This window comes from Pteropus vampyrus, unplaced genomic scaffold (assembly GCF_000151845.1).
Source record: "Pteropus vampyrus isolate Shadow unplaced genomic scaffold, Pvam_2.0 Scaffold715, whole genome shotgun sequence".
Lineage (NCBI taxonomy): Eukaryota > Metazoa > Chordata > Mammalia > Chiroptera > Pteropodidae > Pteropus > Pteropus vampyrus.
The window spans coordinates 781574-853662 of NW_011889496.1; the positions used below are offsets into that span (position 1 = coordinate 781574).

General features: G+C 35.0%; 1 protein-coding gene, 1 long non-coding RNA gene and 2 pseudogenes across 2 annotated transcripts; 1 reads left to right on the forward strand and 3 right to left on the reverse strand.

The window, feature by feature from the left end:
- Positions 1-5315: 5315 nt before the first annotated feature.
- Positions 5316-22809, reverse strand: LOC111734002. Its single transcript, XR_002778255.1, has 3 exons — positions 22718-22809; positions 9844-9845; positions 5316-5325 (listed from the first exon to the last, which is right to left on the reverse strand). It is a non-coding gene; the product is annotated as an uncharacterized LOC111734002 (long non-coding RNA).
- A 13734-nt stretch (positions 22810-36543) lies between these two features.
- Positions 36544-37390, reverse strand: LOC111734004 (annotated as a pseudogene).
- Positions 37391-43011: 5621 nt separating this feature from the next.
- On the reverse strand, positions 43012-43130 carry LOC111734009 (annotated as a pseudogene).
- Positions 43131-48923: 5793 nt separating this feature from the next.
- Positions 48924-49868, forward strand: LOC105309304 (olfactory receptor 10T2). The gene has a single exon (XM_011385433.1). It carries the CDS (start codon positions 48924-48926, stop codon positions 49866-49868), a length of 945 nt encoding a protein of 314 aa, XP_011383735.1.
- The last annotated feature ends 22221 nt before the right edge of the window (positions 49869-72089 follow it).

Consider the following 72089-nt stretch of genomic DNA (forward strand, 5'->3'; position numbering starts at 1 on the left):
TTGGGAGCCATCCCTTCACTTGAAGTTTTTGGACTACTTTAAGAAGTATAGATATTAATTCTTCTTTGAATGTTTGGTAAAATTTACCCATGTAGCTATCTTGTCCAAGATTTGTATTTGTTGAGAGTTTTGTAAATACTGATTTGATTTTGTTCCTCGTAATCAGCCTGTTTTTTGTTTGTTTGTTTGTTTATTTATTTCTTCTTTATTCAGTCTTGGAAGATTATGTTCCTAGGCATTTATTCATTTTTTTCCAGATTATCCAATTTGTAGATATATAATTGCTTTTAGTATTTTCTTATAATTCTTTGTACTTCTGTGGTGTCAATGACACATTTTTTTTTTCATTTCTGATTTTCCATGTGGGTCCTCTTGCTTTTTTTCTTAATGAGACTAGTTAAAGGTTTACCAATTTTGTTTATATGTCAAAAAAAAACCACACGCACACACAAAAGGGAGGAAGATGGTGGACTAGGTACAAGCAAGGTTCACCTTCTCTTAGGTCCTCATTGAAATTAAAACCAAATTATAAAATAATCAATGTGGAGAATCACCTGAAGTCCACCTGATTGTAACACGTATATCTGACAATATAAAAGAGCCACATCGAAGCCAGTAGGAGGGGTAAAGTCACGAATCTGACTGGACCTTCACCTGCGGGTGGTAGAGAATCACCGAGAAGGAGAGCAAGGCTGCAGAGGCTCTCCTGAAGGAGAGAGGGGTCTTGTCTCATCTGGCAGCTCCCTAGCCCAGGGTACCAGCCCAGAAAGAGGAGATTCCAATAACTCTGACTGTAAAAACCAGAGGGGAGTCTGGCCATCTGGTTGAGGTGGAAAGAGACTGAAACCTTAGATGCCCCTTTGAAGGACCCGCGCGCAAGCTTTCTGACCTGTAGACACTCTCCCAGGACACCGGATGTGGGTGAGAAACTTGCATGATATTCATTCTGAGAAAGTCTGCATTACCTGGTGCCAGAAATAGGGCTGGAAGGGAGACACCATTGTGCCTTAGTCCGGCCCCCCATTGGGCAACCTACAGACCACGCACCTTGAATGTGCAGACCCCTCCCAAAGAGCCATCAGGAAGCACTGGCCACAGGGGATCAGCACATCCAACACAACCTGCAGAATGCCTGTATATTTTGTTGCTGGATGGTTGCCAAGCCCTGCTCTGATTCAGAGTCAAGGATTCCTAGTGGGCACCAGTGCTGTGAACTGCATTTCCAAGGTAGGGTCAGGCAGATCACTGCTGCCAACACAAACTTGAGTGGATCTCAAGGATCTTAGGGCCAGATCCAGACAGCAGCTTGTCTTGCTGTGATCTAGGAATTCTGAGGGAACCCACGAAAGGTTACCAAAGTTGCAGCAAGACTGAGGATGTACTGATCTGATTGCCATTGTCTATCTGAGATTCTGCCACACTATACCCACAAATTGCCCCAAGTGGCCCATTGACAGTGAACTGCCACAGCTTGCCCTTCCCCTCCTTGATCTCCTAATCCACAAAGGCAACAAACTTTGGCTGGCACAGGGTGAACACTGCATGCAAATCAACAGGAAATAGAACTTTTCTGCCTGAAAGAGTTGCAGTATTGTTTCTGGGGAGTACAGGGGTCTGTGGAACTGCTCCTGATGGCAGCTAGTCTCACTGTGATCAGTGACTACAGTGGGAACACCCAGGCACACAAGTTGCAGCAAAACTGGGGCTGTATTGTCCTGACGGCACTCTCTCCCTGAGATCCCACTTCACCCAAGCCACAAAGTGCCTGCAGCCCATTGACAGGCAGCCTCCCGTGCCCTGATTGGTTCTGGGGTTGTGGAGTCAGAGCTGGCAACAGACCTTAGCTAGCACAGTGAGCACATTTCAAGGAAAACAGTTGTGGATAGATCACTGCTGCTTGTATAAGCAGCAAACCTCTTGAAAGGATTGCAGGAGTCTGTATTGGCCGGACAGCCCTTGAGCTCCTACCCCAACCAATGTACAATGTGCCAGCTGCACGTTGATAGGCAGCTGTCCCTGCCTTGGTGTAGTACATTCAGGCTCAAGGTGGGCAGCAGCTGACCTTTCTATGAGAGGAAACTTGTACAGGGTGCTACAGAGACTGCATTGGCACATAAATTGACACGTTAGTGTTAAGGAGAAATTTACTCAATAGATTCAGGAGATTCTCAGGGTCCCTGAACCACCCAACATACATATCACCCAGAAGCTCATCCAGTTTCAGAGACTTACAGGCAACTGACAGGCAATGTCAGGCCTTGAGGAGCACTGGTCCATCTGCTAAACTGCCGTAAGTCAGAGACGAGGAATAACCGACCACTGCCTACAATGTTATCTCTTCCACTTACTTATAAATCCAGTATAGGCAACAACCATCTGAGGATCACTTTGTAGTTCCCATTGGGTAGTCCTGAGCAACCAAAAGCAGCAGCTGACCTTGGCCTACTGGGGAGCCCCTCTCAAGGGGTGACAAAATTAACGCATCTGGAGGCTAGCACCAGACCACAATGGAGCAATTACAGACTAGTCACATTAGTGGTACACTCAAAGAGTGGTTGCAACAAGTACACAAGCCTGCTAGGGCAAATCCCACTCAGTGGGGTCAGCCTCCTCACAGCAGCTCTTACCCTGTGGGTGCAGCCAATTCCCACAATTAGTCAGCCTGAACGTTAATCCCACGAAATGATCAACTAAGAACAATAAAGTCTTGGGAACAGAAGATCACACAATGCACACAAAGGTCACATCCAGAGCCCCCAGCATAAGGAATCAGGAAGAGAGTGCCACTGGTCCACACAGGACATCTTCCACATTAAGCCATCTGGCCAATACTGAGAGACAAAACAAATATTCCTGACATATAGAAATGAACAGAGAAAGGCTAATAAAGTGAGAAAACAAAGAAACATGCCACAAATGAAACAACAGGAGAAAACTCCAGAAAATAAGTAAATGAAATAGAGGCAAGCAACCTACCAGAGGCAAAGTTAAAAATAATGGTTATAAGGGTGCTCAAAGAACTTATAGGGAGAATGGATGAACACAATGAGAACAACAAGAGAGAGATAGTAAGCATACAAAAAGACATAGAAACCATAACAAAGAACCAGACAGAAATGAAGAATACAATAACTGCGATGAAGTATGCACTAGAAGGACTGGACAAAAGCAGATCGAATCAGAGAATTGGAAGAAAAAGTGTCAGAAAAAAAACAATCAGAATGACAAAAAGAATACTGAATTTAAAAATATGAGAATAGTTTAAAACACTCTGGGACGACATGAAGTGTACAAATATCTGGATCATAGGAGTATCTGAAGGAGGAGAGAGAGAACAAGGGAATGAGAATCTATTTGAAGAAATAATGACAGAAAATTTTCCTAAACTGCCAAAGGAATTAGACATACAAGTGCAGGAAGCACAAAGAGTCCAAACAAGAGGAATTCAAACAGACCTACACCAAGACACATCATAATAAAACCGCCAAAGGTCAAAGACAAGAGAGAATCTTAAAAGCAAGAGAAAGGTAGCTAGTTACTTACAAGGGTTCCCCCATAAGAATGTCTGCTGATTTTTCAATGGAAACTGCAGGCCAGAAGGGCCTGGCAAGAAATAGTCAAAGTTATGAAAAATAAAAATTTACAACCACAAATACTCTACCCAGCCAGGCTTTCAATTAAAATGGAAAGCAAGATAAAGAGCTTCTCAGACAGGAAAAAGCATAAGGACTTGATCACCAACAAGCCAGCTTTACAAGAAATGTTAAAGGGACTTCTGTAAAAGAGAAGGGGTGAAAAAGAAAATAGAAATAACAAATATAAATAATAAAATGGTAGTAACAATGTATCTATCAGTAATCACTTTTAGTGTAAACAGATTAAATGCTCCAATTAAAAGACATAGGGTAACCAAACGAATAAGCAAACAAGACCATGCATATGCCATCTACAAGAGACCAACTTTGGATAAATTACACTCACAGACTGAAAGTAAACAGATGGAAAAAGATATTTCACGCAAACAGAAATGAAAAAAAAAAGTCAGGGTCACAATACTTATACCAAATGAAGTAAACTTTAAAACAAAGGCTAAAATCAGAAAAAAAAGGCATTACATAATGATAAAGGGATTAATAACTTAAGAGAACATAATCTTAGTAAACATATATACACTCAACATAGAAGTACCAATATACATAAATTAATAATTGAGTGACATAAAAAGAGAAATTGACAATAATACATTCACAGTAGGAGACATTAACACCCATCAACAGCAGTAGACAGATCTTCCAGGCAAAGAATCAACAAGAAACAATGGGCCTAAAAGACACACTAAAACAGATGGATTTAATAGATATTTTCAGAGCATTGACCCCAAAGCAGCAAAATATACATTCTTCTCAAGCGCGTATGGAACATTTTCCATGATAGACCACATGTTAGGACACAAATCAAGTCTCAATAAATTTAAGAAGATTGAAATCATATCAACCATCTTCTCTGATCACAATGGTATGAAACTAAAAATCAGCTACAAGAAAAAAGCAAAAGTACTCAAACACACAGAGGCTAAACAACATTTTGCCAAATAATCAATGAGTTATTAATGAGATCAAGGAAAAAATCAAAAGATACCTAGAGACAAATGAAAATGAAAACACAATGACTCAAAATCTATGAGACACAGCAAAAGCAGTCCTAAGAGGGAAATTCATAGCAATACAGGCCTACCTCAAGAAACAAGATAAAGCTCAAATAAACAATCCAAGCTTACACTTAAAAGAACTAATAAAAAGAACATCAAACAAACCCAAAGAGAATAGAAGGAAGGAAATAACAAAGATCAGAGTGGAAACAAATGAAATACAGTCTAGAAAAACAATACAAAAGATTAATGAACCCAAGAGATAGTTCTTTGAAAGGATAATCAAAGTTAACAGACCTTCATCCAGACTTATCAAGGAAAAAAGAGAGAGGACTCAAATAAATAAAATCAGAAGTGAAAGAGGAGAAATAACCACAGACTTCACAGAAATACAAAGGATCACAAGAAACTACTATGAGCAATTAAATGCAAACAAATGGGACAATCTGGAAGAAATGGACACATACTAGAAACATACAATTTCCCAACTGAGTGAAGAAGAAACAGAAAATCTGAACCAACCAATTACCACCAAAGAAATAGAATCAGTAATCAAAAACCTCCCAAATAACAAAAGTCCTGGACCAGATGGTTTTGCAGGAGAATTTTACCAAATATTCAAAAAAGAATTATCACTTATTCTCAAACTATTCCAAAAAATTTAAAAAGAGGGAAGTCTTCCTAACTTTTTTTATGAGGCCACCATTACCTTGATTCCAAAACCAGACAAAGACATTACAAAAATAGGAAACTATAGGCCGTTATCTCTTATGACATTGATGCAAAAATACTCAACAAAATATTAGCAAACCGAATTCAGCAATATATTAAAAATATCATACACCATGATGAAATTGGATTTATTCCTGGAATGCAAGGTTGGTACAATATTCGCAAATCAATTAATGATATGCCAAATTAACAAATCTAAAGATAAAAACTATGGGGATCATATCAATAGATGCATAAAAAGCATTTGACAAAATCCAGCATCCACTTATGATAAAAACTCTTAGCAAAGTGGGAATAGAGGAAACATACACAACATAATGAAGACCATATATGACAAACCTACAGTTAACATCATACTCAATGGGGGGAAGCTAAAAGCATTTTCCTTATACTCAAGAACGAGACATGCCCACTTTCACCCCTTCTCTTCAACGTTGTATTGGAAATCTTAGCCATAAGAGTAGGACAAGAAAGAAAAATAAAGGTATCTGAATTGGAAAGGAAGAAGTAAAATTCTCATTATTTGCCAACGACATGATACTATATAGAGAGAACCCTAAAGATTCCACCTAAAACTGTGAACACTGATAAGTGAATTCAGTAAAGTAGCAGGTTACAAAATAAATATCCAGAAGTCAGTGGCATATTTATACACCAATGATGAACTTTCAGAAAGAGAAATTAAGAAAACAATCCCATTTACAATTGCATCAAAAACTATAAAATACCTGAGAACCAGATTAACCAAGGAAGTAAAAGACTTGTTCTCCAAAAATTATAAGCCACTGAAAAAAAAAATTGAAAAAAACACAAATAAATAGAAGCATATACCGTGCTCATAGGTAGGAAGAATCAACATCATTCAAATGGCCATACTACCCAAAGCAATCTATAAATTCGATGCATCCCTATCAAAATGCCAATGTATTTTTCAGAGATAGAAGAAATTATCCTAAAATACATATGGAACTATAAAAGACCCAGAATAGCCAGAGTAATCTTGAGAAAGTAGAACAAACCATCAACAAAACAAAAAGACAACTGGCTGATTGGGAGAAGATATTTGCTAATGATACATCTGATAAGGGATTAATACCCAAAATACATAAAGAACTCATACAACTCAACAACAAAAAAACAAACAATCCAATTAAAAAAATGGGCAGAAGACCTGAACAGATATTCTCCAAAGAGGAAATACAGATGGCTAATAGACATATGAAAAGATGCTCAAGGTCACTAACCAACAGAGAAATGCAAATTAAAACCACAATGAGATATCACCTCACACCTGTCAGAATGGCTATGATCAATAAATCAAAGAACAACAAGTGTTGGCAAGGATGTAGAGAAAAGGGAACCCTCATACATTTTTGTTGAGATTGCAAATTGATACAGCCACTATGGAAAACAGTCTGTAAGTTTCTCAAAAAATTAAAAATGGATATAACTTTTGACGTAGCAATTGCATTTCTGGATATTTATCCAAAGAAAACCAAAACAATAATTCGTGAAGATCTATGCATCCCTATGTTCATGGCAGCACAATTTACAATAGGCAAGATATGGAGGCAACCTAAATGTCCATCAACAGAAATTATGATTCATATATACAATGGAATATTTCTCAGCCATTAAAAAAGATGAAATCCTACCATTTGCAATGACATGGATGGGCCTAGAAGTTGTGCTGAGTGAAATAAGTCAGACAGAGAAAGATAAATATCATAAGATTTCACTTATATGCGGAATCTAAAAAACAAAAAGAACAAACTAATCAAAAACAGACTCACAAATATAGTGGACAATTTAGTGACAGACAGAGGGGAAAGGGGATTTGGGGGGGGCAGGGAGAATGAGGTGAAGGGTTAAAGAAGTACAAATTAGTAGTTGATAGATGGTCATGGGGATGGGGAGCACAGCATAGAGAATGCAGTTAGCATTAATATGCTGACTAGGTGGAGGGCCAGGGAAGGAGAGAGCAATTGGGGAATCGTTTTATGAAATATATATATATGTCTAACCAATATGCTGTATTCTTGAAACTAATTAAAATAAATTAATTAATTTTAATAATTGATCTTTGTACTCTTTTTTCAGATTTTCTTTTATTTCTACTCTGATTTTACTATTTCCTTCTTTCTATTCACTTTCTACTTTGTTTTTTTGTTCTCTTTCTAGTTCTTTTAAGTGTAAGGTTAAATTGTTCATTTGAAATTTTTTGTTTGTTTTTTTGAGGTAGGCCATTATTGCTATAAATTTTTTTTTTTTTTTGGATAGCTTTTACTATGTCCCACAGATTTGGCCTCATCGTGTTTTCATTTTTATTTGTCTCAAGAAATCTTTTGATTTCTTTCTTGATCTCATTGTTAACCTATTTATTGCTTAGTAGCATGTTGTTTAGCCTCCATGTGTTTGTATGTTTTTTAGGGTTTTTTTTCCTGCAATTGATTTCTAGTTTTATATGATTATATTTGGAAAAAACATTTGATGTGATTTTAATAACCTTAAGTTTACTGAAACTTGCTTTGTAGCCTAATATGTCTGCTATCTTTAAAAATGTTCAGTGTGCACTTGAAAAAAAATGTTTATTCTGCTGTTTTAGGGTAAAATGTTCTAAATATATCACTTAATTCTTTCTGGTATAGTGTGTCATTTAAGGTCACTATTTCCCTTTTGATTTTCTGTCTGAAAGATCTGCCCATTGATGACAATGAAGTGTTAAAGTCCCTACTATGACTGTACTACTGTTGATTTCTCCTTTTATGTCAGTCAATATTTGCTTTATATGTTTAGGTGTCCCTATGTTGGATGCATAAATGATTACAAAGTATATATCGTCTTTTGAATTGATTCTTTTATCACTATGTAATGTCCTCTTTTGTCTCTTATTATACTCTGTGTTTTAAAGTCTATTTTTATATAATTATTGCTATCCACAGTTTTTTGTTTGTTTTCATGCACATAAAATATGTTTTTTCTCCTCTTTCAGTCTGTGGGTGTTTTTCAATCTGGAGTGAATTTCTTATAGACAGCATCTGTAAGGGTCTTGTTTTCTTATGCGTTCAGTTATACTATGTTTTTATTAAATTTTATTTTATTATTGGTTTCAAGTATGCAGTACATTGGTTAGACATTTATATAGTTTGATTGGAGCATTTAATACACTTACATTTAAATCATTATCAATAGGTACTAGTTATTGCCATTGTAGTCTTTATATTTATGTTCTTTTTTTAAAATCTTTTTTAAAAAGTCTTATTAACATTTCCTGTAATACTAGTTTGGGGATGATGAACTCCTTTAGCTTTTTCCAGTCTGGAATGCTCTTTATCTCTTCTTTAATTTAATATAATTCATATATTTTTAATTAATTTATTTTTATTTATTATTTTATTTTTATAGTGACATTGGTTAACAAAATCTAATAAGATTCATCTGCACACTTTAATAGTAAGGCATATATATATATACACACATGCACACGCACACACACATATATATATACAGTGTATATATATATATATACACACATAAATACATATACATATACAGTGTGCATATATACACACACATATATATACAGTGTGTGTGTATATATATATATGTGTTCACCTCCCATAATGAGATTTCTTTCTGTCACCACATATTTGACACCCTTTACCCTGTCTACCTACACCCTCCCCCCACCTCCTACCTCTGGTAACCACTAGTCTATAGTGCAAGTCCATGAGTCTCCGTTCGTATTGTTCATTTGTTGCTTTTAGGTTTATATCCCACATATATGTGATATCATGTGGTTCTTAACTTTTTCTGTCTGTGTTATTTCGCTTAGCATGATTATCTTGAGATCCATCTATGTTGTTGCAAATGGCAGTATTTCATCTCTTCTTATGGCTGAGTAATATTCCATTGTACATATGTACCACAGCTTCTTTATCTAATTATCTATCGTAGGAAACTGAGGTTGCTTCTATGTTCTGGTCACCGTGAATGATGCTGCTATGAATATTGGTGTGCAAATATCTTTTTGTACATGAGTTTTCAAGGCTTTGAGGTAAATACCCAGTAGAGGGATTGCTGGATAATATGGTAGATCAATCTTAGTTTTTGAGGAACCTCCATACTGTTTTCCATTGTGACTGTAACAATTTGCAGTCCCACCAGCAGTGTATGAGGGTTCCTTTTTCTACGCAACCACTCCAGCATTTGTTATTACTTCTCCTGCTGATTATAGTTATTCTAATAGATGTGAGAAGAGATCTCATTGTGGTTTTGATTTGCAATTCCCTAATAACTACCAATGTTGAGCATGTTTTCACATATTTCTCAGCCATTTGTATATCCTCTAAGGAGAAGTGTTTGTTCAGGTCTTCTGCCTATTTTTATATTGGATCATTTAGTTTTTGTTGTTATTGAGTTGTATGAGTTCTTTGTATATTTTGGACCCTAATCAGAGGCACGGCTTGAAAATATATTATCCATTCAGATGACTGTCTCTTTACCTTATTCAAGATTTCTTTCGTTGAACAGAAGTCTTTTAGTTTGATGTAGTTCCATTCATTTATTTTAGCTTTTAGTTCCCTTGCTTTTGAAGTCAAATTCATAAAATTCTCTTTAAGTCCAAGGTACTTGAGTTTAGTTCCTATGTTTTCTTCTATGAATTTTACTGTTTCAGGACTTATATTCAGGTCCTTAATCCATTTTGAGTTAATTTTGCTGTGCAGTGATAGACAACAGTCTAGTTTCATTCTTTTGCAGGTGGATTTCCAGTTTTCCCAGCACCATTTATTGAAGAGGCTTTCTTTTCTTCACTGTATGATTTTGGCTTATCTGTTGAAAATCATTTGCCAATATGAATATCGATTTACTTCTGGACTCTCAATTCTGTTCTGCTACTCTGTGTGTCTGTTTTACAGCCAATACCATGCTGTTTTGATTACTGTCGCTTTGTAGTATAATTCGAAGTTGGGCAGAGTGATGTGTCCAGCCTCGTTCTTTTTCTTCAGGATGGCTTTGGCAATTTGGGGTCTTTTCTGCTTCCATACAGATCTGATGATTTTTTTTCTATTTCTTTAAAAAAAATGCTGATGGGATTTTGATGGGGATTGCATTGAATTGGTATAATGCTGTAAGTAATAAGGTCATTTTAACTAGGTTGGTTCTGCCAATCCAAGAAAATAGAATATCTCCCTTCCTCCTTTTTTTGTATTTTCTGTGATTTCTTTTAATAGAATTTTGTAGTTTTCATTATATAGGTCCTTCACATGTTTCCTTAGATTTATTCCTAGGTATTCTATTCTTTTTCTTGCAACTGCAAAAGGAATTATTTGTTCCACTTCTGTTTCTGACACTTCATTATTAGAGCATAGAAAAGCAACGGATTTTTGAATGTTGATTTTGTATCCAGAAATTCTACTGTATTTTCTTATTGTTTCTGATAGTGTTCTTGTGGAGTATTTAGGGTTTTCTATATAGAGAATCATGTCATCCACAAATAGTGACAGTGTGACCTCTTCATTCCCTATTTGGATGTCTTTTATATCTTTTTCTTACCTGATCACCCTATTCTTAGTAAGGGTTACACTTCTCTGCTTCTATTTGCTGATAGTCACCTCACACTTAATGTTAAATTGAATAACAGTGGCGATAGTGGACAGCCTCACCTTGTTCCTGATCTTAGAGGGAAGGTTTTTATTTTTTCACTATTAAGTATAATGTTGGCTGAGGGTTTGTCATATATGGCCTTTATTATGTTAAGGTATTTTCCTTCTATACCGATCTTGTGAAGTGTTTTGATCATATATGGATGCTGTATCTTGTCAAAGGCTTTTTCTGCATCTATTGATATGATCATATGATTCGTATTTTTAAATTTGTTTATGTGGTGTATCACATTAATCGATTTGCCTATGTTAAACCATCCCTGTGCCTCCTCTGGGATGAAACCAATTTGATTGTGGTGTATAATCTTTTTAATATGTTGCTGTATTCAGTTCACTAGTATCTTATTTAAGATTTTTGCATCTCTGTTCATGAGAGACATCAGTCTGTCATTTTCTCTTTTTGTGTTATCTTTACCAGGTTTTGGTATCGGTGATATTCCAAAAAATCGAAGAGGAGGCAATACTTGCCAACTCATTTTATGAGCGAGAGGAGAATAGATATTAAATGTTCTTTGAATGTTTGGTAGAATTTACTGGAGAAGCCATCTGGCCAGGACTTTTACTTTTTGGTAGTTTTTGCTGATCATTTCAATTTCCATACTGTAGATTGGTCTATTTAGATTTTCCGGTTCTTCTTGATTCAGTCTAGAAGGTTGTATTGTTCTAAGTGCTAGTCTATTTCTTCTAGGTTATTAAATTTGGTGTTATATAGCTTTTCATAGTATTCCTGTATAATCCTTTGTATTTCTGCAGTGTCAGTCGTCATTTCCCCTATTTCATCCCCTATTTTGTTTATTTGTGTCCTTTCTCTTTTTTCTTTAGTAAGTCTAGCCAGGAGTCTGTCAATTTTATTAAACTTCTCAAAGAATCAACTCTTTATTGCATTTCTTCTTTCTTTTTTTGTTTTCAATTTCATTTTATTTCTGTTCTAATGTTGATGATTTCTTTCCTTCTACTGATGTTAGCCTTCATTTGTTCTTCCTTTTCTAGTTTCTTAAGATTGTTTTGTTAAGTAGTTTCTCTGGGCTCGTTCTTGTTTTTGGAGATAGGCCTGTAATGATATGAACTTTTCTCTTATTACTGCTTTTACTATGTCTCAAAAGTTTTGATATGATGTACTATCATTAGCATTCGTTTATGTGTTTCTCTTGATCTCTCTTTTTATTTCTTCTTTGACCCAGTTACTCTTCAGTAGCATGTTGTTTTATCTCCATGTATATGTGGTTCTTCCTGAATTCTTTTTGCATTTGGTCTCTTGTTTCAAAGCATTATGATCAGAGAATATGGTTGGTGTGATTTCAACCCTCTTATATTTGTTGAGGCTACCTCTGTGTATCAGTATGTGGTCAATCCTTGAGAAAGTTCCATGTGCACTAGTGAGGAATGTATAAGCAGCTGTTTGGGGATGAGAGGCTCTGTAAATGTCAATTATGTCCAGTTAGTCTAATGTGTCATTTAAGGATGTTATTTCCTCATTGATTTTCTGTTTGGATGATCTGTCCATATCCGACAGTGGAGTATTTAGGTTCCTTACTATGACAGTGTTTTGATCTGTTTCTCCTTTTAGTTCTGTTAATAATTTCTTTATATATTTCATGGCTTCCTGATTGGGAGCATAGATATTAATAAGTGTTATGCCTTCTTGGTGCATGATTCCCTTTATCATTATGAAGTGTCCTCAGTATCTTCCATTACCTTTTTTATTTGCAATCTATTTTGTCTGATAGATTTTTTCTGTCCTACTTTTCTCTCAATGTCATTTGCTTAAAATATCATTTTCCACCCTTTCACTTTGAGTCTATACTTTTCTTTGGAGCTGAGATGTGTCTCCTGGAGGCAGCATATAGTTGGGTTTTGTTGTTGTTGTTGTTTGTTTGTTTGTTTGTTTGTTTGTTTTTGATCCATTCTGCAACTCTGTGTCTTTTTATTGGTGAGTTCAGTCCATTTACATTTAGGGTGATAATTGAAATATGAGGTCTTCATATAGCCATTTTATCTTTTGCTTTCTGGTAGCTCAGTGTTTCCATTGCTTCCTTGTCCTTGTGTTTCTGTTTTCTTTATTTTGGTTGGGTTTTGTGGGTTTTGCCTCTGGTTCTTCTTGTTTTATGTTATATACTTCAGTTCTGAATCATTCGTGTGTGTTTACCATTATGCACATGTAAAGGATAGTTATTCACACACACACACACACACACACACACACACACACACACACACACACTCGTTCATTTTTTTCTGGGTATTCCTTAACTACATTCCCCTTTGCAAATTTAGATCTTTGATTCCTCCTCTTTTCAGTCATTGTCATCTCAGTTTGTCCCTATGTATGCTAAACGTTCATTACTATCTTGCTATAGAAATTCTCTTCTCATTGTTTAAGTTTATAATGCCCTATTATTAGTAAGGGTTACACTCTTCTGCTTCTATTTGCCTGATAGTCACCACACTCCTAATTATGTATTATTATTTTTTGTCATTTTGTTATAGGTGATTTGACTCTTTTCAGTATTTCTTGTAGTGTACACCTCGTAGAGAATTCCCTCAATTTTTGTATATATGGAAAGGTCTTTATTTCTCCTTCATCTCTAAAGGGGAGCATAGCTGGATATATTACTCTAGGCTGGTAGTTCCTTTCACTTAATAGTTTGAATATTTGATTCCACTTCTTTCTGGCTTGTAAGTTTTGTGCTGAGAAGTCCGACAATCTAATGTTTTTTCTTTTATAAGTTACTGTTTTCTTTTCTCTGGGTGCCCTGAGAATTCTATTTTTGTCATTGATTTTTTGATACTTTTAATACAACATGTATTGGTGAAGGCCTTTTTAGGTTGAGATAATTGGGCATTCTGTTGATTTCTTGAATTCCAAGCTCCAGTTCATTCCTTAGATTTGGGAAATTCTCATCCACTATTTGTCTGAAAATGCTTTCTAGTCCCTGCTCCTTTTCCTCACCTTGAGAATGCCCATTAGTCTTATGTTTCCTCTCCTGATGGTATCAGCTAGTTCTTGTATTTCTCTTACATTATTTTTAATTCTTCAGTTTCTCACTTCTTTCTTCTGATTTATTTCTAGATTTCTGTCTTCGATATCACTGATCTTTTCCTCCATTTGGTCAAATCTCTTTCACAAGATTGCTATTTTATTTTTCAACTCTTGCAGTGTGTTCTTAATCTCCAGAAGATCTATTCTACTCTTTTTGAGGGTTTCAATCTCCTTTCTAAAAAAAACTCATTCTGCTCATCTAATTGTTTTTTTCAATTCCTGAAATTATTGATATGACTCACTTCAGAACTCACTGAGTTTTTTCAGAAGTACCATCCTGAATTCTCTTTCATTTAAGTCGCATATTTCTATGTCTGTAAGTTTATTTTCTGGAGATTTTTTTCTCTTTCTTTGTAAGATGCCTTGTCACATTGGTTGTTCATGGTGTTTATTGAACTATTTCTTCATCTGGGCATTAATGGCAGTGTGTTTTGCTTTTTTCTAGAAAGATTTATTATATAGAGGTCTCTTTTTAGCCTGTTGCAAAGATGGCAGTTTTCTTTTGGTTTCTAGTAGGTGGCATCTAAGACTCTTAGATCCTTGCTTTATATAAAGCCTTAATAATGCCTTTTTATTTTCTTGTAGATATTTAATCATGCTCGCTACCCTAAGTCTTAGTCCCTGTCAGTGTTAGTGAAAGTTTCAGTAATGTTTGCTCAGATTCCCCTGGGCACTGTGGTGTTCATTCTTAGAGGGTATGGGAGGAGGGGCCCTCTGGGTTGGGGGCTGTGGCTCAGCCTCGGTTTTGCAAAAGTGGCTGGTAAAAATCAACTGTTGTTTTTCTGCTGTCCCTCATTTCTGCCTTCTGCCCTTATAAAGGCCTTGTTGCCAGCCTTGAGGAGCTCACAGCTTTCTCAGACAGGGCTGTCCAGGGAACTCACCTTTCATTCTCCTCTCCTCTTCCTCCTAGAGCGAGCTCTGGTGGCTGTGAGAGTCAGCTTCTTTATTTCTCCCAGTCCACCGCCTGACACCCAATATTCTGACCTGTCATAGCTCTTATGCACAGATGTCATGCTCAGATGTCCTGGTTTGCAGTTTGGGTGTTTTTGTTCAGTTTTAGATGTTCAGCTAATTGTTGTTTCAAAGGGAGAGATCTAGGGACATCTCTCACTCTGGCATGTTTCTCCAAACTCTTGGTACAGTCTCTTCTTTAATTTTAAAAGGTAGCTTTGTTATGTATAGTGGTCTTAGTTGTGCCCCTTTTTTAAATTTTATTTTATTATCAGTTTCAAGTTTATGGTACATTGGTTATACATTTATACAGTTTATAAAAGGATCCCTCTAATTGTTCTTTCCTCTGGATCTCCACATACTGATCACATTAATGCTAACTGCATTCCCTATGCCATGCTTCCCTGTGACCATCTATATACTGCTAATTTGTAATTCTTTAACTCTTCACTCCACTTTCTCAGTCCCCGCCCTCCGGCACCCCCGCCATCCACCTTCCCTCTGGTCATCACCAGATTGTCCTCTATATCACTCTGAATATTTCATGAGAATCCCTTCTGGCCTGCAAAATTTCTGCTGAGAAATCACCTGAAATTCTTCTGAAAACTCGCTTGTATCAAGCTGCTCTTGCTACCTTTAGGATTCTCTCTTTGTTTTTAATCTTTGCTATTTTAATTATAATGAGTCTTGGTGTGAGCTTTCCATTTTGTATTCAATTTGTTTGAAATTCTCTAACCTTCCTGGATATATGTTTATTTCCTCCTCTAGGTTAGAAAAGTTTTCAATCTATTTTTTCAAGTAGATTCTCGCTCCCTTGCTCTCTCTCTTTTGATATTTATATGAAGCGAATGTCATTATGCTTGATGTTGGCTCAGAATTCTCTTTAACGATCCTCAATTTTTAATTCTTTTTTCTTTTTTTTCCTTCTGATTGAGTCTTTTCTACTACCTGTCCTCCAAATCACTGATTCAATCTTCTGCTTCATCTAATCTACTGTTGAATCCTTCTAACGTACTTTTCATTTCAGTTATTGTATTTTTTATTTCTGATAGGTTCTTTTATATGATTTCTATGTATTTTCTTATGCTTACTATTTCTTTCAAAGTTCTCACTAAGTTTCATGAGCAGCCTTATACCAGTGTTTTGAATTTGGTCTCTGGTAGGTTGATTGCCTCTATTTTATTTAGTTTATTTTTGGGGGTGGGGGGGTGGGATGGGAAGGAAGTTGTGTTCTTGCTTTTTCATATAAAATATGTTTCTTTTTTCCTCATTTTGGCTGCCTCTCTGTGTTTGTATCTATGTATTAGGTGAATCTCCTATGTCTGTCAGTCTTTACTGGCCTTTTGGAGTAGGTGGCCTGTATGGCCCAGTGGCATAGTCTCCCTGATCACCTGCATTGGGTGCTCCAGTAATATTCCTTGTGTGGGTTGTGTGTACACTCCTGTTGTAGTTTAGCTTTGATTGTTGTTGGCACATCAATGGGTGAGATTGACTTTTGAGCTTACTGGCTGTGAGAATTGGCCAGGTATGAGCTGCTTTGTGGGGTCTTACCATACAGAGGGGGATTTTCACCAGAGGGTTGTGTGGCAGTTGAGACCACCTTTTGGATGTGTCAGTAGTGGGACTAATTGACAGTGTTCTGTTGTGGTCAGAAGCAGTTTCTTCATGTATTGGTTTTGGGGCCTCTTGGGAGAGGCTCCCATGCAGGCTGATGGAAGCCACTGCCTTTGACAGGTCTGGGGCTACCTGATAAAAACTATAAAGCTATCTGCAGTATGTCTCTGCCTATGCTGGACCTGGAGGCATGTGGGAAAGGCCACATTGAGAACTGATTTTGGCTGCCATCAGTACCAGGCCTGGGACACTTAGAAAGAGGCTTACAGCACCCCAAGGTCTGAAGCCACCTTCCAGCTGCTCACAAGGTTCATCCACTGAAAGAGCCTCCAGTGGTATGTAAGTTGGGTGAGGCAGGGGCCCAGGAAGTCACCAGGGTGAAGCGAGTTGTGTTCATCAGGTTAGAGTCAGCTTTGGCATCAGCACTGATTCTGGGGACACTCCACCAAATTCCCAGAACACATTGAGGACAGCCACTCCCTGCCTGGGGCCCACAGACACCTGAGAGTTGTCCAAGAAAGCCTGCAACATGGATTGGGGCTCATTTTCCACCAGTGAAAGTTTCTCTGACATACACAAGCTGTGGCCAGCTATTTGCTGCTGAGGGAGAATCCTGCAATGTATGCAGCAAGGCTGATTGCCCAAGTTCCAAAATTGCCTTGGGCAGTATGTGAGTTCACCTGGGACCAGTGAACTACCAGACGGAGGAAGCAAAGTTTTCCCAGTCAGTACAGTTTCAGATTTAGCTGTGTGGAAAAGGGCTCAACACAGAAAAGATGGCACTGGTCTATAGGCTACACTGAAAGAGGGCTCGACACAGGGATAATGGTGGCTGTTCCTCTAGACCTCACCCTGAAGCCACACAACTCACACCTCTGGTGCCTACTGAGCTGCCATCTCTCCACCAGAGGCCAGGGTGAGTCCCTGTGAGTAAGTGAGTCTATTTGTGGGCCCTTTAAGAGAATGTCTGGGTTTTTAGCAGCCTTCTATCTCTCTTGGATGGGAGGAATTCCTGACGATTTTTACTTTCAGATGTTGTGGAGACTCTTCTTCCCAGAACTAGAATCATGGTTGGGGACCCTGGTGTGGGGATGAGACCTCTTATTTCCCAGGATGGACCTCTGCTGCAGAAAGATCCCCCCAAATGCTCAACCATCACACATTGGTGCAGGGCCAGCCCATTTCACATCTCCACCCATCCTACCAGTCTCATCTTGGCCTCTTCTTTATATCCTTAGTTATAAGAGTTCTGTTTGGGTGGTCTTCAGTTGGTTCTCCAGGTTAATTGTTCTATAATTTAGTTGTAATTTTAAAGTGATTATGGCAGACAGCAAGCACAATAGTTACCAACTCTAGCATCTTGCCCAGAAATCTCTCTCTTTCATTTGAATTAGTGTCATTTTTTTATATGCTAAATTCCTTTTTCTTTAAGTTGACTTTATTCAAGTAACCGGAAAAATTGCAGGTGAAAATCTTAAACCTCCATTGTTAGTGATGCAATTCAAAAGGCTGACTCACATTTTTACACACCTATATATGGAATTTAATCAAGATCTTTTTCTATATAGAATAGAAGGTGGACCATTGTGTGATTGATTTCACAGGATTTTTTAACCAATTCTATCACAAGTGATGATGAAGGTAAAGTTTGTCCCTCTACTAAAACACTTGAAATGGTTCCTGGATAAATTGTCTTATTATACTACATAAGAGTTGAAAAATCCAACTCAAATTTAAATCAGTAAATAAAATGGAAAAGAAATCTATCACCCCTATATCTGAACATACATCCAAACATCAAATGACGAGGTGCAGGCAAATTGTCAATCGTAGACTATGATATCACCAGAAGTTCAATTTATCTGTTTTCTAAGTCCTTTCTCCTGCATTTTAGATTCATCCCATGCTTGGGCTTGCTCATGGTAGTATAAATGGAAGACAAAATTGGGGTCATCTTGCTTCCACAGAAAAGCAAAATAATAAGAATCTGAGTGTTTAGAGTTTATTCAACTCAGTTTCTGTTCCAAACTTTTGTGAGTATTGAGAGAAATCTGTAAAAATTGTGATGCCAACAATGTTTCATTAACCTATAAAATCCAGCTACTGTTGTGTGTTCTTAAAGTCAATAATTTCAGTGACAGACTCTTGACTCTTTCAAACTTTCCAATAATTTGTAGGCACATAATTTCTTCAATTAAATTTTCTTCTTAAAATACATATAGATTTTTACAATCCCTGCATTAATCTCCAACTAATCAATGATTAAGTAATCATTGGGAAAAATTTTAATTGCATAAAATATTTCATTAAAATAACAGAGTTAAACTTTTTGTAAAAGTAAAGGCAAGTAGAAATTCTGCTTCTGGTCTCACAGAGTAAGTACTTAGTGGATTAACCCTCCTAAAGATAATAACTGCAAAGTCTGAAAAAAAAAACATAAAAGATAACTATCTGAAAACTGAAGATAAGATAAAAGCAGGCAGATATGAAATGTGGTTAACACTAGGAAAACGGTAAGCACACAGAATGAGCTTCTCTTTGATCCAGCTTTAGTTTGAATGAAGGCCACTGTTTATGAAGAGGCTAATACTCAAAAATGTAACAAACATATGCTCTGGCATTAGAGCCAAAGGACAGTGTGTATAACCAGAGATGCCAGAAAGTAAGGAGAAAATTCTAGAAGTAAAAGAGCAAGCAAGTGATTGACAAGAGAGTGCTTCAGATTTTATTTATAAGTTCTGTCCAAATTTCTGGCTTAAACCTGAAATGCATGTGTGGAAGAGACTCAAACAACCCAGAAGTAAAAAAAAAAAAAAAAATTAAAGAGATTTGAACTACCATCCAAGAAAATAAGTTTTCAATTTTAATTTAACCAAATTACTTGTTTGCTAAAACTTAAAGAAAAAAAGAAACAATTGTCAAATAATATAATACAGTTTCTACAGCATAATATTCACTGGATCATAGTTTAAACCCAAAATTATTTCACATAAAAAAGAAAAGGAAAATATGTCCATTCTCAAGAAAGAAATCAGTTAATTTAGATCTAATAGACAAAGATTTTAAAACGGATATGGTAACTATGTCCAATGATGTAAAAAAAAAAAAGCGTGTTTTTAATGGATAAGAATATAAGAATCTTAGAAGGAAAATAGAAACTACAAAAAAAGAATGAAACGAATTTAGAAAATTCAAAATTACATTATCTGAAAAGAAAAAAACCAGCGGTGGAGGTAAGCAAAAAAATAGAGTTAACAAAGGTAAAAAACAGTAATGGAAAGATAAATCAATAGAAATAATCTAATGTGAAGAAAGTGGAAAACAATGAAAAAAAAACTAATAAACAGAACATCAAGAACTTGTGAATGATATGAAATGGTCTAACGCATGAGTAACTGTAGTGCAGAGAGAAATGAGCTAGAGAACAAGGCTGAATAAAATTTGAGAAAATACCACAGAAATACAAGGAATCATACAAGAATACTATGAAAGATTTTATGCCACCAAATTCAATAAGCTAGAAAAAATGGACACTTCTTAAAAATATATAACCTCCCTAGACTGATCAGGAAGAATTGGAAGACCTTAATAGACAAATAAACAGTAAGGAAATAAAAACAATAATCAAAAGATTACCAAAAAGTAAAACTCCAAAACTAGATGGCTTCACCAGTTAATTTACCAAACAAAGAAGATCTAATACCTATTCTCAAACTTCAAAAAAATTGAAGAAGAGGCAACACTTCCTAATTTATTTTATGAGGCCAACATTAACCTAGTACCAAAATCTGGTAAAGAAAACACACGAAAAGAAACTATAGACCAATGTCTCTCAAGAACACAAATGCAAAAATCTTAAATAAAATACTAGCAAATTGAATACAACAACACATTAAAAAGATTATACACTATGATCAAGTAGGCTTCAATCCAGGAGCACAGGGATGGTTTAACATAGGCAAATTGATTAATGTGCTACAACACAAAAACAAAATAAAGAATAAAAATTATACAATTATATCAATAGATTCAGAAAAGGCATTTGATAAGATATGCATCCATTTATAATTAAAACTATAAAAAATGGGTATAGAAAGAAAGAAAAATTAAAAACCTTAAAAATTAGAAACATGATAAGGCTATCCACTGTCACCTCAATTATTCTATATAGTATCGGAAGTCCAATCAAGAGCAATCAGGCAGGAAAAAGAAATAAAAGGCATCCAAATAGTGAATGAAGAAGTCAAATCATTACTTTTTGCAGATGACATGATTCCCTATATAGAAAACCCTAAAAACTCTAATAAAAACAATTAGAAATAATAAACAAATAAAGTTTCAGGATACAAAATCAATGTAAAACTTCTATAGTGTTAATATAAACTAAGAATAAATTTTCAGAAAAATATGAATTTTTTTTTTTTGCAATTGCAACAAAAGAATAAAATACCTAGGAATAATTCTAACTAAAATAGTGAAGGAGCTATACACTGAAAACTATAAGACATTATTAAAAGAAATTGAAGAAAACACAAAAATGGAAAAATAGTTTGTGTTCTTGGACTGGAAGAATCAACATAATTAAAATTATCTTAATACCAATACCATTATGTAGATTAATAAAATCCCCATCAAAATCCCAATGGCATTTTTAAAAGAAATAGAACAAAAAAATTATCAGATTTCTGTGGAAGCACAAAAGACCTTGAATATCAAAGCAATCCTGAGAGGTGAGGGGAACGAGGCTGGAAGTATCACTCTGCCTGACTTCAAATTATACTACAAAGGAACAATAAACAAAACAGTATGGTATTGGCAGAAAAACAAACACACAGACCATGGAATAGAATTGAGAGTTCAGCAGTAAACCCCCACATATATGGGCACATAATTTTTGGAAAAAGAGCCAAAATTATACACTGTAGGAAGAAAATCCTCAATAAATGGTGCTAGGAAAACTGGAAAGCCATATACCAAAGGCAAAAAAAAAAAAAAAATAGAGTGTTGTCTATCATCACATACCAAAATTAACTCTAAATGGATTAAGAACCTGAATAAAACACCTGATGCAATAAACTGCATTGGAAAAATATGTATTAAATTCACGGACCTTGGTTTTAGAGAGAATTTATGAATTTGACCTCAGAAGCAAGGAAGTAAAAGGAAAAACAAATAAATGGGACTACAATCAGACTAAAAAGCTTCCGCACAGCAAAAGAAATCTTCAACAAGGCAAAGACAGAACCACCTGAATGGGAGAATATATTGTCAAACAGCACTTCTGATAATGGCTTAATATTCAAATATACAAAGAACTCATATAACTCAACAATAAAAAAATCCAATTAAAAAATAAGCAGAAGACCTGATAGACACTTCTCCCAAAAAGACATACAAATGGCCAATAGACATGAAAAATTATTCAATTTCACTGGCTATTAGCGAAATTGCAAATCAAAATGCAAATCAAAACCACAATGAGACACTACTTCACACCTGTTAGAATGGCCATCATCAGCAAGACAAGTAATAACAAACAGATGTTGGAGAAGTTGTGGGAAAAAAGGAACCCTCATACGCTGCTGGTGGGACTGCAAATTGGCACAACCACTATGGAAAAGAGTATAGAGGTTCCTCAAAAAACTGAGAATTAAACTACCGTACGATCCAGCAATCTTTCTCCTGGGTATTTATCCCCCTCTACCCCCAAAAAAACTGAAAATATTTATCCACAAAGATACATGCACCCTGATGTTTATTCATGGTGTTATCCAGCATTAGTCACGGTGGGCAGGACATGGAAGCAACCAGTGTCCTATGATAGATGATTAGATAAAGAAGGTGTGGTACATATATACAATGGAATATTATTCAGCCATAAGAAGAGATGAAATACTGCCAGTTGCGACAACATGGATGGATGCTAAGCAAGATAAGTCAAACAGTAAAAGTTGAAAACCATATGATTTCACTCATATGTGGGATATAAAACTGAATGTAACAAACCAACATGACAAACAGAGACTTATGGACACAGACTATGGATAACAGGTTACCAGAGGAAACAGAGTAAGAAGGAGGTAGATAGGGGCAAAAGAGGTTAAATATTTGGTGATTGAAGGAAATCTAACTTTAAGAGGTGAACACACAATGCAATATATATACAATATACTGTTGAATTGTACACTTGAAACTTATTTGATTTTATTAATCAATGTCACCCAATAATTTTTAATAAAAAAATTAAATAAAAATACAAAATAAAAATAAAAATGAGCATAAAAGGAACAAGTCATCTTTATCATGAAAAAAAAGTCCATTGCATTCCTATATACTAACAATGAAATTTCAGAAAAAGAAATGAAATAAAAAACAATTCCCTTTGCAATTGCAACAAAAAGAATAAAATATTTATGAATAAGCTTAACAAAGCCTGTGAAGGACCTATACATCGAAAACTACATGATATTATTAAAAGAAATTAAAGAAGACACAAAGAAATAGAAAGATATTCTGCATTCATGGACTGTAAGAATCAACATAATTAAAAATATGTATTTATTCATTCATTCTTTCTTTCTTTCTTTCTTAATTTTTATTATGGTGAAATTGGTTGATGAAATTCAGTAAGTTTCAGATGTATAATTCAACAGCAAGGCATATATATATATATTGCAATGTGTGTTCACCACCCATCTTTCTGTCACCATATATTTGACCCCTTACATCCCATCTACCTCCCCAATCTTCCTTACTCCCCTATCCTCTGGTAATCACTAGTCTATTGTCCATGTACATACATCTCTGTTTGTTTGTCCCATTTGTTTGATGCTTTTAGGTTAATATCCCACATATAAGTGATATCATGTGGTTTTTAACTTTTTTCTGTCTGGCTTATTTTGCTTAGCATGATTATCTCAAGGTCCATCCATGTCATCACAAATAGCAGTATTTCATCTCTTCTTGTGGCTGATTAATATTCCATTGCAAATATATACCACAGCTTCTTTATCTATGTCCTGGCCACCGTTCACTGCTATGAACATAGATGTGTAAATATCATTTCGAATACATGTTTTCAAGTCTTTGAGGTAAATACCCAGTAGAGGGATTGCTGGAGCATATGATAGATCAGTTCTTAGTTATTTGAAGAAACTCCATACTGTTTTCCAAAGTGGCTATACTAATTTGCAGTCCCACCAGCAGTGTATGAGGGTTACTTTTCTCCACATCAACTCCAAAACTTATTATTACCTGTCCTGTCAATAACAGCTATTCTAAAAGGTGTAAAATGGTATCTCATTGTGGTTTTGATTTGCATTTCTCTAATAGCTAGCAATGATCAGCATTGTTTCATGTTTATCGGCCATTTGTATGTCTTCTAGGGAGAAATGTCTGTTCCGATCCTTGGCCCACTTTTTAATTGGATTGTTGGGGTTTTATTTGTTGTTGTTGAGTTGTATGAGTTCTTTCTATATTTTGAATATTAGGCTAAGCCCTTATCGGAGGCATTCCTTGCAAATATGTTTTCACATTCTAATGGTTGTCTCTTTATCTCGTTGATGTTTTCTTTTGCTGAGCAGGGCTTTTTAGTTTAATGTAGTCTTGTTCATTTACTTTTGCAGTACAATCCCCCCAGGCATTTTCCCAGAAATTTTTATACTGAGGCATTTTCTCATGGATAACTTCCTTCAGTATCCCAGAGAGTGGCTTCCCAACAAGTTTTGAGACATAAAACCTCCTTATAGATAGCTTCCCTCAGGAACAAAGTGGGCACAATATAGAGGGAATTACACTGTTTTCAAGACTCATTTATAAAGCTACATTTTAAAAAGACTGTTTATTTTTAGTATAAATGTAGACAAATAGAATAAAGTAGGGTGTCCAGAAATAGATCCACATAGGTATAGTCAATTAATTTTCTGCAAGTCTGTCAAGGCAACTCAATGGTGAAAGACTAATCTTTTCAACAATGTTGCATTTGGATAGAAGAAAAAAAGCTTGCCCTTTTCTTACATTCAATACAAAAATTAACTTGAAATAAATTGTATCTTGTCTGTAAGAGTTGATATTATAAAACTTCTGAAAAATAACACTGAATAAAATCTTAGTATGTAAAATTTTCTTAAATATGACACAAAACACATAAATTCTAAAAGTCAAAATCAATAAATTGGACTTTATCAAAACTAAAGAATATTGTTTCTCTAAAGACACTGGTAGTTCAAGACAAGATAGCAAAGCAGGTTGTTGTGCTTACCTCCTCCCATAACTGCATTAAAATTGCAATTAAAATATAGAAAAATCAACCTGGAGAACCATCCTAACACTAGATAAACAGAAGTGTTATAATAACTAAGAATATAAAGAAGCAGCCATCTCAAGACTAGAAGTGGAGACATGAAACATACTGATGGCACCCACTGGTGGTGGTCAAGAATTAGAATAAATATTTTTGCTGCAGAGATCCCCTACAAAGAGCAAGAGGCCCAAGCCCTACACCAAGATTCCCAGTTTGGAGCACCAGTGCCAGGAATAGCAGGCCCCACAACATATAGCAATGAAAATCAGCCAGATTCTGTCCATTAGGTGAGATGGAAATGGCTGAAAACACAGGAGTCCTCTTAAAAGGCAACATGCACAGATTCTTTCACTCCCAGGCATTCACCCTGGGCTTTGACAAAGGAACAGCAGCTAATGAGGTGTCAGAGACAAACAAGAAAAGACTGAGATCTCTGGCTTCAAAGCAAGGGTTGGAAGGAAACCTGCCATTGTCCTTGTGTTAAAACATTCTCCTATGTGGATGAAAGGTGGATGCCATCTTTCCTGTGTTGAGCCCTCCCCCTACAAGGCCAAATCTGAATTTTCACTGGCCTGGTGAGCCCCTTTCCCTCCACCCTGATGAATCCCTGGGACTTCTTCCCACCCAAATTGTGCAACACCACAGGCTTTTTCACAGCTAGCAGGCAGCTGGGGTCAGCCTGCACTGCACTTTTTTTTTTTTTGGACAACTCTCAGTGGTCCCTGGGCACCAGGTTGGTGGCAGTTGGCCCCTATGGGCTCTGAGATTTTTGTGGTGTAATCCCACGCTCAGCACTGATGACAAATCTGAATCTGCATTAACTTGTCGAATACCACTTATGTCATGCTAGTGTCTCCCTAAGACCCTGCCCCACCTATATCCCATACTACTCGTACAACCCAAGGCTCTTTCAGTGGCTAATCCTTATGGACAGCTGGCAGACATTGGTAAGATTTGGGAAACTCTAGGATTTTGCTTAGCTTCCCAAGCCTAGTATTGGTGACAACCAGCCTTGATTCACAGTATGGCCTCCCTATACACTTCCAGGTCTAGCACAGGCTGCGACCAACTGTGGAGCACTTTGTGGCTTCTACCAGGTAACTCCAGACTAGTCACAAACAGTTGTTGACCTTGCCTGCATAGGATTCCTTCCAGGACTCCCCCAAAACTGCATATCCATATCAGAACATCAACCTGATTAGCCTCACAAGTAGCATGCTGAAAAGGTGGTCTCAGCAGGCACCAGATCACACTGGGGCAAATCCCATAAGATCAGCCCTTACACAGCAGCTCACATGCTATGGTCATGGCCAATCATCACAGCCAGCCAGCCCAAGTCAAATGCACACACTGACATGCCAACAACAATCAAGGTTCAACTACAAAAGATGGGCACACATAACCCACTCAAGAGACACTCCTGGAGCATCCAGCTCAGGTGACTAGACAGACTGTGTCACTGAGCCCCACAGAATATGTATTACATAAGGCTATCTTGCTAAGTCTGAAAGATGTAGCAGGTCTACATAACACAGAGAAACAAGTAGAGAGGCAGCCAAAATAAAGAAACCAAAAAATGTCCCAAATGAAAGAACAAAAGAAAACTCCCAAAATAGAACTAAATAAAATAGAACAAAAGCTATTGGCCTGATGGCCCTTGAATCCCAGATGGCAGCTGGTCTTACTGTGATCTGTGATGACAACGGGAACGCAAGGGACCAGAAACAGAGTTCAAAACACTGGTTATAAGAATCTTCAATGAACATAGTGAGAACTTCAACAAAGAGATAGCAACATTAAAAAGGACATAGAAACCATAAAAAAAAACTATTCAGAAATAAAGAATACAATAACTGAACTGAAATATATACTAGAAGAAATTGAAAGTTGATTAGATGAAGCAGTATACCAAATCAGTAATTTATAAGACAAGGGAGCAGAAAATAGCTGATAAGAACAGCAAAATTAATTAATTAATTAGTTAATTAATTAAAAGAAATGAGGATAGTTTAAGGTAACTCTGAAACAACATAAAGCATAACAATATTTACATGATAAGGTACCAGAAAAAGTAGAGAGATCTGAGGAAGATGGCCGACTAGGTAAAAGCAGAGGTCACCTCCTCCCAGGTCCACTTTGAAATTACAATCAAAATATAAAATAATCAATGTGTAAAATCACCTGAAGTCCAGCTGATTATAACACTTATGTCTGATAATATAAAGAAGGAGACTCATCGAAGCTGGTAGGAAGGGCAAAATCGTGAATTGGACTGGACCCACACCTGCAGCAAGAGCACCAGGAGGAAGAAAGAGGCTGCAGAATCCTAAAAGAGGGGGGTCTTGGCCTCATTTGGGGCTCCCCAGCCAAGGAAGAGGAGTTTCCAATAATTCCAGCTGTAAAAACTAGAAGAGATTATGGCCATCTGGGTGAGATAGAAGGAGACTGAAACCCTAGATGCCCCTTTGAAGGGCCCACGCACAGGCTTTCTGACCTGTGGACACTCACTCGGGAAACCAGTAGTAGGTCAAAGTTTTGCACACAATTCATACTGAGAAAATCTGCATTACGTAGCACCAGAATGAGGGCTGGAAGAGCAGCTAACATTGTGCCTTAGTCCGGCCCCACTACAGAGCAATCTACAGACTGCATCAGCTTGACTGTGCAGACCCCTCCCATAGGGCCATTAGGAAACACTGGCCTGAGGAGATCAACTGGCCCCACCCACCTACAGATTGCCCGAGACTTTTGTTGCTGGATGGCTGCCATGTCCTATACTTCTTCGGTACCAAACATTCACATCTGGCAGCCAGCACTGTGAGTGTGCATTTCAGAGACAGTTTCAGGTAGATCACTGCTGCCAACACATACTTGGGCAGATCTCAAGGACCTGTGGGCCAGTCCCAGACAGCAGCTGGTCTTGCTGTATTTGGGACTTTTGTGGGAATGAGCGAATGGTTACTGAAGTTGCAGCAAGACTGAGGTTGTATCGATCTGATGGCCATTATCTCCTTGAGATCCCACCCCATCCAACCCACAAATTTCCCTAGGCAGCCCATTGACAGTGAACCTCATGGTCGTGCCCCTCCTCCCACTCTCCCTCCATCTCTCAGTCCACATAGGTAACAAACTTTGGCTAGCACAGGGCAGGCACTGCAGGGAAATCAGTTGCAGGCAGACCTCTGCTGCCTGCAAGAGTTGCTAGTCAGTGGATTTCAGGGGTCAGTGGGACTACCCCAGATGGCAGCTGGTCTTACTGTGATCTGTGACGACAACGGGAACGCATGGGACAGAAATTGCAGCAAAACTGAGGCTGTATTGTCCTGACGGCCCTTGTCTCCCTGAGATCTCATTTCACCCAAACCACAAAGTGCCTGCAACCCATTGATAAGCATCCTCTCTGTCCTGTTTTTCTCTGGAGTTGCACATTCTGTGCAGGCAACAGACCTTGGCTAGGGCAGTGAACGTATTTCGAGGAAAACAGTTGTGGGCAGACCAGTGCTGCCTGTACAAGCTGCAATATCTCAAAAGGGGATCACAGGGATCTGGGGGAACACCCCAGACAGCAGCTTGTCTCCATCTGATCTGTGACTACTGCAGGAATGTGCAGACACAGAAATTGCAGAAAACTAAAGCTATTGGCCTGATGGCCCTTGAATCCCTGAGCTCCTGCCCCATCCAATACACAAAGTGCCCACCACACGTTGATAGGCAGCTGCCCCTGGAGTGGTACATTCTGCACAGTCAATAGATCTCAGCCAGTGAAGGGAGCAGAGTTCAGGGCAACAGTGATGGAAAAATCACTGCTGCCAGCATGAGATACAGTATCACTTGAGTAAATCTCAGGAGTTTTGTTGGCTCATCATAGATGACAGTAGGTCACGCAGTGATATCTGACTTTGGTGGGAGCCCGCAGCCCCAGAGCTGGAAGCAAATCTGGTGCCGTGTAGGTCTGATGGCCCTATGCCTCACTGAGACAATGCCCTACATAACCTCTAAATTAATGTGGCAAACCTGCTCCCAGGCAACCCAGTCCCATCCTGTGCTTTCCTTGGGTCACAAATTCAACAGCAAACAACAGCACTCAGTTCTTTCAGCCCATGCAAAACCTGTTTATCTGGGAGAAGCATTCAGTGACAGACCATAAACTCATGCCCAAGAGCTTCAGTAATTCTTAAACAGAGCTTGTATATTTGCAGACCTGAGGTGGGCAGTAGCTGACCTTGCTGTCATTGGAAACTTGTACTGGGAGCCAACGAGATAACATTAACATGTAAACTGACACTGCAGTGTCAAGGAGAAATTTACTCAATAGATCCAGGAGACTCCCAGGGTCCCTGCACCACCCTACACACATATCACTCAGAGGCTCTTCCAGTTTCAGAGACTTACGGGCAACTGACAAGCAGTGTCAGTCCTTTAGGAGCACTGGTCCTTCTGCGAAACTGCCCTGGGTCAGGGACAGGGGATAACTGGACCAGTATTTCTTATATCAACCAAAATGGAAACAAAAACTATAATAAGAGATAAGAAGGACATTTCATAATGATAAAGTTATTAATCCAACAAGAGGATAAAACGCTCATAAATATTTATGCACCCAACATAGGAGCACTTAAATATAGAAAACAAATATTAACCTACATAAAAAGAGAGAACAGAAGTGATGTCTGAAGCATGGGATCTCCCCGGATATCTCTCCTTGACATAACAATAAGCTAACCATCTAAAATTCAACAAATAACACCCAACCTGCACACAAACAGGTCTGCATGAGTGATCTGTACATAGAGCTTCTGAAGGTCAAAACTGCAGTCTGTGGGGGGTAAATTGGAAAGAACAAAGAAGCAAATCAGTTGGATCTCCCTGAAGTAAGAAAAAGAGGGCAGAAGTTGTGGCCAATTCCTGAACAGCCTTACCCAAGGAATCAGTGAGTTTCACACAGCAGAGCCCAGAAATCAGGGCAGAAAGCAGAGCTGGAACTAAATGTAGAGGGGCAACAGCCATTGTTGAGTAGGAAGAGGTGGCTGAGATAGGAAGCCTAGCAGAAACCCCGCCCACCAACCCAGAGCACATGGTCCCTCCACACCACATCCTCCAAGACCTAGCACCGCAGAACCCCAGGGGAATTCTCACAATTGGCACCAAAACAAAAACCATGGCCAGTACCACATACAGGGTCTGGGACCAAGGATAGCTCATTGAGATATGAATATTCAGTATATCAGAAAAAGAGAAAGAAAAAAAAGCATTATTTGTCTCAAAGCAGAGATCCAAGAGGCTTGGGTGCCAAATCAAAAGAAATCAAAAGAAAAATACCTTCTTATCAACAAGCTAAAGAGAGACCTTTATATAATAAATCTTATTCCTGGAAAAAGGCAGAGTACACTCCCATTAATGTCCAGGCTGAGAAATAGTCCATCAGATACCATGAATAAACAAGGTAACAAGGCAGCTCAGAAAGAAAGAGAAAAATCTCCAGAAAGTAAACTTAAAGACATAGAAATATGTGCTTAAATGACAGAGAATTCAAGATTGCACTCCTGAGAAAACTCAGTGAGAGGCAAAAAATCTGATGGACAATTTCAAGAACTTAAAATCAAAATATACCAACAAAATGAGTCTTTTAGCAAAGAGATTAAAACCCCAAAAAGAACCAAATAGAACTTCTGTAGAAGAAGAACACATTAAAATAAATGAAGATTAAAATAGCAAGCTTAAGAAATAGAGGTGACTAGATGAAGAAAGGAATCAGTGATATCGAAGAGAGAAATCTAGAAATGACTCAGAAAGAAGAGTGAGAACTGAGAATGAGAAAAAAAATGGAAGAGCTATACAAAAACTATCTGACACCATCAGGAAAAGCAAAATAAGAATAATGGGTATACTAGAAAGAGAAGAGGAGGATAAGGGAACAGAGAGCATATCAAACAAATAGTTGATGAAAATCTCCCAAATGCAAGGAATAAGCTGAATTCTCAAATACAAGAGGCTAACAGAATATCCAATTATCTCAACCCAAAAAAGACTTTCTCCAAGACACATATTAAATATTTCAAAAATTAATGACAAAGAAAAGAAACAAGTGTTGGAAAAAATGTGGAGAAATGAAAACTTTTGTACACTGTTGAGAGGATTGTAATTGGTGAAGCTGTTAAGGAAAAGAGTGTAGAGGTTTCTCAAAAGATTAAGAATAAAATTACCGTATGATACAGCAAAACAAAAACGAAAAAGAAAGTATTTTCAAGGCAGCCATGCAAAGAACAGTAACCTATAAAGGAAAACCTGTTAGACTATCTTCGTACTTCCCAGCACAAACCTTACAAGCAAAAAAAAAAAGGGGGGGAGGGGGGGAGGGGGAGTGATGGAACCAAATATTCAAACTATTAAGTAAAAGGAATTACCAGCCAAGAATAATACATCCAGCAAAGCTCTCCTTTAGAAATGAAGGAGAATGAAGATCTTTACAGATATACAAAGTTGAGGGAATTCTCCACTATGGAGTCGCACATTACAGGAAATACCGAAAGAGGTCAGCCAACCCAAAACAAAATGACAAAAAAAAAATACAAAACCATTAGTAAGGCAACTAGCAGGCAAACAGAAACAAGACAGTGCAACCCTTATTAAGAACTGGGTATTATAACCTTAAACGTTAAGAAGATAATTGCTATTGCAAGCTAGAAATGAACATTCAGCATACATAGGGACAATTTGAGACAATAATAACAGAAAGAGGGAGGGGCTAAAGATCCAAATTCGCAAAGGAGAATGGAGATAAGTCACACGAAGGAGAAAATGGACTACTGTATATATACTGGCTGTCTTGAGAATATATATATACACAAAACTATTCTTTACATGATCTTAATGATAACCACACACCAAAGTTCCAGAACTGAGATACATAACATAAAGAAAAAGGAACATAGGAAAATTCCACAAAACTCCACCCAATTAAAATAAAAGAAGACACGCAAGGACAGGAAAACAACGAAAACATCAAGCTACCAGAAAACAAAAGATAAAATGACTGTAGGAAAACCTCATATTTCAATAATCACCTTGAGGTAAATGGACTGAACTCACCAATAAAAAGGCACCAAGTTTTAGAATGAATCAGAAAACAAAACCCAACCTTATGCTGCCTTCAGAAGATATATCTTAGTTCCAGAGACAAATATCAAGTTAAGGGGAAAGGGTGGAAAATGATATTTCAAGCAAATGGCATTCAGAGAAAAATAGGAGTAGCGGTACTAATATTGAAGAAAATAAATGTCATAATAAAAAAGGTAAAGAAAGATATTGAGGAACACTTCATAATGATAAGAGAATCATAAACCAAAAAGATATAATATTTATTAATAACTATGCTCCCAATTAGAAAGCCCAAAATATATAAAGCAATTATTAACAGAAATAAAGGGAGAAACAGACAAAAACACTACCTTAGTAGGGGACCTAAATACCCCATTGTCGGATATGGACAGATCATGCAAACAGAAAATCGGTAAAGAAAAAAATCCTTAAATGACACATTAGAACTGGACACAATTGACATTTACAGAGCCTTTCATCCCAAAACAGCTGCTTATATTATTCTCTAGTACAGTGCACATGGAACATTCTCAAGAATTGACCACAATTGACACGGAGATAGCCTCAACAAATATAAGAGGGTTGAAATCATACCGACCATATTCTTGAATCATAATGCTTTGAATCTGGAGATCAACTATAAAAAGAAAGAAGGAAGAAACACAAATACATGGAGATTAAACAAGATGATATTGAAGAATGACTGGGTCAGAGAATAAATAAAAAGAGAGATTAAGAAATACATGGAAATGAATATTAATGATAGTAAAACATACTAAAAATGTTTGGACATGGCATATCATGTTCATATCATTACAGGTCTATCTCAAAAAACAAGAAGGAGCACAAATAAGCAACCTAATGCTTCATTTGATAAAACTAGAAAAGAAAGAACAATTGAAGCCTAAAATCAGCAGAAGGAAATAATCAAAATTAGAGCAGAATTAAGTGAAATTGAAAACAAAACAAAACAAACAATAGAAAATATAAATGCAACAAAGAGCTAGTTCTTTAAGAAATTTAATGAAATGGACAACACCTAGCTAGACTCACTAAAGAATAAGAAGAAAGGACAAATAAACAAAATCAGGGATGAAAGAGGGGACATTTTGACAGAAATACAAAGGATCATACATGAATAATATCAAAAAATATATAATACCAAATTTAATAACCTAGAAGAAATGGACAAGTACTTAGAAAGATACAACCTTCCTAGACTGAATCAAGATCTGGAAAATCTAGACTGATCAGCAGTATGGAAATTGAAACAATCATCAAAAACCTACAAAAAGTAAAAGTCCAGGATCAGATGTCTTCACCAGTGCATTCTATCAAACATCCAAAGAAGATTTAATATGTATGCTTTTCAAACTCTTCCAAAAAATCAAAGAGGAGGCAATATTTCCTAACTCATTTTATGAGGTCAACATTACCCTGATACCAAAACCTGATAAAGATAACATACAGAGAAAAGAAAACTACAAATAAATCTCTCTCATGAACGAAGATGCAAAAATCCTAAATAAGATACTAGTGAACCGAATACAGCAACATATTAAAAAGATTATACACCATGACCAAGTGGGTTTCATCCCAGAGGCACAGGGATTGTTCAACATATACAAATTGATTAATGTGATACACTACATAAACAAATTAAAAAATAAGAAACATATGATCATATCAATAGATGAAGAAAACGCCTTCGACAAGATAGAGCATCTATTTATGTTCAAAATAATTAACAAAATCGGTATAGAAGGAAATACCTTAACATAATAAAGCCCATATAGGACAAACCTTCAGCCAATATTATACTTAATGGTGAAAAACTAAAAACCTTCCCTCTAAGATCAGGAACAAGAAAAGGAGGTCCACTATCGCCACTGTTATTCAATATAACATTGGAGGTCCTGGCGAGTACAATCAGGCAAGAGAAAGATATAAAAAGCATTCAAATAGAAAACGAAGAAGTCAAACTGTCACTCTTTGCAGATGACATGATACTCTATAAGGAAACCCTAAAGACTCACAAGAACACTACTAGAAACAATAAGAAAATGCAGTAAAGTTTCCGGATACAAAATCAATGTTCAAAAATCCATAGCATCCCTATACTTTAACAAGGAATTGTAAGAAAAAGAAGTGAAAAAAAATTATTCTTTTTACAATTGTAACAAAAATAAAATTTCTAGGAATAAACCTAACAAAACATGTGAAGGACCTATATAACGAAAATTATAAGACCATGTTAAAAGGAATCGAAGAAGATACAAAGAAATGGAAAGATGTTCCATGTTCTCTGATTGGAAGAATCAATATAGTTAAAATGACCTTATTACCTAAAGCATTGTACAGATTTAATGTGATCCCCATAAAATTTCCTTTGGCGATTTTTATAGAAAAAGAACAAAAAATCTTCAGATTTGTGTGAAAACACAGAAGACCTTGAATCTCCAAAGCTATCCTGAGAAAAAAAGAGCAATGCTGGAGGCATCACTCTGCCCCACTTCAAATTATACTACAAAGTGACAATAATCAAAATGGCATGATATTGGCAGAAAAATAGACACATAGACCAGTGGAACAGAATCGAGAATCCAGAAGTAACCCATATTTATATGGGCAAATAATTTTCGACAAAAGAGCCAACAACATACAGTGGAGTAAAGAAAGCCTCTTCAATAAATGGTATTAGGAAAACTGGAAAGCCACCTGCAAAACAATGAATTTAGACTGTTTTCTATCAGCACACACCAAAAGTAATTCAAAATGGATTAAGAACCTGAATATAATACTTAGAACAATAAAGTGCATAGAAGAAAACATAGGAAATAAACTCATGGACCTTGGACATAAAGAGGATTTTATAAATTTGACCTCAAAGGCAAGGAAAGTAAAAGCAAAAATGAATGAATGGGACTACATCAAACTAAAATACTTCTGCACAGCAAATGAAACTGTCAACGAGGTAAGGAGACAGCCATCCAAATGGGAAAATATATTTGCAAACAACCTCAGGGAAGGACCTAATATCCAAAATATGCAAAGAACTCATACAACTCAATAACTCAAAAAAAAAATCAATTCAATTAAAAATGGGTTGAGGACCTGAACAGACACTTCTCCCAAGAAGATATACAAATGGCTAACAAATGATGAAAGGATGCTCAATATAGCTAGCTATTAGGGAAATGCAAATCAAAACCACAATGATACACCATCTCACACATTTTAGAATGGCTATTATCAACAGGACAAGTATTAACAAATGTCAGAGAGGATGTGGAGAAAAAGGCCTCCTCATACGCTGCTGGTAGGACTGCAAATTGGTACAGCCACTATGGAAAACAGATGGAGCTTCCTCAAAAAACTAAGAATTGATCTACCGTATGGTCCAGCAATCTCTCTTCTGGATATTTACCCCAAAGACTTGAAAAGATATATTCAAAAAGATATTTGTACACTGATGTTCATAACAGCATTATTCACGGTGGCCAGGACTTGGGAAAAACCAAAGTGTTCTAAGATAGATGATTGGATAAAGAAGCTGTGGTACATATATATAATGGAATATTACTCAGCTATAAGAAGAGATGAAATACTGACATTTGTGACAACCCTGGATGGACCTTGAGATAATCATGCTAAGCATTAAAAGCCAGACGGAAAGTTTAAAAACTATATGACATCACTTATATGTGTGATATAAATCTAAAAGCAACAAACAAACATGACTATTAAACAGAAACTCATGGATATGAACACTAGATTAGTGGTTACTGAAGGGTGAAGGGCAAGGTGAGAGGTAGATGAGGTAAAAGGGGTCAAATATGTGGTGACAGAAAGAAATCTAACTATGGACAGAGAACACATAATGCTATATTTATAAATATATATACACCTCTATATTAAATTATACTCTTAAAATTTACTGGATTTCATTAACCAATGTCACCATAAAATAATAATGATGATAATATAAATAATAAAATAATAATAATAATAAATTTATAAAAATTGAAATTCAGAGAACAATCATAGCTTTCTTAAAGTCATGTTCTAACCAGTGGCAAACTTAAATCTAATTACTAGTACAGTTACTTTTTTTTTATCATGTCATACTGCTAGATCTAAGCCACCTTCAGAACGAGCACCTCATTTTAAGCTGGGCATAACCTCAAACCAAGAGATTTTGGATAATCGAACCAAACGTAGGGAAAGAAATACTGATTGTTAAGATCCTTTTGAGAAGAGGAAGACATCTATCCTTTAGTTACAGAGACTTGTTATCTCCTTAGTCTTTACAACTTTGAGATGAACTAATTACTGCACCTGTTTTACATAAGAGAACATTTAGTCACCACAAAGTCAAGCAATTCATTCAAGGCCACACAATTATACACATAAATAAACTAGATACTCTTTTGACTTAAATAATTAATGGCACATTTGGCCCAAATGTGTGCATACTTGAAAACTGTTCTAATTATAAACTCTTAAGAGAAAACCCAATCTTCCTAATTATTTTCCAAATGGCTAGCTATACATCTTTATTTCTGAGGTTGTATACCATGGGGTTCAACAACGGGATGATGATTGTATTGGTCACTACCACCAGCATGTCTTTGCCTGATGTATACTTAAATGAAGGTTGCTGGTAGACAAAGGAAACACAACCATAGTAGACAATGACTCGATGGAATCATCAGGATAGGATGGACGGTAAAGCCATGAGAGATGCAGATAAAGATAAAGGTCAAAACAAACATGAAGATCCCACAGATAAAGATGATCACTTTCAGAACAGTGATATGGATAATAAGTGAAATATCACAAAAATAGTGGTTGACCTTGTTGGAACCACAGAAAAGAAGGCTAAAAACCAATGCCATTCCTACCAAAAATATTAGAAAGTTGCTGCCAGTTATCCACATATTCTCCAGTACAAAGGCTGGCAGATGGCATCATATAGGTCATAACCATTACTCCTTAATGCATGAAATTGCTGACAGCGAAACCAAGGAAGAAGCACATCTGGGTAGCACAACTCATAAAGCAGAGTGTCCTGAGTGCAGAAAGCAGAATGATAAACATCTTGAGCAGAATGACCGTTATGTAGATTGAGATGATCTCAGAGGTAGAAAGAACACATAGAAAGAAGTACATGGGTGTATGGAGGCTGTGATCCAAGTGAATGACTGGCACACTAATAATGTATCCACTCAAGATGACCAAACAAAGGCAAAGAAAGGTCACAAAAAAGACACACTGCAATTCCCCAAGGCTGGAGAAATCCAGCAGTAGTAACTCAGTACACAGAAGGAATTGGCCATGGAGAGTAATCTCACAGAATAAAGCCAATATGATAAGATCTAAAGACCTTAAGAATGGGAAATTTAGGGAAACTTGTTCTTCATAAAGCACCTGTCGGGTTTAAATGAGAAACAGCAAGCATGGGAAAGAAAAAAAAATTGTAAATTAATTAACAATTATCTTAAACTAAAATGCGCCACAATGCTATTTTTCTGACAATAAGTTTAGCTTTGAATTTAGTGAAAAATGTTCACATGAAGTATACAAACACTGGCTCAAGTAAAGCTTATTCTTCATGCCCCCTCTTTGGATACTTATGTCATCTCTGCTTACTTTTTTGGTAATCTAATCCTCAAAAAAATCTTTATTTACATTAATTATGATTTTAAGTGATCATATTTTTACCCATATTACTATTACATATATTCTATAAACAATAGCATTGTCTGCTTTTAGTGCCTTCCTCATCTAGGGTAATATCTACTGATCTTTGTGTTGCCTTCTTCACAAACACAGTTGCCTTTCATTACTAATTGTGTACTCTATTGCTATACAGTCATCTATTAAAGTTAATTTGGTTTAGAACTATTGTACTGTCTTAGAACTAGCCGTATAATTCCTCTACAAAATCTTGTAGAATTCTAGAACTAATTTCCCTTGCAGAAAATGCATGTCTAGAATAACTTACTTTTGCTTCAAGATTCACTGGTTGTTCATTTCATTTTATGTCTAACCTTAATATACCTGTCTTGGAGACTCATCACAATGTTGTTCCCAGGGTCAGTCTCTGAATTCTTAAATAGGGAGGTTCAAAGACTTTCCCTAAGGACTCACAGTTATTATTGCTGGTACTAGATTATATAATTTTGTTTTATTATTTTTTAAATATGGGATATTTTAATTTTATTTTTACATTTAAATTTTTTCAGCTACATCTGTAATGTTTAATTTCTTTTTGTTGTCTTTATTTTTCAATTACAGTGAGCATTCAATATTATATTAGTTTCAGGTGTACAACACAGTGTTAGATATATATATAATTTAATAGATAATCCCACTGATAAATCTAGTACCAACCTAACACCATACATAGTTACTATAATATTATTGACAATATTTTGTATACTGTGACTGTTTTTTAATTTTCAATTTTTAGTACTTTTTAGTTCCTTCACCTTTCCCATCCAGGCCCCTAAAATATGCTCCTATCTGGTAACTATCAGTTTGTCTAGGTATGTTGGTTCCTTTATTTTGTTTTTTTAAATTCTACATATGCATGAAATCATATGTTATTTGTTTTCTCTAACTTATTTCACTTAGCATAATACCCTCTAGATATGTCCATGGTTTGGCAAATAGCAAGATTTCACTCTTTTTATGGCTATAATGCAAGAACTCCAGACCAGGAATCTGCACCTAGGATACTCCAGAAAAAAACAATCAGGGAGGACCAGAAGGGTGTGATATGCCGTTTATTATTCACGGGGAAGCTTCAGCAGTGGCTGGTCTGAGCTGCAGAAAAAGTCACCTGGTCAAAGGCAGGCAACATTTTATGCACACAAGCAGAGGGAGGGGTTATCTCATTGAGGAAGCAGCTACCTTCTCAGGTGGATGAAAGCAAGTTGTGCTGCTTGGTTACAGGAGCAGATGATATCCATGGTAGCAGCGGTAAAATGATCTGTGGAGCAGGCACTGCCAAGAGTTCTTTGTGTACTGCTTTCCTTGGCGATTGTCCAGACAGCCAGCAGTCTTCTGACTGTAGGTATGTGGAGGGGCTATGTTCTGAATTAACTCCACAATAGATGAATAATATTCCATTATTTACATTACCATTTATTCTTTTTCCAATCATCTTTTTCCAATCATCTATCAGTGGAAACTTAGGTTGCTTCTGTATCTTGGCTATTGTAAATATTGCTGCAATAAACATAAGGATGCATGTATCTTTTTGAATTAGTGTTTTGGATTTCTTCAGATAAATGCCCAGAGGTGGAATTTCTGGGTCATATGATAGTCCTATTTTTAATTTTTTGAGATATCTTCATACTGTTTTCCATAATAGATGAACTAATTTGCAATCCTATCAACAATGCACAGGAGTTCCCTTTTCTTCACACCCTGGCCAGTATTTGTTTTTGCTGATTTATTGATGATAGCCATTCTTACAGGTGTGAAGTGATACCTTATTGTAGTTTTAATTTGCATTTTCTGATGATTAGTGACCTTGAGTATCTTTTCAAATGTATCTTGGTCATCTGTATGCCCTCTTAGGAGAAATGTCTATTCAGATCTTCTGACTATATTTAAATCAGACGGTTTTGTGTGTGTTATGTCATATGAGTTCTTTATATATTTTGGGTATTAACCCCTTTCAGTAGGTTGTCTGCATCTTGTTAATGATTTTCTTTGTCATGCAAAAACTTTTTAGTTTCATATGGAACCATTTTTTTCTTTTGTTTACCTTATCCAAGGAGACTACCCAGAAATATATTACTAAGAGTGATGTCAAAGAATTTACTGCCTAAGTTTTATTCTAGGAGTTTTAAGGTTTGGGTTTTACATTTGTCTCGAATCCATTTTTAGTTTTCTCTGTATGTGGTGTAAGAAATCATTCTAGTTTTATTTTTGCATGTATCTGTCCAGTGTTTCCAATACCTTTTATTGAAGAAACTATCTTTACTCTATTGTATATTCTTGATTCCTTTGTCATTTATTAATAGACCATATAAGTGTGGATTTATTTCTGGATACTATTCTGTTCCATTGATCTATGTGTTTGTTCTTATGCCAGTATCATGCTCTTTTGGTCACTATAGGCTTGTAGTACAGTTTGACATCAGGTAGTGTGATACCTCCAACTTTGTTCTTCTTTTTCAAGATTGCTTTAGCTATTCAGGGTCTTTTGCAGTTCTATATAAATTTTAAGATTATTTGTTCTCATTTAAAAAAAATGCTATTGGTATTTTGATAAGAATTGCATAGATTTCTTTGAGTAGTATGGACATTTTAACAATCTTGATTCTACCTATTCAATTGCGCAGTATATGCTTTCTTTTACTTGAATCTTCAATTTCTTATTCAGTGTCTTATAGTTGTATGACTAGAGGTCTTTTACCTCCTTGGTTAAATTTATTCCTCAGTATTTTTTGATATAATTGAAATTAGATTGTTTCTTAATTTCTCTTTCTGATAGTATGTTATTGGTGTATATACAACTCATTTTTGAATATTAATTTTATATCCTGATACTTTATTGAATTAATTTATCAGATCTAAGACTCTTTTGGGTTCCCTATATATAGTATCATGTCATCAGCAAATAATTAGTTTTACTTCTTCCTTTCCAATGTGAATGCCATGTATTTATTTTTCTTGTCTAATTGCTGTGGTTAAGCATTCCACTTTTAATGAAAGTAGTGAATGGAGACATTCTTGTCTTGCTTCTGCTCTTAAGAAAAGTGCTTTTAGCTTTTCACCATTGAGTTGGATGTTAATCGTGGGTATGTCATGTAAGGTCTTTATTATGTTGAGGTATGTTTTCTCTATTCTCACTTTAATGAATTGTTTTTTTAATCATAAAAAGATGTTGGACTTTATCATGCTTTTTCTGCAATTATAGATATGATCATATAATTCGTATGCTTCATTTTGTTTATATGATATATCACGTTACTTTATTTGCGCATATTGAACCAACCTTGCATTCCAGGAATAAATCCCACCTGATCATGGCATATGATCTTTTTAATATGTTGCTGAATTCTGTGTCCTAATATTTTGTTGAGAATTTTTGCATCTATGTTCATAATAGAAATTGACTTATAATCTTTATTTATTTTTATAATGTTTTTGTCTAGTTTTGTTATCAAGGAAATGCTATCTTCATAAAATAAATTTGGGAGTCTTTCCTCCTCTTCAATATTTTGGAATACTTTAAGAAGAATGGATCTCGATTTTATCTTGAACATTTGGAAAAATTTACCTATGAAGCCATCTGGTCCAGGACTTTTGTTTGTTGGGAGGTTTTTTATTATTGTTTCAATTTTGTTGGTAGTTATCAGTCTGTTCAGATTTGTTGTTTCTTTTTGATTTAGTTTTGGAAGATTGTCTGTTTCAAGAAATTTATCCATTTCTTTCCAATTGTTTCATTTATTGGCATATAATTGTTCATAGTATTTTCTTATAATCCTTTGCATTTATATAATGTCAGCTGTTACTTCTCTTTCTTTTCTGATTTTATTTATTGGGTTCTCTTTCTTTTTTCCTTCATGAGTCTGGTTAAAGGTTTATCAATTTTGTTCATTTTTCAAAGAAACAACTCCTGGTTTCATTGATATTTTGTATTTTTTAAGTCTGTTTTATTTATTTCTGCTCTGATCTTTATTATTTCTTATTTCTATCCACCTTGGGCCTTGTTTGTTCTTAATTTTTTAGTTCCTTTAGGTATCAAGTTAGATAGTTTATTTGAGATTTTTCTTGTTTCTTCAGTTAGGCCTATGTCACTATAAATTTTCCTCTTAGAAGTGCTTTGAGGATGTGGTTTTATAGTGTAGTGGTTGGCACATCTGCTTTACACGCAGAAGGTCCTGGGTCCATGCCCCAGTGGAGCCACGATCCATGATCTACGACCATGTCACCTCGAACAAGCCCGATATCTGATCTTGGAAGCTAAGCATGGTCAAGCCTTGTTAGTACTTGAATGGGAGACCACCTAGAAAGACCAGGTGCTGTAGTCATAAATAATAATAAAAGAAAAAAGAAGTGCTTTGACTGTGTTCCAATTATTTGGGATATTTGTGTTTTTACTTTCATTTGTCTCAAGAAATCTTTTGATATCTTCCTCGATCTTATTGTTAATCCATTTGTTGTTTAGTAGCATGTTATTAAGCCTCCTTGATTATGTGTATTTTTTGTTTATTCTTGAAAATGGTTCTAGTTGTATATCATTGGAATCAGAGAAATGCAAAATATAATTTCAGTCTTCTTAAATTTATTGAGACTTGTTTGTTGGCCTACTATGTGGTCTATTTTCGAAATGTTCCATGTGAAATTGAAAAGAATGTAGATTCTGCCACTTTTAAATGCAATGTTCTAAAAATATCAATTAAATCCATTTGGTTTAATGTGTCATTAAGGCTATTGTTTCCTTGTTTATTTTTTGACTTGATGACGTACCTTTGGTGTCAGTGGGCTGTTAAAGTCCCTTATAATTACTATATTACTGCCAATTTCTCTCTTTATGCTAGTCAATATTTGCTTTACATTTTTTGGTGTTTCTATGTTGGGTGCATAAATATTTACAAGGGTTATATTTTCTTTTTGGATTGTCACTTTATCATTATAAAATGTCTTTCTTTGTCTCTTATCCATAGGGGACTTAGATACCCTATTGACAGCTATGGATAGATCATCTGAGCAGAAATTCAATAAGAAATATCACCCTTAAATGAGATATTAGACCAATTAGATATAATCGATATTTACAGAGCCTTTCATCCAAAAATACCAAAATATACATTTTTTTCTCTAGTAAACATGAAACGTTCTCAAAAATTATTATTTTTAGGCAAGGCAACCCTTGGTTGACCTCACAGATTGCAAGGGCCTTATCAGCTTACAATCCCTTATTTTTTTTTTTTTATGCCTACAGCACCTGATCTTCCTAGGTGGTCTCCCATCCAAGTACTAACCAGGTCCGATTCTGCTTACCTTCCAAGATCAGAGAGGATCGGGCTTGTTCAGGGTAGCATGGCTGTAGACACATTCTCAAAATTTAGACCATATGTTGGGACATAAAACTAACCTCAACAAATTTAATAAGATTGAAATCATACTAAGTATATTCTCCAATCACAATGCTTTAAAACAGGAGAGCAACTGCAAAAAGAAAGTGGGATAACCACAAATATGTGGAAATTAAACAACATGCTACTAAGAAATGACTAGGTCAAAGAAGCAATAAAAGGAGAGATCAAGAGATGCATAGAAATAAATACAAATTAAAATACAACATATCAAAACTTTTTGGATATAGCAAAAGTGGTAATGAGAGAAAAGTTTATATCACTTCAGGCCTACTCAAGAAATAAGACAAATCCCAAATAAATAACCTAACATTATATCTTAAAGAACTAGAAAAATAAGAACAAATGAAACACAAAGTCAACAGAAAAATAAAAATATAAAAATTAGAGCAGATGTGAATGAAATTAAGAACAAAAGACAATAAAAAAAATAATGCAACAAAAAGTTGGTTCTTGGAAAAAAAAGAGGAGTAAAATGACAAACCTCTGGTTAGACTAACTAAGAAGAAAAGAGAAAAGACACAAGTAAACAAAATCATAAATGAAAGAAAAGAAGTGACAACAGATACCACTGAAATACAAAATATCATACAAGAATACTATGAAAAAGTATATAACACCAAATTTAATAACCTAGAAGAAATGGAAAAGTCTTTAGAATTATACAACCACCCTAGATTGAATAAGGAAAAACTGGAAAATTTAAATAGATAGATCAACAGAAAGAAAAAAGTCATCGAAAATCTTCCAAAATGTAAAAGTCCAGGATCGGATGGATGCCTTCACTAGTGAATTCTACCAAATATTTAAAGATTTAATACCTATAATTTTCAAACTATTCTGACACATTTAAGAAGAGGATATACTACCTAACTCATTTTATGAGGCCAACATTACTCTGATACCAAAATTTGGTAAAGATAACACAAGAAAAGAAAACTATAGACTAATATCTCTGATAAACAAAAGAAAAAATCTTAAACAAAATACAAACAAATTGAATACAACAATAAGTTAAAAAAATTATACATCACAATCACGTACGGTTTAATCCAGGGGCACAAGGATGGCTCAACATATGCTAATTGAGCAATGTGATACACCACATATATCAAAATAAAAGATGAAAATCATGTGATTATATCACTAGATGCAGAAAAAGCATTTGTCAAGATACAACATCTACTTATAATTAAAACACTTAATAAAGTGAGTATAGAAGGAAAGCATGTCAACATAATGAAGGCCATATACAACAAATCCTCAGCTAATATCATACTTAATGGTGAAAAACTAAAAGCTTTCCCTCTAAGATCAGGAACAAACATGAATGCTCATTCTCATCACTCTTATTCAATATAGTAATGGAAGTCCTAGCTAGAACAATCAGGCAAGAGAAAGAAATAAAAGGCATCTAAGTTGACAATGAAGAAGTCAAATTGTCACTTTTTGCAAATGACATGATTCTATATACAGAAAAATCTGAAGACTCAACTGACAAACTATTAGAAACAATAAATGAATATAGTAAAGTTGCAGGATACATCAATGTACATGAAAACAAAAAAAAATAGTGTCTTTTGATAGATGACTAGATAAAGAAGAGATAGTACATATATACAATGGAATATTACTCAGTCCTAGAAAACATGAAATACTGTCATTTGTAACAATATGAATATATCTTGAGATAATTATGTTAAGCATAAGTCAGACAGAAAAAGTTGAGAACCATATCATTTCACTCGTATGTGGGTTATAAAACTGAAAGCAACAAACAACACAAACAGAGACTCATGGACATGGACAACAGTTTAGTGGTTACCAGAGGGAAAGGCAGGTAGATAAGAGTTAAGGGAGGCAAATATACAGTGATGGAAGGAAATTTAACCTTGAGTGGTGAACATACAATAAAATATATGATGTATTATTGAATTGCATGTACCCTTGAAACCTATATAATTTTATTTTCCAAATGTCATCCCAATAAGTTTAATAAAAGAACAAAGAGGAAATAAGAAAAAATAACAAATAAATAACAAATTTATAGAAATTAAAACAAGAAATCTATAACTTCTTTTCACTTTAAATAGTACAAAAACTCTGAATCTGTCAGGAATAGATATATTGTTGGATATCTAAAAGGGTAGATATTTAAAAGAAATTTGAAGAGTTTGAGACCTACTCTTCTTGATATTGGATGTGAGAATTGTGCTCCCTCTTAACACCCTGCGATTGTCTCTGTCTTACCTTTTGTACTCTCCATTTATTTTTCCATCTGCCCTTCTAAACATCAAGTTCTTTTCAGACAGAGGCCAGTAGTTCTAAACTTTCTAGGAATAAAAAAATCACTTGAACTAATTGCAAAATGTTTCCAGGCCCCACTTCAAATATTTCTTATTTAGGAGACCCTGGGTAGAACCTAGAAGTAAACATTTTACATACACTTCAGGAGGCTCACGTGTATGTAGTCCATATACAACCATTGTCGTGGACTATGCCATTCTCATCCTAGTCAGCCTTCCCTACCAAAATGATCACCAGAGTGCCCGGGACTTTGTCAGTACTCAATAGTTATTGATTAAATTCATGAATTGATGAATGCAAGAATAAATATCTGCATTGATTACTGTATTTAAAGAGATGAATTTAGCAGATAAAGAAATGAAGAAAAGGTTAGAATTTGTGCTCCTTTAGAATTCAGGCATAACTGAGATGCATAAAGCAGGAGAAACATAGAAAAGAATTATCTAGCTTATTCAAGTAGCAAACATGAAAGAGTAGAAAGAAACTATATGAAATCTGTCAAGGATGGTATTTATTTAGTCCCTAAAAACAGTTCATTTATATCCAGAATTTGTAAGGCAAATGATTAAGAGAAATACAGTTTATTACTTTATTCAGTAAGTAAAACTTTGAGTCAAAATGAATGACCCATGAAAATAATCATAGTATTCAAAGCTATCCATCTACATAGATCAAGTAAAGTAAATAATTTATTTGATTTTTTTTCCCTTTACAAGTTTTCGTAATGCCTAGAATTAAAAGAAGTATCTCCTTTCGAGACCTCAATCCCCTGGAGTACCCTAACTCTATAAGACCCAAAGATTTCTCTGGAGCTTCTGCCATCAGGAACACTAATGTACTAGTATTGAAGCTGGCTACTTAGCTCCAGCCTGGCTACCAATCAGAGATTTCTTTTGTCTTTGAAGGATCATAGCACTTAGACTTTCCACAATCAAATTTGGAAGAAAAATTTAATGTCATTCCAAATTGTGCCTATTTCTCTCTCTTCTTACACTTTGATGTGATACAGGAGAAAGAAACCTAGGATTGTGGTAGAACTCTGCCTATACATGTAAGTGTTTTCTTTGTTTTACAGTTGTAAGACCACTCTTTTCTCTTAGCAATATTATCTGTCAATCCACTCTACAAATGTTTTGGGTACCAAAGAAATATTCAGATGAAGAACTGGTGAACACTATGCACAGGTGATGGGGGTCATAGCATCAGGATCCAGGCAGAAACACAGCAATAGAGACCACAAAGTGATGGCAGAGATCCAGCAGGACAAATCCCTATCATCTGAATATGGAGAGAGAGTAAAATTAGAAAAGTATAAGAGAGTATAAAACAGTAAGTGTTCCTAAAATAGACAACCTAAAAATTAGGAAGAAATTGCCTGAATAGCAGGGCAAATATGTAATTTAGCAAAAGGAAAAATGTATGTTATGTATTGAAGGTGGAAGATTAAGAGAAAGGAGTAGATGGAAGGATGGAGCAGATTGCCTATATGAGGATCACACAGAATAAAGATCTATTTTCTAAGCTACTGGCGTATAAACACACAGTACAAAAAATATATATTAAAATTAAACTGCAGGTTAAAAAAAGACACAGACCTGGATAGGGTAGTTTAGGATATTTGGGATCCAGTCTCCCCACTGCTGTTAAATAGCTATGCAACCTAGATCTTTACATTTTACTTCACTGGGCCTCAGCTTCTTCATTTGTAACATGATAGAGGGGCTGGCTACTAAAAGCTAACACTATTCAATACTTACAATGGACATTTATACTCACAAAAAAATGTTTTATTTCTATCATTTTTGCCATTTCAAATAAACACCTGAGGCACAAAGAAGTGATTTCCACAAATTCATAAACTGGTCAGTGGCAGAGTCATAATTGCACCCCAGGTAGTCAAGAGCCTACATCCTTCCCAGTCTCGCTATGCTCCCATTCCAAAAAATGACCCCAGAACAAATTATAGAGAAGTAAATGCACACAGTAATCAAAGTCTTAGGGATACTCAGGTATAAAGAATAGTAGGAAAGGAAATATGTTATTTGTAAAGATAGAGACAGAAATTAGTGATGTGCAATTGCAGCAAACCATACAGCTTACAGCTGAGGGACAGAGGTATGATCTACTCTGGACTAAAATACCTGAGATGATGATTAGGACAGAGAATTCTAGAAATGTCATGAGAAGTAATGGAAAGAACTAAGACTATTAGTCAGAAGGAAAATAAGACTCATAAAGGAAAATAATCACTTTATTCCAATAACTAAAGGTCTGTCATTTAAAAAAAAATAATAATAACTTCTTGTGAGTATCTGCAGAGGGCAAATAAAAAAGTGATAATGTCTTAAGGGGGCATAGTTTATCTCAAATAAGGATGTTTTAGCCAATTAAGTCATCTAGCAAGAGAACAGCCTGCTTTGTGAAGCTTCTTATAATTTGACCCTGACTATGGAGATCGGATAATACTTCCCAGATTAATATAAAAGGTCTACAGAATTGGGTTCAGATTGAATGAGTAGATTCTTGAGGATTTTCTGATATACACATTGTCTGATTGTCTAAGGCTAGTATGAAGGTTTAGCATAATGTATTCTTTGAATCAAACTGTTGATCTTTCCACAGATAATGGTGAGAGTTGTTCTGAAAACATTATAGAGACAACAGGTCTTGAGGCAGAGGCCAAAAGTATAGAAGTCTCAGCCTGAGCCTTGAGGCAGAGGCCAAAAGTGTAGATGTCTCAGCCTGAGCCTATGCTTACATGGTGAGCATAAATTGAGTTTTGATTAGATTCTTAACTTGAAATTCCCATACATTCACAACAAGTGAAACCTCAATATGTCAGATCATTCTGAGCCCATCCAAAAATCCTCACAATTTTTCCTGAATAAATAAATCTCAATACTTTTAAATAAAAAATAGTATATTATATCTAAACAAGCAATATTTGAGTCAGTATATAAGGGACTGGGTAGATCAGTTTTCATTTATTTTTGTTTTTGTTTTTTTTTCCTGAATCGTATTTTCATAATAAGTGAAGATAAATGATTTCTAAGGACAGTTGCTCTCATGTGGGTTAATCTTTTAAAGTCTCGATTTCTTCTTCCATAAAATGAGAGAATTAGATGAGAGTAGCTCTAAATCACTTCTTGATTTGACACACTATGTATGAACTTTCCATAAGAATAAGAACACAAAGAATAGGAACAACTTTAAAAAATAAAGAAATCTCTTCAGATATCTTTAAATTGAGATAGTACTTGGTACTATTTTTCATGCCTCTTGTTTTCCCCCCATCATCACTCCTTTATCTGTGTGCTTAACTTGTGTGTTATCATCAGCTTTGTGCAGAAGCACAAATGGAGGTTGTTTGGGGGCATTTCACAACTGTCACATTCTTTCTGTTCTCAATTTCAGGATGTCTGATTCTGATACCCACTGAACAATGAAGAGACAAAACCAGAGTGTGATTACTGAGTTCATCCTTATAGGCTTCTCAAACCTGGAGGGTCTCCAAATCTTTCTCTTCTTTATTTTCCTATTGGTTTATCTGACCACTCTGATGGCCAACACCACCATCATGACTGTCATTTGTCTGCATCAAGCTTTGCACACCCCTATGTACTTCTTTCTCTTTGTCCTCTCTTGCTCTGAAACCTGCTACACCTTGGTCATTGTACCAAAAAGGCTGACCAACCTGCTTTTCACAAGTCCAACTATTTCTTTTTCTGGGTGTGCTACCCAGCTCTATTTCTTTGTTGGCTTGGCTTGTACCAACTGTTTTCTAATTGCTGTAATGGGTTATGATCGCTATGTGGCTATCTGCAACCCTCTCAACTACACACTAATTGTCAACAGAGCCACCTGCCTGCAGTTGGTTCTAGCCTCCAGTTTCTGTGGTTTCCTGATCTCTGTGGTTGTCAACATCCTGGTATTTAGTGTACCCTTCTGTGCTTCCAATCGGATCAACCACTTTTTCTGTGACATTTTCCCTGTCATAAAACTGGGCTGCACAGATACCAGCCTGAAGGAGATGGTTATCTTCTCCCTCAGCATTCTGGTGTTGCTGGTCCCCTTTGTGTTTATCTTTATCTCTTACATCTTCATTGTTTCCACTATCCTTAAGATCTCCTCAGTGGAGGGACAGTGTAAGGCCTTCACCACCTGTGCCTCTCACCTCACAGTGGTTATTGTCCACTATGGCTGTGCTTCCTTTATCTACTTGAGGCCCACATCTCTATACTCCTCAGATAAAGATCACCTTGTGGCAGTGACCTATACTGTGATCACTCCACTACTCAATCCCCTTGTCTACACACTGAGAAATAAAGAAGTGAAAATGGCTCTGAGAAAGGTTCTCAGTAGACACTCATTTTCAAAAACTGTATAAACTAGTTGATTGGTCAGGAAAGTGTCCTGGATGAAACTTTAATTCTATGTACAAATTATTTTTGTCTAAAAGAGAAAAACGGAAATGAGGATTTCAAGTTACCTTGATTCCTTTTACTTGAAAGTCTTTCTTCAAGTTTACTCAATTTCCAGTGTAGAGATTATACATTGATCTTCAGAAAGCTGTGTGAATGTGGTAAATTTCAAGGACTAAAATCCATGATGTTTTCATGCATTAAAAATGACAAGTTTCTCAGATAAACATGACAAATGATGCATTATCTTCCTGAGAATGCACAGCTTGTTGATATTCATCCTACACTAAAGGAAGTAGTGGAGAATATAGTTTAAGTTTTGAATGCATGTTAGGCATGTTAGGCAATATATGGATATACATACATATTTGTATATGTGTGTGTGTGTCTATACATACATACATACATACATACATACATACATTATATATATATATATATATATATATATATATATATAGAGAGAGAGAGAGAGAGAGAGAGAGAGAGAGAGAGAGAGAGAGAGAGATACACATATAGAGAGAGAAAGGAGAGGTTAAAATATTTACGAAAATAAACTATTTATAGATAAATATGGATAAAGGAGGAGGAAATTAAAATTCTAAGAAGCTAATGATAGAAAAGAAAATATGAACTGGAATCCTAAACCTGGTTTTAAATCTTAATTTGGATAATTTTCCAGTTAAATGTCATGGGTTTAACCTCTCTTATGGTCTGTCATCACCTATGCAACCTGAGACCCTTACTGTCTCCTTGGTGAGGCATTTTAAGAACTAAATAAGTTAATACATGAAAAGCAATTCCATGCTGTCTCACAGAAGACATTCAAAATATGTATTAGTTCCCTTTCACCTGTTTTTTATTTTCTTTTCTTCTTTTAGTAAACTAGAATCGTACTTAATGTGAGATATAATATGAAAGTAAGTTGACTATTCAAGATTCTGTTCATATATCTGCTACTAAGTGAAAAACATTAAACTAGGTATTAAAGATAAAGAGTAAAATACAATTTTTTTTCTTTCATTTCTCACTATTAGGAGTGACCAAATTTCAGTCATGTTTATAGGTGCATTATATATATTTGGCTGAGTTTGCCATGAATTTTGTTAAAGGTGTATTTCAATAAAACAACTAAATTTTATTTGATACTAATTTCATAAAGTTTTATTTCTCATGCTTTCACTTAAGTAATATGTAGTTTAGGAGCTCTTGCTTGGAGTGGGAGGAATAATCTAGATTTATTTTTAAATTAAATTTATTGCGGTGACATTGGTTAATAAAGTTATAAAGGTTTTAAGTTTACAATTCTGTAATACATCATATATATATTGCATTGTGTGTTCACCACCCAAAGTCAAATCTCCTTCTGTCACCATATATTTGACCCCCTTTATCATATTCTAACTCCCTCAGCCCACTTTTTTCTCTGATAACCACTAAACTGTTGTCTGGAATAACCTAAATTTAAAAGTAAGTTGTCTTACATAATTGCTGAGCATGCACCAATAACTTAAACTCTATAAATTGGTAATAATTAAAATAGGGTTGTTATAAGGATTAAGTGAGGAAGTGCCTCACAGTGTATCTAGCACGTTGCTTCAAAATATAACATGCATGTGGTAAATTTTAAACCTTAACATTGTCATTATATGCAATCTTGAGGGATAAGAGAAAAGATTAGAATGCAGAATATACAAATAAAGAAGAAAATAAGCCAGATTTGGTAGAACAACAACAACAACAACAACAACAACAAAACAGAATAGAATAATAAAGAAGTGATAGCAAGCCTAGCTAAATGTACTTTATATCAATAGTGATTGATTGATTGACTGATTGATTTAATCAGAATTAGGGTGTTATTTATTTATTTATTTATTTATTTATTTATTTATTTATTTAAATTAGTTTCAAGTATACAGTACAGTGATTAGACATCTATATAGTTCATAAAACACGATCCCCCCAACTATTCCCTCCCACCCCTGGCCCTCCACCTAGCCATCATATCAATGCTAACTGCATTCCTTATACTGTGCTCCCCATCTCCGTGACCATCTATCAACTACTAATTTGTACTTCTTTGATCCTTCACCCCATTCTCTCAACCCCTCCCCTATGTCTGTCGCCAAATTGTCCACTATATTTTTCAGTCTGTTTTTGACTAGTTTGTTCTTTTTGTTCCTTAGATTCCGCATATAAATGAAATCATATGGTATTTATCTTTCTCTGTGTGACTTATTTCAATCACCATAATAACCTCTAGGTCCATCCATGTCGTTGCAAATGATAGGATTTCATTTTTTTTAATGGCTGAGTAATATTTCATTATGTATATGAACCATGACTTCTTTATCCAAGTTTGTTGATTGGCATTTAGGTTGCTTCCACATCTTGGCTACTGTAAATTGTGCTGTCATGAACATAGGGGTCCATAGATCTTTACAAATTATTGTTTTGGTTTTCTTTTGATAAATACCTAGAAGTGTAAAAGCTGGGTCAAAAGGTATATCCATTTTTAATTTTTTGAGAAACTTACAGACTGTTTTCCATAGTGGCTATACCAATCTGCAATCCCACCAACAATGTAGGAGGGTTCCCTTTTCTCCGCATCCTCACCAACATTTGTTGTTTTTTGATTTATTGATAATAGCCATTCTAGCAGGTGTGAGGTGAGAGCTCATTGTGGTTTTAATTTGCATTTCTCTGATGGTTAGTGACCTTGAGCATCTTTTCATAAGTCTATTGGCCATCTGTATTTTTTCTTTGGAGAAGTATCTGTTCAGGTCTTCTGTCCATTTTTAATTGGATTGTTTATTGTTTTGTTGTTGAGTTGTATGAGTTCTTGATATATTTTGGATATTAACCCCTTATCAGATGTATCATTAGCAAATATCTTCTCTCAGTCAGTTGTCTTTTTGTTTTGTTGATGGTTTCTTTTGCTGTACAAAAATGTTTTAGTTTAAATAGTCCCATTTGTTAATTTTTTTCTTTTGTTTCCCTTGCCTGAGGAGATATATCTGAAAAGAAATTCCTATTAATAATATCAGAGAGTTTACTGCCTATGTTTTCTTCTAGAAGTTTTATGATTTGGGGTCTTACATTTAAGTCTAAACCATTTTGAGTCTATTCTTGATAAGATGTAAGAAGGTGGTCCAGCTTCCTTTTGTTACATGTATCTGTCCAATTTTCCCAACACCATATATTGAAGAGACTGTCTTTACTCCATTGTATATTCTTACCTCATTTGTCATATCTTAAGTGAGCATATTGGCATGGATTTTATTCTGGGCTCTCTATCCTATACATTGATCAATGTTTCCGCTTTTATGCCAGTACCGTGCTGTTTTGATTACTGTAGCATTGTTTGATATCTGGTAGTGTGATACCTCCAACTTTGTTCTTCTTTCTCAAGATTGCCATGGCTATTCAGGGTTTTTTACGGCCCATATAAATTTTAGGATTGTTTCTTCTATCTCTGAAAAAATGGCATTGGCATTTTGATAGGGATTGCATTGAATCTATAGATTGCTTTGGGTAGTATGGCCATTTTAACGATTTTGATTTTTGTACCCATGAACAAGGTATATGCTTCTATTTATTTGTATCTTCTTTAATTTCTTTTTTCAATAACTTATAATTTTCTGAAAATAGGTCTTCTACCTCCTTGGTTAATTTGATTCCCTGGTATTTTATAGTTTTTGACACAATCGTAAATGGGATTGTTTTCTTAATTTCTCTTTCTGAAAGTTTATCATTTGTATGTAAAAATGCCACTGACCTCTGAATATTTATTTTGTAACCTGCTACTTTACTGAATTCATTTATCTGTTCTAATAGTTTTTTGGTGGAATCTTTAGAGTTCTCTATATATCGGATCATGTCATTGGCAAATAATGAGGGTTTTACTTCTTTCCATTTCAGATGCCTTTTATTTCTTTTTCTTGTCTTATTGTCGTGGCTAAGACTTCCAATACAATGTTGAAGAGGAGTGGTGAAAGTGGGCATCTCTGTCTTGTTCCTCATCTTAAGGAAAATGCTTTTAGAAAATGCTAGCTGTCGGTTTGTCATATATGGTCTTCATTATATTGAGATATATTCCCTCCATTCCCACTTTGCTGAGAATTTTTATCAAAAATGGATGTTGGATTTTTTCTAATGCTTTTTCTGCATCTATTGATATGATCCCCATGGTTTTTATCTTTAGATTTGTTAAAGTGGTGTATCGTATTAATTGATTTGCAGATATTGCACTAACCTTGCATCCCAAGAGTAAATCCAATTTGATTATGGTGTATGATATTTTTAATGTATTGCTGAATTCAGTTTGCTAATATTTTGTTTAGAATTTTTGCATCAATGTCATAAGAGATAAGGCCTATAGGTTTGTTTTGTTTTGTTTTGTTTGTAATGTCTTTACTTGGTTTTGGAATCAAGGTTATGGTGGCCTCATAAAAGGAATTAGAGAACCTTCCAACTTCTTGAATTTTTTGGAATCATTTGAGAAGTATAAGTGTTAATTCCTCTTTGAATGGTAAAATTTGCCTCTGAAGTCATCTCTTCCAGGACTTTGTTTTTTGGGGAGGTTTCTGATTACTAATTCTATTTCATTGGTGGTGATCAGTTGGTTCAGATTTTCTGTTTCTTTTTCACTCAGTCTTGGAAGATTGTATGCTTCTAGGAATGTGTCCTTTTTTTCTAGATTGTCCAATTTGTTGGCATATAACTGCTTGTAGTATTTTCTTATGAACCTTTGTATTTCTGTGAAGTCTGTAGTTATTTCTCCTCTTTCACTTCTGATTTTATTTGGGTCTCTCTCTTTTTTCCTTGATGAATCTGGTTAAAGGTCTATTAATTTTGTTTATCCTTTCAAAGAACCAGCTCTTGGTTTCATTAATATTTTGTATTCTTTTTCTAGGCTCTATTTCATTTGTTTTCCCTCTGATTTTTATGATTTCCTTTCTTCTATTCACTTTGGGCTTTGTTTGCTGTTCTTTTTCTAGTTCTTTTGATTGTAAATTAGATTGTTTACTTGAGCTTTTTTGTTGTTGTTTCTTGAGGTAAACCTGTATTGCTATGAATTTCCCACGTAGGATTGCTTTCGCTGTGTCGTATAAATTTTCAGTCATTGTGTTTTCATTTGTCTTTAGTATCTTTTGATTTCTTCCTTGATCTTATTAATAACCCATTCATTGTTAAGTAGTATGTCATTTAGCCTTTATGTGTTTGTGTATTTTCCTATTTTTTTCTTGTAGTTGATATCTAGTTTCATACCATTGTGATCAGAGAAGACAGTTGATATGATTTCAATCATCTTAAATGTATTGAGACTTTATTTGTGTCCTAACATGTGGTCTATCCTGGGAAATGTTCTATATGCAGTTGAGAAGAATGTGTGTTTTGCTGCTGTGGGGTAAAATGCTCTGAAAGTATCTATTTAGTACATATGTTCTAGTGTGTCTTTTAGGCCCATTGTTTTCTTGTTGATTCTTTGCCTGAAAGATTTGTCCATTGGTGTCAATGGGGTGCTAAAGTCTCCTCCTGTGAGTGTATTACTATTGATCTCTCCTTTATGTCATACATAATTGCTTTATGTATCTTGGTGCTCCTATTTTGTATGTGTATAAGTATGCTAGGGTTATGTCCTCTAGATTTTTATTGACCCTTTTATTGTTTTGTAATGCCCTTTTTTTGTCTCATATTATTGCCTTTATTTTAAAGTCTATTTTATCTGATATAAGCATTACTATCCTAGCTTTTAATTTCAGTTTGCATGAAGTATTTTTTTCCCATCATTTTACTTTTAGTCTCTGAGTGTCGTTGGATCCGAAGTGGGTCAGTATATGCATGGGTCTTGTTTTCTTATTCATTCAGTTACTCTATGTCTTTTGATTGGAGCATTTAATCCATTTACATTTAAAATGATTACTGATAGATATATTTTTACTGCCATTTTATTATTCATATTTATTATTTATCTTTTCTTTTTTACCCCTTCTCTTTTTACAGAAGACCCTTTAACATTTCTTGTAATGCTGGCTTGTTGGTGATGAATTTCTTAAGCTTTTCCTTGTCTGGGAAGCTCTTTATCTTACCTTCCATTTTAATTGAAAGCCTTGCTGAATAGAGTATCTGTGGTTGTAGATTTTTTTTTTTTCATAACATTGAATGTGCCTTGCCATTCCCTTCTGGCCTGCAAAGTTTCTAATGAAAAGTCAGCAGACATTCTTATTGGGGTAGCTTTGTAAGAAACTAGCTTCCTTTCTCTTGCTGCTTTTAAGATTCTCTCTTTGTATTTGACTATTGGCATTTTCATTATGATGTGTCTTGGTGTAGGTCTGTTTGAATTCCTCTTGTTTGGGACACTTCGTGCTTCCTAAACTTGTATGTCTAATTCCTTTGCCACGTTAGGGAAGTTCTCTGTCATTATTTCTTCAAATAGTGTCTCAATCTTTTGTTCTCTCTCTTCCTCTTCAGGTATTCCTATGATTCGATATTTTTACACTTCATGTTGTCCCAGCAGTCTCTTATACTATCTTCATTTCTTAAACTCTTTTATCTTTTTGTTGTTCTGATTGGGTTTATTCATCTCCCTTGTCTTTAATTCACTGATTCGATCTTCTGCTTCATCCAATCTACTGTTGAATCCTTCTAGTGTATTCTTCATTTCAGTTATTGTATTCTTCATTTCTCCCTGGTACTTTTTTATGGTTTCTATGTCTTTTTTAGTACTTACTATCTCTCTGTTGAGGTTCTCTTTGTGCTTATCCATTCTCCCCATAAGTTCATTGAGTATGCTTATAACCATCATTTTGAACTCTGTCTCTGGTAAGTTGCTTGCCTCCATTTCATTTAGCCTATTTTCTATAGTTTCTCCTGTTGTTTCATTTGCGACACGTATCTTTGTTTTCTCATTTTATTAGAATTTCTGTGTTTATTTTTATGTGTCATGAATATTTGCTTCATCCCTCAGCCCTGGCCAGATGGTCTAATGTAAAAGGTGTCCTGCGTGGCCCAGTGGTGCACTCTCCCTGATCCCTTATGCCGGAGCTCTGGACGTGAACTTTGTGTGGGTTGTTGCCAAGACTTTATTGTTGTTAGTAGATCAGTGGGTGAGATTAATGTTCAGGCTGACTAATTGTGGGAATTGGCTTCACCCTCAGGATAAGAGTTGTTGTGTGGGGCCTGACCCCACTAAGTGGGATTTGCCCTAGCAGGCTCGTGTACTTGTTGCAACCACCCTTTGTGTGTATCACTAATGGAACTAATCAGTAGTTGCTGTGTTGTGGTCTGATGTCAGCCTCCAGATGCGCTGGCTTTGTGGTCCTTGGGGAGGGGCTCCCCCGTAGGCCAAGGTCAGCCACTATTTTTCATTGCTCAGGGCTACCCAGTGAGAACTACAACACAATCCGATGATAATTGTTGCTTATGCTAGATCGGCTTTGATGTTTCTTCTTTATATTATCAGATGTAGGTGTTATGATCAGCTGGACTTCAGGTGATTCTCCACGTTGATTATTTTATAATTTGGTTGTAATTTCAATGCAGACCTGGGAGAAGACAAACCCGGCTTTTACCTAATCTGCCATCTTCCCTCAAGCATCTTGAGAGTCATCAGGGTTTTTATTTTTAAGATAACATTTTAATAATAGATCATATGAAATACATAGTAATTTTAATGATGATAAATCAGCTTTAAATAAAAGACAGTAAACAGGCAATTATAAAGCGCCAAGAAAATTAAAATAAGACACACAGTAAAAGCAGTTTATGATGAACATAAACCTTTTAATGGTGATTTTTTAAAATCTGGAGTTTAATTTTTTTCATGCTGCATCCAGTGTTTTGGCAATAAATACCCCAGAGATAAGGTTAGTTTGCTAATTTATTCTTATTTCATCAGAATACAATATTCAAAACACCCTCAGCACACTCCACTTTAAAATTTATTGGTTAATAACATTATATAGGTTTCAAGTGAACACTTCAATAATACATCATATGTATAAGGCATTGTGTGTTCATCATCCAAAGTCAAATCTCCCTCCATCACCATATATTTGACGGTTTACCCTTATCTACCTCCCCCTTTCCTCCTACCTTCTGGTAACCACTAAACTGTTATCCATGTTCATGAGTCTGTTTGTGTCATTCATTTGTTGATTTCAGTTTTATATCCCACATATGAGTGAAATCATATGGTTCTCAAACTTCTCTGTCTGACTTATTTCTTGTAGCATAATTTCAAGATCCATTCATGTTGTCACAAATGGCAGTATTTCTTCTTTCTGAGTGTCCAAAACATGGAAACAACAAAGGGTCCTTCCATAGATAATTGGATAGAGAAGGTGTGGTACATATATATAATGGAATATTACTCAGCCGTAATGACACTCTTTTGATTATGATGGCTGAGTGAGAACACGCCCATTTATTTTGAGCTTTATTTGTTGAGATAAAGTTGACATGCCCACTGGTGAGAGTAGTTTGTTAGTTCTTGAATCCCTTCTATTGCAAGAAAGATTGAACTGAAGGGAGTGAAAGGTAACTTTCATCTTCATTCTCTGGCCAGAGGATATCCAGAACACCACTTTCCCCAGCTACACCTACTGAACACACACACACACACACACACACAATCTGTAAAATGTACTCCCCTCTGATTTGCACAGGATATAAATATTTATTTTGCTTTTCACTACAGATGTAAAAATTTTCATAAATTTGTTACAGGTTCTGCATCCTTTGATAAATTGCCATTCTTTTCAGAGACTGACTCAGACTAACACTACATTTACATTTTTGGAATGACTATGATGGTGATGGTAATAGCAATAAAGATATATACCTGGCACACGCTAAGCTTTTATAAACCTTTGTTTAATTAATAAATGATAATAAAAAATATCACCATCGCTGTCATTGAGGTCTTCTAATTTATTTGTAGATATAAAACATAACAAACTAATTGAATTTTTTTTTGATCTTCAGTGATTCCTTTAATATTGATTTAATAAAATATAGATTAAGGACATATTCTATATTCTCAACCCAGAATGTGTTTCCTACTTTCATTCATCTAACAAATAATTAACATCTATCACTCAACAGGTGCAGTGAGAGTAACTAAGAAAAAGACGTGAAAACCATTGCAGACAAGAAAAGAGAATTGCAATACAATGTGAGATAAATAATTGTTGGGATGTAATGGCTATATATGAATAAAGAATTAACTCAGTATTGGAGAAATCAAGAAAGACTGTGAAGCAAATAATATTTGAATTGAGACTTATAAAATATGTAAAAATTAAGAGGTAAAGAATGATAAAGAGTGTTTGGGGCAGGTGCACAGACTCAGAGAAAGAATGTATAACTTAAATAAGTAAACTTGTGTTTTGTGTGCTTAAAATAGACTTCCTGGGTGACATACAGAAATTAATAAATATAAGGCAAAAACAAAACCTTATTAGGAAGGGATTTGTAGGTTAAATTAAGGCAGCCACATTGAATCCAACCATATGAACAAATGGGATTTATCCAAAGGTTGCTTGGCTTACCATACTTTATATTTCAAAACTACTGTATTAATGGCAAAAAAAAATGATAGATAAATAGATAGAACAGATGTGGGTAGATACAGGATGTAAATTATACATATATAATTTTTTCTGCATCTATCAAACCCGTGCTATCTGTCATTTATCTATCATCTATATCTATCTCAATATATATTATGATAGTAAATAGATGCAGAAAAATTCAATAACATTTAACACAATTATCAATGAAAAATATATAACTAAAAGTAGTAGACTTTCTTAATCTAATAAAATATCTTGAAAAATTTACAGCAAATATCATAATTAATAATAAAATAGGTGAAATTTACCCCCTGATAATCAGAAATTAGATGACAATGGCCGCTATCTCTACTTCTGTTCAGTACTGAACTAGAGGTCTTTCCTATTATAAGGAAAACAAATAAAATAGTAGTTTAAATGAGATAAATTAACTTCTGGTCATTGAAAATGTTATTAAAAACATAGAAATTACATAAGAATATACATATAAAGATCAAATTAATAAATTAAATGTATTTACAAGGTTGCTCAATACAAAGTCAATAATGCAGAAATAAATTATATTCTTGTGAATCAACAGAAAATAAATTCCTATGTCTAGGAATACAGAAATACAAAAGAACAAGAAAAGCCAAAGTAATGTTTAAAAAGCACAAGTCTATAGGACTTACATTTCCAATTACCAAACCCATAATAAAGTTAAAGTAAAAATGATAATTAATGATTAATTAATATTAATACAAGAATACATGCCTTGAACAATGGAACAAAAAAAGATAATTCAGAAATAAGCCAATGCATAGATATTTATCTGGTTATATCAAAGTTGATATTGAAGTTCAAGAAAATACTACATCTGAAATAAATGGTACTTTTTACAAAAAGTAGTGCAAAGTCAAATATATATCTACAAAAGAAAAATACAAATTCACCGACATCATGCACTAAAGCAATTTCGGATGGATATTAGTACTAAATGTTTACATCCAAGCAATAAACTGTCTAGAATATTTAATAATAAATTTAGGATCTTGTGGAGGCAAAAATTTTCTAAACAGCACACAAAAGTATTACTCAGAAAGAAGATTGAGAAATTATACTTCATTAAAATTAAGAAATTTTTCTCATCAAAAGATATCTTTGTATAGTAAAAATGTAATTTTCAGAGTCAGATATTTAAAGTGTACATAACCAATAAAGTACTGATACCCAAAATGTTTACAGTATTTATATGAATCAATTTTTAAAAAAAGATATTCTCCTTTTTCAGTAGATAAAATATTGACTAATATTTTCAAAAGGAAGAAAATCCAGTTGGCTGATGAACTTATGAAAAGGTGCTCAATTTCATTAATATTACAAAAACAAAAGTAGTTACACACACGTACTAGAATGCCTCAAACGAAAATAAATTACAAGTTCTCATCAAGATGGAAGAGTAGGTCAACACTGTGCTTGCCTCTTTCCATGACTACATTAAAATTACATCTAAATTACATAACAATCAATCTGGAGAACTAGATTGGTAGTATCCATCGTAACTTCTCACCTTTCTGAAGACTAGCTGAACAGAATTCCTATAACTAAGTATATAAAGAAGAGGCTACATCAAGACTGATAGAAGAGGCGGAGATGTGAAATAGGCTGGCCCCACACCCGTATGTGTGGTGGATGAGTATTGAAAGGGGTATCTTGGCTGCTGAGGCCACAGCTCCATACCAGGGCTCCCCAGTCCAGAGTTCCACTGCCAGAAAGAAGAGTCCCCACAAAATCTGGCTGTGAAAATCAGTGGAGATTCTGACCATTGAGGTAAGATGAAAGTATACTGGAAACCCAGGCCTCCTCTAAAAGGGAACACACAAAGACACACTTGCTCACAGGCACTCATCCTGGGCTCCAGAGACATACAGGGAAAGACTAAGTTGTGTGGCTTCAGGGTGAGGATTGCAGGGACAGCCACCATTATTCTTGTGATGAGTTCTACTCCTCTATAGCCTACAAGTGGGTGCCATTTTGCCTATGTTGAGCTCCTCCTCAACCCCATGGCCAAATCTGAATCTGCATTGACCTGGTGAACACCCTTTGTGCCACCCTGGTGACTCCTTGAGACCCAACCCCACCCCACCCAACTCACACACCACTAGAGATACTTTTAGCAGCTAGCCTATGGAAAGCTGGCAGGTGACCTCAGGGCTTTTTTTCTGAGCTGCCGCTGACCCAGTACTGGTGGCAATTGGCCTTGGTTCACACTGTGGCCTCTCTCACATACCTTCAGGTACAACACAGACTGCAACCAACTGTGGATATCTTTGGAGCTCCTACCCGGTAGCCCTGGGGCCTTCACAAGCAGTACCTGAACTTGGCCTGCACTGGATCCCCTCCAGAAAGGCCCCAGAACTAACACACCTGGAGGCTGGCTTCATAAAACAACAGAGCACTACCTGATTAGCCCCACAAGGGGAACACAAAAAGGGTAGACTTGACAGACATAAGAGCCCACTGGGGAAAATCCCACTCCATGGGGTTAGCCTCCACACAGCAGTTCATTAGCTGTGGGTATGTCCAATCCTCACAGATAGTCATACTGAAAGTCCATCCCACTGATTGACATGTTGATAACAATCAGGTTTATACTACAACAGGAAAGCACACACAAACCACTCAAGGGAGACTCCTAGAATACCCAGCACAGGTGATCAGGGAGATTGTGCCACTGGGCACAAAAGGTCACCCAGCCAAGACTGGGAGATGTAGCAAATCTACCTAATTTACAGAAATGAACACAAAGCGGCAGCCAAAATGGAAAAAGGAAAAATAAAAAAAGAAAAGATAAGAAACATATTTCAAATAAAAGAACAGGAGAAAATTTAAAAAATAATAATAATAACTAAATAAAATGGAGGAAAGCAACCTACCAGAGACAGTTCAAAACAATGGTTATAGGTCCTTCATGGGCTTTGTTAGGTTTATTTCTAGCTAATTCTTTTTTTTTTTTTTCATCACAGTTGCAAAAGGAATTTTTTTTTTTTCATTTCTTCTTCTGAAATTTCATTGTTAGTATGAAGGAACACTATAGGTTTTTGTATGTTGACTTTGTATCCTGAAACTTTACTGTATTTGTTTATTGTTTCTAATAGTTTCAGGGTGAAGTTTTTAAAGTTTTCTATATAGAGAAACATGTCTCTGCAAAAAAACAACACTTTGACTTCTTAATTTCCAGTTCGGATGCCTTTTATTTCTTTCTCTTGCCTGATCGCTCTAGCCAGGATTTCCAATACTATATTCAATAAGAGTGGTGAAAGCAAACAGCCTTGTCTTTTTCCTGATCTTAGAAGGAAGGCTTTTAGTTTTTCATTATTAAGTATAATATTAGATGAGGGTTTGTCATATATGACCTTTGTTATGTTGAAGTATTTTCTCCTATACCCATTTATTAAGTGTTTTAATCATAAATAAATGTATCTTGTCAAATGCTTTTTCTGCATCTATTAATATGATCATATACTTTTTATCCTTTTTTTTTTAATTTAGTGTAACATACTGATCATTTTGCATATGTTAAACCATCCTTGACCCCTGGAATGAACCCCACTTGATCACGATGTATAATCTTTTCAATGTATTGTATTCAGTTTGCTGGTATTTTGTTTAAGAGTTTTGTATCTGTATTTATCTGAGATACTGGTGTGTGTGTGTGTGTGTGTGTGTGTGTGTGTGTGTGTGTGTGTGTGTGTGTGTTGCCCTTACAAGGTTTTGATATCAGGGTAACATTGGCCTCATAAAATTAGTTAAAGTATTGCCCCTTTTTCAGTTTTTTGGTAGAGTTTGACAAGAACAGGTATAAAACTATGTTCGAATGTTTGGTAGAATTCACTAGTGAAGCCATCTGGTCCTGGACTTTTACTTTTGGTAGGTTTTTGATGATAGTTTCAATTTCTTTATTTATGATCAGTCTATTTAGATTTTCTAGTTCTTTGTAATTCAGTCAAGGAAGACTGTATATTTCTAAGAACTTGTCTATTTCTTCTAGGTTATCGAATTTGGTAGCATATAATCTTTCACATGATACTTTGTATTTTGGTAGTATCCATCGTAACTTCTCACTTTTCATTTCTGATTTCATTTATTTCTGTCTTAATCTTTTTTTCCTTAGTGAGTCTGGTCAGGAATTTGTCATTTTTATTAATTTTTTGAAGAATCAGTTCTTTGTTGCATTTATTTTTTTCTATTGTCTTTTTATTCTCAATTTTATTTAATTCTGCTCTAATTTTGATTATTTCCTTCCTTCTGCGGACTTTGGGTTTATTCTTCTTTTTCTAGTTTTTTAACATGTAATTTTTGATTGTTTATTTAGGATTGATCTTGATTCTTGATATAGGCCTGTAATGAACTTTCCTCTTATTACCAAGCTGCTGTTTCCCAAAAGTTTGGTATGGTGCATTTAATTCTTTTTGTTTCTGTGTATATTTTGATCTCTCCTTTTATTTCTTCTTTGACCCAGTCATTTCTTGGTAGCATTGTTTAATTGCCACGTATTTGTGGTTTTTATTGCTTTCATTTTCCAGTTGAGATCCTGTTTCAAAGAATTATGGTCAGAGAATATACTTGGTATAATTTTAATCTTTTTTAAATTTATAAAGGCCAGTTTTGTATTCCAGCATAAAGGCTATCTTTGAGCATGTTCCATGTGCACTAGAGAAGAATGTATAATCTGGTGTTTTGGGATAAAATGCTCTGTAAATGTCAATTATGTCCAATTGGTCTAATGTGTCAATTAGATATTTCCTTATTGATTCAGGTTGATATTTCCTTATTGATTTCTGTTTGGATGATATATCCATAGCTGCCAATAATGTATTTAGGTCCTCTACTCTAATCATATATAGTCTGTTTCTTCCTTTAGTTTCATTTGTAGTTACTTTATATATTTTGGTGTTCCCTGAGTAGGAATATATATGTACATCTTTGTCTTGTTACTTTTTTTGTTCTTAAATATGTATGTTTTACTGAAAAAAAATCATACATAAATTAATATACAAAAATATACAAACACATGAGTAAATAATGTAATGACAAAGGACTATTTCTGTGAATAGTGTTTTTAAAACATCTTTAGATTTCAGTGTAAAAATGTACCCCGGCACCTCTTTAAACATAAGAACAAGCTCAAAACATGTAGTGATGTAAATAAGCTAGCTACTTTCAATGTCATCGTCAATAGTGAGTGGATACATACAATCAATATATATGGCTGTTTCTCAGCTATTAATGTCTGTGGTAGAGGAACTCTACCTTTAATGGCAAAATGAATACTTTTGCAAATAATTCCCTTGTCTCCTCAAAACACAGAGTGAAAGAAAAAAAGACAAGAATAATTTAAGGGTCACCCATATGTAGCCTTAAAGAATTTCAGCTGCCAAAATATACACAATGTCGCATTTGCTACTTATTGTTCTTTTTTTTAACATGAAAATTTCACACCATTGACAGCACATGGGCCTGTCTATATGTTCTTAACATTTTACTTTCCCACACAATATTCACCTTGTTGGATAAATAACTAACAATGTACAGTAAGATATTTCACACTAGTAAAACAAACTTACATATGATTGCAAGATAATTTAAGTGACCCTACTTCAAGGAGTGAAAAGAGACCTTTCCTGTTGTCTTCAAATCAGTTTTTTTCTTTTTTAAATCAGGTGTTAGTCTTTTGTCAACATTTGGTTGTGGCTATAAATACGTTAATAAAAAAGCTTCAAATGAGATCATTTTACAACACTGCCAAGTATCAATCAGCCTGTCCTGGCAAATTCTTCCAAATGACATTATAGTTTTATCACACTGAAAGCAGCTTTCAGTGATAAAAGAAGGGAGGAAAATGAGAAGGATGAGATGAACCAAGTTCAGCAACTCTGTCTGGGGGTGCAGTCGGCCATTGCTTGAGGGTGAGGACTATTCCTACTGCTCACTTCTGCCACCTGGGCCTCTACCACTGCCTGAGCCATGGCCACTACTTCCTGTGCCTCAGTAGTGGGTCACCACTTCCAGCCACTGGCCACTGAAGGCCTGTCTTGTTACTTTTTAATCTGAAAACTACAAGGCATTATTTTAAAAATTTGAAAAAGACACAAAGAAATTAAAAGATATTCTGTTTTCATAAACTGAAAGAATCAACATGGTTAAAATGGTCATATTACTCAAAGCAAAAAAAAAAAAAACAGATTTAATGCAATGTCCATCAAAATCCCAATGGGATTTAAAAATAATAAAACAAAAAGCATCAGGATTTTATGGAATCACAAAAGACCTCAAAGAGTCAAGGCAATCCTGAGGCGGTGCTGAGGGGATGCAACTAAAGGTATCACACTGCCTGACTTCAAATTATACTACCAAGCAACAATAATCAAAACAGTGTGTTATTGGCAGAAATATGAGACCAATGAAACTGAACTAAGAACCCAGAAATAAAGCCACACATATATATGGGCAAATAATTTTTAACAAAGGAGTGAAAAAATATACAATGAAAGGAAGAAAGCCTCTTCAATAAATGGTGCTGGGAAAATTGAAAAGTCACATGCAAAAAAAAAAAAAAAGAAAATGAAATTAGACTTCTGTCTATCACCATACACCAGAATTACCTCAAATTGAATCAAAGTTCCAAATGTAAGACCTGAAACAATAAACTGCATAGAAGAAAACATAGATACTAAACTCAAGAACTTTGGTTTTAGAGAGGATTTTATAAATTTGACCTCAAAGGCAAGCAATGTAAAAGCAAAAATTAGTGAATGGGACTATATCAAACTAAAAAGCTTCTCCACAGCAGAAGAAGTCATCAACAAGACAAAGAGGTGCTAACTGAATGAGAGATGTTTGCAAATCAATGCCTCTGATAAAGGATAATATCCTAAATATATTTGTAATGTCATACAACTCAAAAGCAACAACAAAGAAACAATCCAATTAAAAAATGGGTAGAGGACCTGAATAAGACACTTCTCCCAAGAAGACATACAAATGGCCAACAGACATATACAAAGATGCTCCGCTTCACTAGTTATTAGGGAAATGCAAGTCAAAACCACGATGAGATACCACCTCACACCTGTTAGAATGGCTAACATTAAAAGGACAAGTAATAAAAAGTGTTGGAGGGGTTGTGGAGAAAAGGAACCCTCATACATTGCTGGTGGGTCTGCAAATTGGTACAGCAACTGTGGAAAGCAGTATGGAGGTTCCTCAAAAAACTAAGAATTAAATAATCATATGATCCAGCAATTCCTCTTCTGGGTATTTACACAAAAAAACCTGAAAACATTTATCCACAAAGATATATGCACCCTGATGTTTATAGCATTATTCATGGTGGCCAGGACATGGAAGCAACCAAAGTATCTTATGATAAATAATTGAATAAAGAAGAGGTGGTACTTGTATACAATGAAATATTATTCAGCCATAAGGAAAGATGGGATTCACTGCTAAGTCACATAGTAGAGGAGATAGAAAAGAACAAAGAGCAGTGACTAAAAACTTAATCTACAATAGTAAGTTATGATTCAGAAATTCACTGGTAGTGTAGAGGAGATAAAAAGAGTTATATATTACTAAAGGCATGTACAAGTATGTTCTTAGCAGCACTTTTTATTATAGCCCAAAAAAGGAAATAACATAAATATTCACCAATAGTAGAACAAACAAATAAACTGAAGTGCAATCATATATTTTAATGTTATAGAGAAGTTAAATTTTCCGTAACAATTAACATCATGAGTAAATCTCAGAACCATAACTTGAGTGAAAAAGCCAAAACAAAACAATATATACTTTACGATTCCATTTATAAATTTTAAAAACTGTCAAAGTCAATTTACAATGACATGAATGGACCTAGAAGGTACTATGCTGAGTGAAATAAGTCAGACAGAGAAAGATAACCATTTAATTTCACTTGTATACAGAAATTAAAGATCTAAAGAAACAAACAAACTAAACAAAAACAGACTCACAGATACAGAGAACAAACTGGTGATTGCCAGAGAGGAGGGGAATGGGGGGTTGAATGTGCCTCTTGCTGAGCAGCTGCAAGACCCACATTGGTGGCAGCTGGCCTTGGTTTCTGGTGTGGCCTCCTGAGGCAACTATAAGCACAACATCTATAGTTTGCTTCCTGAATCTTAACAGGTGGCCCTGGAGGGGCACAGGCAGGGGCTAAACTTGGCCTGCAGCTAAACTGCTCTCATAAGTGTGCCACAGGACACCTATTACACAAAGCCATACTAATAAGATAAGGAGACTTAGGAGCTTTGCTTAGAACATAGAAACAGAAACAGAAAGGCAGCCAAAAAGGAGACAAAAGGAGACAAAAAAAATGTTTCATATCAAAGAACAGAACAGAGCTCCAGGAAAAATGGAGTCAAGCAATCTACTAGAGTACAAAACACTGTTATAAAGAGATTTTAAAAAAATTAAAAAATAAACATAAAAATGGAAATGGAAATTATAAAAGGGAACCAGTCAGAAATAAAGAATACATTATTTGAGATGAAGAGGGAATAAACAGTGGATGAAGAAGAGGATCAAATCACTGATATAGAGGATGAGAAAGTTGTGGATGTCCAATCAGGTGTCAAGAAAAAAGAAGGCAACAATATGATAATAATTTAAGAAGCCTAATGGACAAAATTAAATGTAACAACATCCATGCCAAAGGGGGTACCTGAAAAAGAAAAGGAGAACAAAATGTTGTAAACCTATTTGAAGAAATAATAATGTAAAACTTTCCTATCCTGGTGAAGTAAATAAACATACAACCCCAGGAAGCTCAGAGAGTCCCCAAAAAGATGAACCCAAAGAGGCCCACACCAAGACACATCAAAATTAAAATGCCAATCGTTAAATACAGAGAGAGAATCTTAAAAGCAACAAAAGAAAAGCAGTTACCTTCAAGGGAGCACCCATAAGACTGGCAGCTGATTTCTCAAAAGAAACTTTGCAGGACAGAAGAATTTGGCACAAAATATTCAAAGTGATGAAACCCCGGGATCTATAACCAAGATTACTTTATCCAGCAACACTGTCATTTAGAGTCAAAGGACAGATAAAGAGCTTACCAGACAAAACAAACAAACAAAAACATAATTCATCAACACCAAACCAGTAATATAAAAAATGTTGAAGGAACTTTTTTAAGAAGAAGAAAAAACATATATCAAAAACATGAATAAAGAATTGTAATAACTGCATATTTATCAACAAGTACCTCAAATGAAAAATAATTAAGTGCTCCAACCATAAGACAGTGTGGCCAAATGGATAAGAAAACAAGACCTACATATGCTATCTACAAGAGATTCACCTCAGATTAAAAGACACACAGAGACTAAAAGAAGGGAATAAAATAAGATAGTGCCTTGGTGGACCTAGAGGGTATTAAGCTGAATGAAGATAGATAGTAGCATGAGGAAAATAGTCAACAATGTTGTAATAAATATGTAAGGGGGAAGAGGGGTACTAGATTTAGTGGGTTACATGTGTGAGTTACATAGATCTCTAATCACTATGCTGCATAATTTTTAAATTATACATGCCAACTATAATTTTTAAAATTTTTCATTGAATTGTATAATGTAAATATGAGCAACTAATTGTCTATTATATTTCAAAAAGCTGTAAAAAAATGTTTTCCTGATGTCATTAAGTTGGTCTTTTAGGTATTTTAAGAATATTTTATTTTCTTGCAAAAAGAAAAAAGAAATCACATTCCTCACATATTTTATATCTGTGAACAACATGACTCTTAATTATTTATAGCTTGAATTAGCTAGTATAAACTTTGTTGCTTAATTTTGAGGCTAATTATTTTTTCCTGGAACTTGATTTACTTTTTATTAAATTTATTGAGGTGACTAATTTAATACATATATTTAGCCTTATGGTATATATTTCTATGTAAAAATTCTTCCCACATATATTCTATTAATGTAAAATTACTTTATCATTGCTCTAATTTTTTCCTTAATACATCTAATATTTACTTAATAGATTTACACTTACCTTAATAGTACACAATTTAAGTAACTTCAAATCCATTCTGGAATGCAAAGGTCTTATAATTTAAGATTCTTTGGGCTGCAAATAAAATTCAACTCAAACTGGCATTAGCAAAAAATAAATCTATTGGCTCATCTAGCTGAAAAGACCAGTGGTACAATAGTTTCAGGCACAAGTAGCTGCAGAGTTCAGTCATCCTCAAACAGTCATCTGGATGCACCTAGCTCTGCTTCTTTCAGTTTTGGTTCCATTTTTAGCCTAACTCTTCAGTTTTTGTCACAGAAGAAGAGAGATGTGAAAACAAAGGTTGGGAGACAGAATCTTGTTGTTCCTGATGGTCCAGACATAGATCACATGCGCATCATGAACCAAATGTTATAGTCAGAAAGCATCCAATATACTGACTGACAGTATATATCATCTGCTCCCCCATGAAACATTAAGGTGAAGCAATTGAATGACAATGAGGGCAAAATAAACAAAAATAAAATTGAGGTATTATTAGTATAAGTAATGGGAGTGACCATTTGTCTATCTTTGGGGAAATGTCTATTCGGGTTTTTTACCCATTTTTAAATCAAGTTGGATTTTTTTTACAATTAACTTGTATGAGTTCCTAATGTATTTTGGATATTAGTCCAAATATCTACTTTTTTATAGATTGCCTTTTCATTTTTTTATTGTTTCTTGTTTTGTGGAAGCTTTTTAGTTTGATATAATCCCACTTCATGATTTTTGTTTTTCTTTGAGTTTTCTGTGTCATATCCAAAAAAAATCATTGCCAAAACCAATGTCAGGAAGATTTTCCCTATGTTATCTTTGAAGAGTTTTATAGTTTCATGTATTATGTATAACTTTTTAATTCATTTTAAGCCAATATTTATGTATGGTATAACATAAAGATATGATTTTATTTTTTTGTTGATATCCAGTTTCTACCTACAACATTTATTGAAGAGACTCTTCTTTCCCCATTTTGAAGATGTACAAATAGCCAACAGGTAAATGAAAAAGTGCTGAACTTCACAGATTATCAGAGAAATGCAAATTAAAACCAAAATGAGATATTACCACAACCTATTAGAATGACTGTTATCAAAAGGACAAAAGATAAGTTTTGGCAAGGATCTAAAGACAAGGGACCTGTGGTACACTGCTGGTGGAAATGTGAATTGGTAGAACCATTATGGAAAACAGCATGGAGTTTCCTCAAAAAATTAAAACTGGAGCTACCATATGATCTAGCAAACCCACTTCTGGGTATTTATCCAATGATACCTCCACTCCAATGTTCACTGAAGCATTATTCACAATAATCAAGGTATTAAAACAATTGAAAAGTCTATATTAAAAGATGATTAGATAAAGAAAATGTGGTATGTACCTACAACAAAATATTATTCAGCCTTTAACAAAGGAAATCCTACCACTTGCAATGACATGGATGAAACTGGAAAGCGTTATACTAAGTGAAAAAAAGCCAGACAAAGAAAGACAAATACTGTATGATCTCCTTATGCGTGGAACCTAAAATAGTCAAATTCATAGATGCAGAGAGCAGAATAGTAGTTGCCAGGGTCTATTGGGAGGTGGAAATGAGAAGATGTTAGTCAAAGGATACAAAATTTTAGTCATACAAGGTAAGTTCTAAAGATCTGCTCTCCAGAATAGTATCTACAATTAACAATACTGAATTGCATACTTAAAATTTGTTAAGAGGATAGATCTTATGTGTTCTTACCACATAATAATAATAATAGTAATAATGATAATAATAATAATAATAATAATAATAATAATAATAATAATAATGGTAAGAGGAAAATTTAGGAGGTGACAGATATGTCTATGGCCTTGGTGGTGGTGATGATCTCACAGATGTATACTTATCTCCAAATTCATCAAGTGGTACACATTAAATATGTACAGTTTTTTACATGTAAACCATACATTAATAAAGTAGTTTTTTAAAAGTAATGGCAGTGAATGATGAACATCAATAACAAAAAAGTTCAGTATTCAGATTCAAATATATTAAATTTCACTCTTTCTACTTCTTCATGGGCATTATTTCTTGTTCTGTGGAAAAATTACTTCTTTTTTGGTAATTTTTAATTAAATTTATTATGATGAAATTGGTTAATAAAATTATGTAGGTTTTGAGTGTACAGTTTTATAATACATCATCTGTATATTGCATTGTATGTTCGCCACTCAAAATCAAATTTATTTCTGTCACATTATATTTGACCCCTTTACCCATATTTTTCCACCTCCTCCATTCCTCTGGTAACTGCTAAACTGCTGTCCCTGTCCATGAGTCTCTGTCTGTTTGTCTTGTTCATTTGTTGGGTTCAGATTTATATCTTACATATAAGTGAAATCATATTGTTCTCATTTTTTTTGTCTGACTTATTGTGTTTAGCATAATTATCTCAAGATCCATCCATGTTGTCACAAATGGCAGTATTTCATCTTTTCTAGGGCTGAGTGCTATTCTGCTGTATATATACACCACCTCTTCTTTATCTAATCATCTATCAAAGG

Coding starts and splice junctions, on each gene's coding strand:
- LOC105309304 (XM_011385433.1), top strand. CDS start 48,924: ATGAAGAGACAAAACCAGAGTGTGATTACTGAGTTCATCCTTATAGGC.